At 37.6% G+C, this 58693-nt stretch overlaps 1 protein-coding gene across 3 annotated transcripts; it reads right to left on the bottom strand.

Annotated features, from left to right (window-relative positions):
• Positions 1-6969: 6969 nt before the first annotated feature.
• satb2 (SATB homeobox 2) lies at positions 6970-56593 on the bottom strand. 3 transcript variants are annotated; one of them, XR_013197182.1, is made up of 14 exons: positions 54656-54817; positions 44038-44253; positions 40391-40573; positions 30488-30614; positions 28822-28945; positions 28010-28112; positions 26795-26836; positions 26105-26682; positions 25093-25305; positions 23626-23712; positions 22639-22791; positions 17975-18169; positions 10405-12603; positions 6970-8638 (listed from the first exon to the last, which is right to left on the bottom strand). XR_013197182.1 is itself a non-coding variant. In XM_077216701.1 (14 exons), the coding sequence occupies exons 3-14, from the start codon at positions 44207-44209 to the stop codon at positions 11983-11985; spliced, it is 2598 nt and encodes an 865-aa protein (XP_077072816.1). In that variant the 5' UTR covers positions 44210-44253; positions 54656-54843; positions 56488-56593; the 3' UTR covers positions 6970-11982. The 3 variants fall into 3 exon arrangements, 2 of the variants coding, with proteins under 2 accessions (XP_077072816.1, XP_077072815.1); XM_077216701.1 differs by adding an exon at positions 56488-56593 and having other exon boundaries at positions 6970-12603; positions 54656-54843; XM_077216700.1 differs by lacking the exon at positions 54656-54817 and adding an exon at positions 56488-56575 and having other exon boundaries at positions 6970-12603.
• Between the last annotated feature and the right edge of the window lie 2100 nt (positions 56594-58693).

A 58693-nucleotide genomic window follows, 5' to 3' on the forward strand; every position in this document is an offset into this window, starting at 1 on the left:
TAAGCCATGCTAGGAGTACTAGTATGTTGATCTTTCATGTTTTCAGGTTATAATTTCTATTAATATTTAAAACTTGTTTTTATCTTTTATTATCTATTTACATTTTCATTTTAGTTCAAGTTTTAGTTTAGTTGTGCGTCTTTATTTCGAAATGTATTTATTTGTCATTAAAACGGATGTCTCAAGAAATGTCTACAAAGTACTATGTTTTGAGCTGTGTTAAATTTTGCAGCTCTTTCCTCATAAGAGTGCCCAACTGTCAGAAAGCATCAGCTATAGAGAAGTGGAGGTGAATCACCCCGGGACCCCCTCGGGCAGGCCTGCTCCGCACACCTGTCATCATGCCCTGGCCGCCTTTGGGCATGAGAGCGGAGGCTGTGATGGCATCTTAGAGGAAATCTGTGAAATGCATTCCTTTATCAGAGCCATTCATATATAGTACTCTTATCGATCTTAGCCTGGTTCAGGATAAGCTAATACAGGAGATGTGCTTACATAAAAAGATGTTTAACTAGTTATATGTTTTCTGTGGGTCATGGGAGCTGAATAATGTAGGCCTTGTGTCTGTGAAGAATGTGTGCCACTTGTGGCACAAAACAGAATTGGAAAAATAAGTAGCGTTTCCAAACAGTTTTCCCAAACAGTCATACTGTCTGCAGTTGAAACTATATAGAATTTAGCTACTTTCTAAAAAGGTAATTACAAAGTTAAATACGTAGCCAGGCATACTCTCTTCTTTTTTCCCCCTATACTCATATAAGGTTTACTTGCAGTAGCTACTATATATAGGATATTGTTAGAATACCCTAAAAAAATAAGTGATAAAACAAAATAAACTTCCAGAAGTTAGGTCAATTTAACAAAACCTTTTACACATATAGCTCATCCCCATTTACTTTGTGGACTGTGTAAACTAATCTAATTGAAATGTTAGGTTTTACAATGTTTTTTTTTTTTACCAATTAATTCTTTCTGAATTACAAGAAAACTGCAGATTCTGAAAAGTTAAAAAATCCCATCATCTGTAATGGCGTCGACGAGGGGTGGGCAGCGCTGGTTAACTCTCAGATAGTGTGTGACCGTCTAATGTGTGAGCTGGTGTGTTTGTTCAGGTTTTTGATGGATGAAATCATTACATTTCCTCTTATGTTTTTTTCATGTTACAGAGGAGATTAGTTATTCTGGGATTTAGAGAAATGTGGCGCATTATACATTTTTAATTGCAGCAGCTGTTTGGCCTCTTATATTGAATATTGTGCTTGACGTGGATACTGATTAAATCAGACAAATCAAAGCCACTGCAACTCTTGTTATTTTTTTACCATACATAGCTTCTTTTTTTTTTTGCCACACGTATCTGACCCGTCTCAATGCATCTCCTGTGCGATACAAGGTGTCCCACCAGGTTCTTGCTTTTGAGGCCAGATATAACTTTGTGAAACGCGGAATAACAGTATTCCTGTGTTTGTCAGAATTCATTTCTATTTTTGCTGTCAAGCTAATTAGGGGCACCAATCAAACGGAGACAGTTTTGATTTTCATGCTCGGTTGAGGTAATTGAATGTTTGTTCATGAGAGCTGATTGGGTTGTGCTCATGTGAATGTTGTTGTTTGGTGCATTAGTGTCGTCGTATGACACTCTGATACGGGCCAGTGACAGATGCCCTGCTTTAGCCCGATCTCCCTTGGGACATCATCATGACTGCTCACATTTCCTCCCATCCTCAATCTCTCACTCATATGATGAGCAGGAACTCCACTGAGCTTCTCTGGCACTTATTCTAGTGTCAGAGATCTTTTCGTCAATCTTGATATTTGTGCTTAAAGGGATAGTTCACCCAAAAATGAAAATTCTATCATAAATCTTTTCCAAACCTTTATGACATAAAAAAAAAAAAAAAAAAAAAACAAAACAAAAAACTGTGGAACACCAAAGAAGATAAATATATATTAAATATATATAAATATATATACAGTATATATATAGATATGTGTGTGTGTGTGTGTGTGTGTGTGTATATATATATATATATATATATATATATATATACAGTACAGTATATATATGTGTGTGTGTGTGTGTGTGTATATATATATATATATATATATATATATGTATATGTGTGTGTGTGTGTATATATATATATATATATATAAAGGGGCAAAAGCATTTCAAAATATCTTCTTTTGGGTTCCACAGAACAAAGAAAGCCATATTGGTTTGGAACAACATGAGAAATCAGTGTTATTTTATTTATTTTATATACTTTTATAGTATTTAATATTTTATATACTATTATAGTATTTAATATTTTAAATTAGTTTTTTTTTCTTTTCTTTTTTTCTTTTAGTATAAGTTTAAGTAAGTTTTAAACAAGAATTCCTTTAAGAATTAATTTTTAGGTTTAGTAATTTTAATACTTTAACTGAAAATTTTCAGTTAGCTGCTAGACACTAAGTGTATGTTTTTCATTTAATATTTATATTTTATTTTATTTCAGCATTATTTCAGTTAACAACTTTTAGTATTTGTTGTTTCAGTGAACAATAATAAGACTGGGCAGAATCAAGGTTTTTGGATGAACCATCTATTTAAACATGGAATTGAACAAATGGTTTATTCAATATAGCTTATATTTGAAAAAAACAAAAACAAAAAAAAACAATGCAGAATTGAATTATGTTGTGTACATTTTTAAATGTGACCCCCAAAAAAATCTGTTTTAGGGACATACATGGAGCAGAGAAACGCCAAACAGATTGAGAGGAAGCACACTCTGGGTATTAGCGTGTTTATCAGTGTGTGTATTAATGTGCGGGAGTGAGATTAGGGGGGTGGGTAGCGAGCGTGCCAACGGGAGACCACAGGTGTGTGTTTGCGCTTCACCCCGCTGAATTCTGGGTAATAACAGGCATTGCTGCACCTGCGTCCTGTGCCGCCCCCTCTCTCTCACCTCTAATGGCCCCTAATCACGCTGCCATCAGGCCCTAATACGCCAGCAGCAGTGCCCTGGCAGCTGCCCCCTCTCCCCTGGCAGAGAGCTGTCAATCTCAGTTCATCTGTTTTCTGTCCATCACCCTCCATTCTGTCTAACCGCTCAGTTCCCATCTAAAAGAAACAACATCAAAACTCCATAAATCTTGTTGACTAGATGTGTAGGCCTATTTGATGTCATGCAATCCCGTAGTGTTGCAAACCATTGTTTTCCAGGATGTTTTTGTCACTTAATCAGGAAATACGAGTCCCTGGTACAATTTAAAAAGCATTAACTAGGGCTCATACAACAAACAGAATCAAAGTATTTGTCAAAAAGGCCACACACAGACCTGCTCACAGACACATTGATGTAAACACAAAGCAACACAGTGAAACCGCATCCAGCCACGACCTCACAGCTCTCGTCACATGGAGTGCGACATCTAAACCCTTCCCACAGAAACAATGATGCCTTTTATTGTGTCCGCTTAAATCCCTTGGCCACATGGGCCCCTTGAGTTTCCTCACACGCACTTTTCTGTGGTTTGATAATTACAAACAGACAGCACAGTTTTAGCAAGTTTGGATGGTGCTTTGGTGGGCCAATATTTATTCAGGGGTGCATGCTTTGCTCATGCCCAAGTGATGCCCAGTTACCCAGAGGGCCTGACCTGATTATCATATCCACATGACAAACTGAAGAAGTTGCTATGATCCCTCCAGTGTCCAATTGAGCCTACTGGAGGTTTTGTAGAAATTTATTTCAGTGTTTTTCATTTGTGAAAGCCATTTAATTGCTCATCAAAGTGTCAAATGTCGCAGACCCTTTGGAATTAAACATTGCCACTAGTCTTGCAGCTTATTCTTTCCAAGAACCGCCTACTTAGGATGACAAGTCAGAATAACATGTAAAGCGACCAACCACAGTAACATGCTTTTAGATTATACTCCAATAATAGGCTGCATACTTCCCTAATAATCACATACTTCCCTAATATATTGTAGGTGAAAATCAGTATGTGACTCATAAAAGAGTATAGGCAAAAAGTACCCGGATGACCTATTCTTCCGGCGAGATTATGGAGTGTGCATATGATGGACTCTTTACTATCCCATGAGGCCACAGGAGAGGATTTATGAATGGCAGTGAAGTGACGCAACTGATCCTGGTACGTCACATGATAATGACAGCATGGCGAATGTAGTACGTCCAGATTACATTCATACTACACACTCATACTATATAGAACATACTTTTTTTTAGCTGCCGTGAAGTAATTAATTATTCAAAATAAGTACCTATACTCAAGACAGTGTGCGTTTTGCCCATAATTTAAATCATTTTTAAAAAAATCTTTTTTATTTTTATTAATATTATACATTTTGTTGAATTCACATCTCCCTGATGGCGTGAGCATGCACAAATATGTTATATTGTTTTAGTGGTTTGAGGGCTTTTTTTTCCAGGGCTTGATTCTCATACTTGTCTACCTTTTTCCTAGATTTTGAGATGGGTAGCATTCTTTCCACTGGGTGATGTAGTATTTGTGGACTTTTATGAATGATCTCAAAGAGCAGGTGCTGGTATTTGTTTAGTTTTTTGTGTGTTTGTTTTTTTTGGTCACATTTTATTTGAAATGTCCTTAACTAGTTTATACTTAAATCATAAAATGAGTACAATGTACTTATTGTATTTCAAAACAATTTTGCTACTACTGAGGTGGGATACGGTTAAGGTTTGGTATGGGTAGGTTTAAGAGTGGGTTAAGGGTTAAGGAAAGGCTCAACATTGTAATTATAGATGTAATTACAGAAATTAATTTCAGGTGCAATTTCATGCAGGTATTATTGAAAATAATGCTGTTTTAGTGACGTCACTAAGTACAGGCCCCGCCCACGACTGTTGACAGACACCGTTCTAACATAGACCTGCCCTGATTGAGTTCACAGAATGTCTCCCAGCGTTGTAGGTGTTGTGTGGCTGGATGTATTAATCCACATAGCTCTCTCTATTTACTCCCGAAATCTGAGGCAGCCGCTGAAGACGAGTTGGAATTATTGTGTTTTTAAAGAAAATGCTCCCTCAACTCTACCGAAATTCGTACTTGCGCACTTCTTATATCTTACTGTTTACTCAGCTCTTACGGTGAGTTTCTGAAGTAAAACTGACGCTTCATCTTTTGTGTTATATACAAAAAACTTTATTAAACTCATCAGTATATGTTTGATCATCATTCGGACCTGGTCCGAAACAGCAGACTTGTAGGCTATTAATAGTTGATACATACAAGCAGATGACAAATACCTTATAACCGTAATTAAACTACTTAACTATACCTGTTCCATCTCTATACAGCACTATGACTCTGTGGGCATTATTGTCCGACTCCGGGTCAAAATTAACACCGTTACTGAAAGTTTCTGATATTATTATCATTATTCTGTGAGATGAAATTGTCCTGAGACTGAGCGCGAGCTCTTGCAGCTCCGCCCCCTGTGCCGTGCTCATTTGCATTTAAAGGGCACACACTAAAACAGCGCGTTTTTCTGAGCACCAAAAAATGACAATTTAAACATGCTGTAAAAAATGATCTGTTGGGCAATTGAGCTAAAACTTCACATACACACTCTGGGGACATCAGAGACTCATTTTACATCTTGTGAAAAGGGACTAATATGAGACCTTTAATATTCGATAAAGAGCATCACACAAATGGCCATTAAAATGTTTACATCAGAGAGAAAGAAACAGAGAATGATGGGGCAGAGAGAGATCCAGGTCGCAAAAGCTATCAGCTGAGACTAAAACTCATCAGCCAGAAAACAAACTGGGCCACACATCCCTCTCTGGGTGGTCTGGCTCCACTGCACTCATAGAATGAGTGCTGACTCTCTTCCAGCGGATGCAACTGCAAATCCTGCCAAGGACCACGGGTTTATTGCTACACCCCTCCAGCTCCTGACGCTCTCGCTGCGACCGAAAAATCCTCTGGCTAATGACATACAGGCCTTAACCTGGAGGGGGAGAAAGGGTTAAAGCAAGCCAATTGAGCGAATAATAAGTTCAATTTAGGAGATTGGAGGGCTGGTGTGGAATGAAAACCAGAGGAGACCACTGCAAGCTGTTCTGGAGAGAAGGGAACCATGGGATGAAGGGAAGCCTGGCAGGTGGCCAGAGACAGGATGCTGAGTTTGGGGGGGGGGCTTTAGTTCTGCGGGGCTGGATGAGGTCAAGGAACTGATGTGTCTTCACGCAATTAACCCAATTCTTACTATTGCACAAAAAAAAATTGTCATATATGCTGAGGCAATTCAGTGGGGTTAACGCCAGTGGAAGTTTATCACTTGTATGCAAATGTGCATTTCATAACCCACAATAAGCCCAAGAGAGCACACAATGGAATGAATGCAAAGAAGCCTTCAGCAATCACGTTGTAAAATGCATTAAGGCGATGAATTATTGATGCAGGAAACTTTTCCTCAGTGTAGTTCTTGTTTATTGTGTTGCAATGAAAGTCAGGTTTGTTTTCAGTTGGGACAAAATTGATATTTTGAATAATGTCTGATTCTAAGGAATTTACTTATGCAAGTGTGATTTATAGAGAAACTTCAGATAGACATTGAAGCAATATGCTAGAATATTTTTCATTACTCACTAGATTGCAGTATCAAGTGGTTTATTTATTCAAATTCTCCTAAATGGATAAGCATGAAAACCTACATTGTCATTTCCAGTAACATTTTTCCTATTATGGTTTGTTTGATTGCTTTAATGTACAAGCGAAACTGTATTTTGTTTCTTTCCACTCATTTGTCTCCACTTTTAATCCCTCTACTAAATACAACATAGCATTGTGCATTAGTCACTACTTTCTTTTAACTTCTGTGACTGTATGTGGACTAAGGATAAAGCAATTTGAGCCATAGACTTGTAGACCACCCAGTTCAGTCAAGAGTTTGCAGGTAGAACAAACCCACACGCAATAGTTCTATAATTCCTTGAATGCACTTTATTTAAACAACAGCATTTGAAAAACAAAATCAAAGAACAAAACATTGCCATACAAACAAAGAAGCCAAATGATGCACATAAGTTAATTATCACTTAGTGATAATGACAATGCATTCGATTGACAAGGAAAGTACCAATTCAGGAGTGGCAATCCTGATTCACATTGTAGGCGTTTATGAGTACAAAAATGATGAAAATTATGAGATCGTCTAATTTTGTCATCTCCGAAGCAAAGAACTGGAGCATTGTGCTTAGTTCAGAGGCACTGTAACATAAACGAAGGCATTAGCAAGACGAGCAAGAGCATCCTTCCTAAGAAATCCATGGGGTATTGAAAATTATTATGATGCATTTTCTTCCTCTTTTGTATGTAATATTCTTGTGTACCTGTACATTTAATATCCAAGTCACACATTATAAAACATTGTCCAAATATAATTGTCTAAATAATGTGTGTAAATATTAGAAAGTGGCAATGGAGACCTTCAGCTTTTTCCACCCAAATCTTTGAAAGTCAACCTAATGTTATAGTGGCTTTGTAGATGAACAGATACCAAAACAAATGACTAAAGCCTTTGTCTTAACCGCAACACTTCTCAGACATGCCACTCCAGGAGGCTGCTGCCTCTCAAGAAACTACCCTCTTCACAAGACATGATCACCTCCACTTAACCTCGACACCACAGCATGAGAGACAACGATTACTTTCCCGCCTGGTGAACGAGAAAATGAGGGAACCGAGAGATGGTACAGAGAACTGAAAAGATAGAATGAAAATGAAAGACATGGATAATTGGGTAGTGACCTTGACCTAGTACTCATCAGGGACTCTTGGAATCTTTGTTTTCTCTTTGGCATCACTCTCACCACTAACTCTTGACAAAGATGAAGAGGAGGAGGTGATGGAGTAGAAGAAGTGCGTGGTTGTTCGCTCCCGCTGAGTGGTAAGCCACCCCCATGGTAGGTTAAACACCAGTCTTGGACACACAGACACATGCGTGCACACGCTCTCATCATTTATGAGGGTAATTTGGGAGGTGTATATGGACGGACTCATCAGAAGTGCTTGTCTCCAGCTGATCTTGGCTCAGCAGGGTGGCGGGATTTGGAGAAGATGCTCAGAGTGTAACGAAAGAGGCGGTGCAGGCCTCCAAAAGTGACTGATGATTGACGGGCTTAAGTAAGGTGTAGATCAAGCAGGCAATCACTACCATGTTATTAAAGACCCTTTGCAAATTTATCTTGAATATTGTATATCTTGTCATTCAATGCAACATCCAGCATTCGTTCCATTTAAGGTTCAGAAGAAGACAAAGCATTTCGACCACTTAGTGGGGAAGATAATACTTAAATGTAACAAAATTTAAAAAGTTATAGGGTGAAATAACCTAAGAGACTGTAGACTGCTGTCAGTGAACAAGAAGAAAAAGTTGCTGATTTAAGAATTTAAAATTTTTAGGGGGATTACGATGACAGACAGTGAGGTATGTACTTTAAGGTTTATAACCACTTATGATTGACCATAAAGATCCGATTTGGGCAAATGCAGACCTGGGAAAGCTCAGGCAAACAGCAAGAGTGCAATCGAAACAAGGAGACAATGCAGATGGGTAAATTGGTTAGAAAATGGCTAGAAAAATGCAATCTCTCTAGAGAGGTGAGCAGCAGAGAACCACAACACACTCTTGGGCTGTCAATAGTTGCCAGGTAAGCACACCAGGCTCTTATGTCTCTAACACTTTCATGTGAATTATTGTCACTCCCTGATCTTATCATCTAGCTCAAGTCTTTAAGGCCTTACTCTGTTCTTCACTTGAATATAAGTGAAAAATGTAGCATGTGAAATCATACAAATGATCAACGCACTGGATAATAACTTCTCAATGTTATATACTTACAATACAACCCAACAGACATAACAGTGTGACGTTTATCCTTGTGATTGGGATGCCATCTTCTATCATTTCTGATAAAAAAATATGTTTATACCCATTTTTAACTAATGTTCTGCTGGAATGCATTACTCATAGGCATGTGCAGGTGTGGACACCGTGCCTTTGTGAAAAGGGGCTTTTGCACCGGAACTAGCAACCAGGGTGGTTCCCCGTGAACTAAATGTTCCCCTAGGGTCGTTGCATTCGCACTGCCAGTAGGATCTCGGAAGTGATGTAAACCGCACTTGCTGTTGTGACTTTTATTTTGACGGCGTGACAGACATTCATTTTGTAGGTGCTGAGAACACCAGAGCCTGAGCACACAACACTCTCATTCTCCATCTTCATTAGTTTACGATCTGCATAACATTCCTGTCTAATACGTTATTAGATAGAACTGTTATACAAAGAAAGTAAACAGTGTATGAAAAAGTATTAGTGTTTGCCATGTGGTTGATGTCCAATGTCGCTGCCTGAGCAGAATTACACGTCCCCTCAAAGTTGTGTTGGATTTTCTCAGTGTAAATGTAGAGTTAGTAATATATAGCCTATAATCTGTGTGTGTACATGGATTCTTAAAATGGCAGGTGCTAGTGTTTTGCATGCGCTCGGCCAATCAATGTACAGTTACGTCACTGGTAGTTCCTATTGTGCTGGGTTAGACCCTTCTCTGAAGTAGGAGCTAATTTAGTTCCCCCCAAGAAGATGTTTCTAGAACTAAAATCATTCCCAGTTCCTACGCTGTAAAAACGGCAAAAAGCGGGTACTTCCGCCAGGGGCGTGGTAGCGGGGGAAAAAAGGGTACCCAGGGCCCCGCGCTCAAATCAAAAGTTCGTCTCCGTCTCCGTAAACCAAGCCCCCCCCCCCCCCCCCCCCCGTAGGAGAAGTTGCCGCGCTCAAATCAAAAGTCCGTCTCCGTCTCCACTCCCAGACCCTCCCCCACATTGGAGAAGTCGCCGAGCTCAAGTCAAAAGTCCGTGGCGGGGGGCCCAGCTAGATGGTTTGTACCCAGGGCCCAAAATTTGGTACTACACCCCTGACTTCCGCCATTAGTTTTAGGAACTATGAAAAGGTTCCTCCGGTGTGAAAGCCATTAAAGAGTCAGGATGCTCAAAGTAATTGCAAGAACTACATCAGGATTTTGCACATTAAAGATTCTAAATAAAACATTTCCATTTGAAATAGACAAAACATGGACATAGACCACAATTATCACTTGTTTAAAACAAAAACAGTTTAAGGGTTAGCATATGGTTAACAACAATATTTTGTCTATTATCTGTGAAAGATCAAGTAGCAGCTGATTTTTTAAAAACAAAATCAGAACCCTGGATCCAAGTGTTTTGCCATGATGTCATGGACAATTTGCAACAGGTGGCCATGTTCCATGAAGTTACACTGATCAAATTTTCAATCAGAATGCAGAGTTCATGCTTGCTGAGTTCTGATTCGCTCAAAAGAAGGATTGTCATCTTATGCACAAAAAAATATCATAGAAATTCCAACGATTCCTCCTAATTCTATTGTTTTAATATTTAACGCCTCCTCTGCCAAGTGCTGTTCTCTTTGGAAAAGTACATAATGCTGATAGAATTGACAGTATATATCACATGATTCACTCAGTAACTGCTTCTAATTCTTTCCTCTGTGTTTGGCAGTGTTTCTTTCTTTCACAATGTCTATCATCACCAAAACATCTGCTGCAAGCCAAGAGCTGATATTAGACCATGAAAATAGAACTAAAAATAACAGCAAGAACAACCATAATAACAATAACAACAATAATAATTGAGGGTGAAGATAGCAATAAATAGTGCTGTGGAGATGGGTGTTGCTAACTGTGGTCAAATCAGGACATTGTGGGCAACAGTCAGTAAAAGAGAGAGCCGTGGGAGGTGAAGGAAGAGAGAAGGACTACCACACTTTCTCACAAGCGCATTTGCTTGAAATGGTTCATTTTTCTCCACTAGGTCAGAAGCAGTTAGACTACACCCTCAACATTGTCCTTCTGTCAATAGCAGTCAGTCCTTCTGCCTATTACATATTATTCTCTCTGTCTCTGAGAGAGCAAAACTGTAATGAAACCAACGGTTTAAACATATCTGTATAAAGCAAACCTTACGGATTAGTGATGTGAGCAGTCTGTGTTGGGTGTGCATCGGTGGTGGGGGTAAAGGAGTGATTTCTTGAACTGTGTGGGACTGCTTGGAATGATCATTGTGGCTGGTTGTGGGAGGGATGGCGCGGTCTTCAAAAGCGCCATTGCGCTAACTGTAGACCTTTCAGCACACCACATGTTTATAGTAGGGTTCCTGGGCTGGGCTAATGTGTACACCCAAGAGCTCATCTATACCTCCAATCCAACTGACTGCTTTAGCAGTCAAGCACGGCCCTCCGTTGGTGACCGACAGAATGCCCCATCATGGAGGGGAAGATGAGGACAGCCACAGCCGCCCACTAGACTCCCTGATCGGGAAGGAGTAAAGTTGTTGGTGTCCTATAGGAGATCCATGGCTCATCTAAAGCTCTGTCCCTGCCATTTTAACCCTGTAGAGGTGAAGAGGGGTCATGGATAGTGGTATCTTATAATAGATCCTCTGATTTCTGATTAGAAATGAAATATTTGGAGAAAGACTGGCCTTTTTGACATTCTTAGCATGCAAGTTTGAATGCTTGTGACAACATGGGGTTAAGGCAGCCATCTTGAAACCTGCCTTAATTTGACGATTTACATCTAGGAAATGAAAGCTTTCCAGCACGCCAAATACTTTCCTTGTAGTACACTGTAGGGATACTGTAGCTTCTGTACCATCACATCCCTGTAAGTAACGAGTGAGGTATGAGGCCAGGAGTAGCTCACAACTAATTTTTCTACATCAACACTTTACATGCCTCCTTAATCAAAATGCAGATCTTGTTTGACTTGGTCCTCAGAGGACACTCTGTCTTTGTCAGTACATTTCTAATCTATCCGCGGCACTCTGCTCTCCTACAGAATAGTTGTAACTGCTCATTCCTTGCCTCTCCCCACCTACAGTATAGTCTTTGTGGAGGCTGTTTTATCTCTGATATTCTGCCTGATCTTGGGGACTTGAGGATGAACCACATGGGGGCAGGGAGCTGGGTCTGGCTGACCCCAGAGGCAGGCCTTTGTCTTTATTCTCATCTTGGCCAGAAGAAACAGCTGGAGTTGAGACAGAGTTGGCCCCTCCGGCTGGCACACTCTCATGCCCACCATAGATCTCCTCGTGTCCATCTTCACTGGACTCTGCATCCTCTGAACTGGAGAGCAGCTCCTCATCGCGGTATTCGGACACGTCTACACCGCCGCCCTCAGATCCAAGCTCCTTAAGTCGGCCATGATGCTTCACATGATAGCGCTGATTCTGGAAAAACTTAACGATGGTGTGTTTGGGCAGATCCAATTGGGCTGAGAGGGTGTGAATCGCTTCCTGGTCAGGGTAGAGGCCCACATCTTGGATAAAGCTCTGTAAAATGCCTAGAGCCTCTAGAGAGATCTTGGTGCGGGAGCGAGGTTTCTTGGTAACGTTGCTAACCCCTCCACTGTTGCCTGAACCTGCATTAGCCTGAGGGTTCTCTTCGGCTCCAGAACTGGGAACAGGGTCCTCTCGGATTGGAGAGTGGTCCTTTAGCGGCTGCATGGGCTGTCTGTGAAGTGCCTAGTGAGAAAGATGAGAAGTTTTATTAGTAAACTTATAAACAAGAGTCAGCAGTATGGAATAATTGAAAACTCCTTAAAAGTTCAAAGTGTCCTTTCAATGAATGTCTCTTGGAGTTAATGTCCCTTCTGAACTTAAGTATGTGATCAACTCTGGTAAAAATCCAACCAGACTGCCCCAGGCTATGATTGTTTAACTTTGTATATTGTAGACATAATTCCACAAGATTGAATATTTTGTCATTGCATCGTGTTTAGAGGGCATCAAGGCAACTAACAGCATCTGATCTGACACATCAACCGCATTTAATTCAACAGAGGAAGAAGCTAATCAAATACTCACCAAAACCCAAATAAATTACATCAAAAGAATCTGTTATAAAGAAATGTGTTTTAAACAACATTACATTTGATGTATAGTGACAAGTTGGTTTTCATGTAATTTTGACAGGGATACATCCCATCCCTGTTAGCATAGACAAGTGACTGCTAAATTTAACAGAAAAAGTAATGCAAACACCAAAACACAGCCAGCCAGAAATGACACTTTTGACTTTGACATGAGATGTAAAATTATTAGCATATGCTATATGAAATTGTCTTGTACAAACACAGTGTAACTATTAGAATTTTCCAAGAAGTTAGCAGGCTAACAGAGGTACACTATTGTTTTTACAGAGGTTCTGAGGCCCTCCATATGTTTCATGTGTCAATGAATCTGCCATTTTCTTCTTGTGTGGGTGGCAAAATACGTTGGTATAGGGAGAGGCACGGAAGGGGGATTGGGGGAATAGAGTGCAAAACAGTGGTAAAATAGGATTAGGAGTAAATAGTATATATTTAGTACAGGAAAGAAAGAGGTAGGCTATCTGTGAGCTCTGATACAAGGGAAGGTGCAGTGTGTCACAGCTGAGCTATCAAATACTGTGGCGCTGTCCTGCTGAGTTTATGACCAGGGTGGGGTGCCTCCACACTGGAATGCTAAGCTATAAATCTGTGGTGCATTAAAATTAAAGGACCTACATAAAGATAATAGTTATGCGCCTCTCTCTCTGTCTCTCTCCTGCTCTCTCTCTATTCCCTAAATAATAACAGGGTATTTTTTAAATAATATTGAGGGCAGGCCAGACCATGAAATTGCTCCGATTTCACTTGTGGGGGCTGTTTTGGGCTGGTGCTTTACAGGAAGTGTGTAGGTTTGTTCTTTTTTCTTCTCTATTTCTCCATAATGTATTACTTTCCATGTCTCAGAAAAACAAACAGAGGCCACAAGAAAGAATGAGAAAAAGAAATTTGAAGAAGTTTAAAGATGGTGAATAATTAGATTGACCACAAGGCATAACAGCACAAAATACCCGTTAGCTTAGCTAAAGAGACCACACACACACACACACACACACACACACACACACACACACACACACACACACACACACACACACACACACACACACACACACACACACACACACACACACACACACACACACACACACACATACATTGACAAACCCATTCATTCTGTATATGTTTGCTTGTTGTGTATATTATTTTATGAAATTCTGGGAACAAGTTAGTTAAGTTTCAAAGACACATGTACAGTACAATCCAAAATGCACAACACACACATTTAATAGCAACTTACATAGCATTGTTTTGGCCTCCTAAGGGATATTTTCAAATTCAGAGATGGAGCGTGAGTCCTCTAAAATCGTTTTTAAAGAGGCCTGTTCTTGTGCTCTAATGGTGGACGCTAATGAAGAGTTTTCTGCCAGGCCAGAGGAGTAATTCCATTTTTAAAATCCTGCTTTAGCTATAAAGCCAACCTCCGATTACCTCCACCATCCAATTCATTCACCTACTCAGTTCTTAAACTAAGTACTTTTTTCTTTTAATGTTCCATTTTTCCCCAGAACTCTTTTTTTTCAGTGTTCATCTCCATCACTTCCTACTTTTCTAATTCCAAGGACGGGTCTCTGAATTCATTGCATTAGGAAAAAGTATATTTTTGTCTTTAAACACAAATCAAAGCAAATTATGGTGCAGTATGAAAGAATTATAGAACATAAAAAATTCAGTTGATTCTTAATGAGGACTGGCCCTCGTGGGGGCGGAGGCAGGATTAAGTGGGGCTGTGTTGCCACTGGAGATGCCATTAACAGGCAAATAAATATGTAATGATGAGAAAGACACTTTCCTGTTGGTTTGCTTGTGCATGACTTCACCTTCTCCAATTATCATGTGCATCATAATTTTTCTTTGCTACATTGCAATACCTCAGGAATCGGTGAGCCATGTATGTGTGTGTCTGTGACTCTTGATATATTTTAAGAATAAGTAGAGTTTAGGCAATCCACAAAAATAAAAGAAACAGGCAACAAGTAACTACGTACAACACAATGATTAAACCTTATTTATCAACACAGCACACATTAATCACTCATCCTAGTATGAAAGCATGTTACTGCCTCAGAGTACAAAAAAACTTAATATTTTATCTCAAAATGCCCATTATTTTCTTTGTAAATGCAACATCTCACAAAGTAACTTTATATCTCGTAATTGTGACAAGTACTTATTTCAAACTTAATCTTGCTATGACCTTTTTTTTACTTTTTCACACTGAGGAAGAAACAGGCTTCCATACCTTATTAAAATAAATCAATACTATATTATATTAAATAAAATAATTGATTAAACAAAAGCTGCAGGAATAAACTTGTTCACTGAGCTCTGAATAAGGCCTTAATATCTTTATTAGAGGGTCAGTGTTGTCCGTGAAAATGTTTGCCATGCTAAGTGTGTGTGTAAGCAAGCAAGTATGTGCATTGCTCGCTCTTCTCCAACCCCAGCACTCAATTGGGGTCCCAATCCACATGGCAGGGTCTAGGGGGCACTCCGGTGCACATTGCAGCATCCAATTTAGCAAAAACAAAGGAGAAATTATTCATAAGAAATGTCCTGCCAAATGAGCAAAGAGAGGCACTTAAAACCACGCACACACACTGCAGAAACAGCATGAAGACGACGTGGGACCGGGTCAGCCATCTAGATTCTGTTAATGTGACTGAGTTTGTCCCTAAGGTGAAATAAGCTGCACCCAATGGGTGCTAGGGTGTCTGCAAAAAAGGTCAAATTTTTTTGTTGATTTGATACAAATCTAAGACAAAGAATACAAAGTGAATGACAACATTCTTTATAAAACTGCTTTGGAACAACATTTATGTTTATTATTTATGCTCTATAAAAGATCTAAATGTATTCTAAAAGGGTAGAGAAAAGATACACTGCACATTTTATACAAAGCAAATTTTTCTTTAAAGATAATATTGTAATAATAAGCTTTTGCTTCAACACAATAAAAGATTCCATGTACACACCAAGCATTGTCTTATGAGACAACACAAATGACATGCTTTATTTGGTCTGACATGTGAATGTAAAAGGATTTCATGGTTTAAACCAGAGGAGGACTTGTGCTGGATCTTTGAGTTATGTTTGATTACCTCATCAGGTTAAAAAATACATCAGTGTAGTCTGTTGGTCACACTGAGGTGAAATCTGTTAAATAAAGTGTATGCATGTATGTGTTGCATGTGTATTCATTCATTAACATGCTCATGCATAAGCAGCTGGGACACATGTGCTGACTGTGGTGGCAGGCAGGCTGGAGCTGAGGGGATGCTGGGGATCTAAAGAGGGTCCCTCATTACTACAGTACAACAAAAAAACTAAAAACCCTACCAACAACAGCAAGATACACATGTATGGCATTTACAAGTGGACACAAAACAATATTGTCAAACCTGTCTAATTTTTTATTTCCTTTAGAAACAAAATAGTCTATACACAAAAGTGTCAACAATGGCTCAGTGAAGTGTAATTTAAGAATTTATTTAAATGATCAATACATTATTGCATCACATTAAAAAATATTAATACATATATATATATATATATATATATATATATTAAAGATAACTATGAATAAGAATACAACAACGCTTTAGTAAATGCTGACTTTCCTTGTGTGTTTTTATGATAAAAGTTGTGCTAGAGTTTATGGCCAAAGTCATTGTGGAGTTTCTAAAGAAACTTGAGTCATTGCACGCGCGTGTGTATGTGACTTGTGTCTATGTGAGTGCTCCTTCTCTTCCCGTAATTATTAATATCAGGGCTGTGGTGGCACTGTCTGTCAGGGTGTGTCCTAATGGGGCATTTCCTTCTGCGCCCAAAACACATAAATGAGTATATTTACACACATACACATGCTGCCAGCAGACTGTTTATTCCACTAACATAAAAGAGAAAGCATGCGAGAGAGAAAGAGGCGCAATGGGCTAGCACAGTAACTGAGAGTCACTTTGTCTCCATTTGTTAGTACCTAATCTAAATACGTCTGCTTAACTTAAGTTAATAAATGTTAATAAACAGCAATCATTGTGAGTGAATTAAACCGCAATGCTTTACTGGCAGGGTGAGAAAGTAGGTTAAAAGAAGGTGGAAAGCATTGATCCAAGTGTTTGTAGATTTATGTGTATGTGGTTGTGTGTGCATGCATTTACATACAAGTATTAGTGTGTAGGTGTGTGTGCATACTGTGAATGAATGCGTGCCTATGTTAATACTGGAAAAGTGTGTGTCCACAGTCTATATTATAATGACCCTGGCTGGCATAGGGGAAAGTCCATTTAATCAGTAGCGTGTTATTTGGAATTCTGTGTATGTGTGTGATTAAAGAGGTTGGGGTGTGCTGGGTTATTAGATGTTGGCAGGAATGCTGCATGAATGATGTTGATATTAAAAATGAAATCTCAAAGAAGTGTGCATTCACACAATGAACACACATTCATATTATGTTACGAGAATTATGCTTGAAATATTTATGTGGAATTCGCTTTCCCTCCACTAAAGTCTTTACACTTAGGGGTCAAATTAGAATTAGAAAGTGGAATTAGAAAACCGGAATCAAGGTTTCTTGCAGGAAAAAAACACCTTCTCTCTTAGATTTAAAAAGGCATTTTCAGGTCTTTTTTGGGCAAAAGAAAAAACAGGCAATATAGAGAACTTTAATTTAAAATAAAATAAAATGCTGAAAAGTTAGGGTCAGATTGTTAAAAAAAATTTTTTTGAATAATATACTGAATATCTGATTTTGACATAAATGCAGGTGGTTTTGTTCATTTCATCTGCCTGTCATCAGAAAGTTATAGAATATCAAAATGAACATTTAATTGCTCTATTACTGAGAGGAATCAAGGAAAATTTCATTTCTCATAATATGACCATCCTGCAGTGCGAACACCACAATCAACTGCTTTCTTTTGCCATACGTATTTGAAGTATGCAATTCGATGTTTCAAAAAACTCACCTGGGGGTCAGTGGGCAAGTGTAGTACAGTGTGCAGCCGTTCGCTGTGGTGATGGCGGGACTCTTCCTCGTACACTAGATCCCTGTCTGTCTGCGGAAGGCTCAGAAACCTCCGGATAGTACACAGGTTTTCCCAGAGAGTCCTGTTCTCTGGGCTGGGACTCTCTTTCCAGCGAAGCAGCTCGCATAGCCATCCCTAAAGAAAGGAAAAGTCTTAATTTCATATCTTTTTTAGCCGAAGGTATTTTTCCAACAATATCACTAAATAGTATCAATATATGCCTTGTCTACTTAGTTGGATAGGCAACCCACTTAAGCTCTGCTATAGGGACTTTCTTCTCTTTTTGGGTATTTATGTCACTTTAATATAGGAATGATGGGCAGAATGTGATATGAAACAACTCTCCCCTCATTCATGTTTTTTATGACTGTAAAGTTTACTTTACAGTAAACAAGTACCACCACAAAGCATCACAAGTGCACTGAGAGAGCTGAGAGTGTGTGAAAGAGAGAGTGAAATGGTGAGAGATTAGGAAGATTTAATTATCTCTGCTAGACTGGTCCAGTCTTTGACACCAGCTGTTGTGTGCAGCCAACCTCTTCCAGCACACATTGTTAATGACCTGAGCATCTCTCTCTCTCTCCTTCTCCCTCAGCTCCTCCTGGCCAGCTGCAGCAGATGGGCGCGTTCAGCCGTGACCCCCCACCCGACCCCAGACCTGTGAGACCTAACCACATCTGTCACACACATTCATATATATACACACCACCAGAGCAGCACTTTGCTGACACATCTCATACACGCAAACATGCATAGATGCCCCTGAAACATGCCTTTAGATGAGGTGGTCACACCTGCAAAGTCATGCCGCGATGACACAGAGTTCCTCAGTAAAGTGAGCAGGGGAGACGAAAGGTCTCTCAGGCTATTACATGGTAAGAATTAGGCGCAGCTGGGAGTGGGATCATATTTGACTAAATCAATTATCTCTCTTTGATCTAAATGAGACAGAGACAAACAAACGGTCCAATATCTTTTGAAAAAAAATCTTTATCAACACTCTGAAATGAATGCCTTTTCCAGCTAAAGAATTAGCTGAGAGAAAATTAAAGAAAATGATCATTGTTGTCCTTGGCACTCTGACAATGTGGTCATTAACTTTTTCTATACCTGTCAATGAAAAGTGAATTTAAAACAATTAAATATATGGATGGATAGAAAGATACATAGATATCTACTACTGTTCAAAAGAAATGTCCCCAAAGCTGCATTTATTTGATCAACAATTCAGTAAAATCAGGAACATTGTAAAATATTATAAAAATAAAAAATGTTTTTCTATTGTTATTTTTTTAAATTAAATGTATTCCTGTCTTAAGGGTCACATGATCCTTCTAAAATCATTAAAATATGCTGATTTACTGCTCAAGAAACATTTCTTATTATAAGCAATATTGAAAACAGTTGCAGTGCTTAATATTTTTGCAGAAATTATAAATTTATTTTTACGTATGAGAAAGGAAAACAGAAATGTAAATTGCTCTTTTTATTTGCTCACCAAAGAAAATAAGAAGTGGGTGTTAATTTTGGACTCTGGACAACTTTAAGAATAAGCTTAAAGCTTATAAAACATAAATAAAAAAATAAAAAAAAGTAGATTCCCATGATGTTCTTTTTATAACTGCTACAATGACAGTTTACAGCGAGAAAATATTTGAGATTTTAAAGGCCTCAAAAGCACTGACTATTGCACTTGTAAGACATATACACAAACTTCTAGTCACAATATTCTGCATTCTTTATATAGCTATCTGGGAACAAGTGTCAATGTAAAAGGTATGCGAACAGTAATCAGATCAATCTATGGAACACTGCATGCACGTCTGTATCACAACATAAGTCACGATGACTCATTGGACAGAAGAGAAAAGCACTGAAAGAAAGAATGAGATCCTTTGGCAGGATCTGGAATGGTAAGCCAGCGATGAATAAATGGAAGGCATTTATCAGACTATCTGTTGATGTTGATGTTTTTGTTTATCAACTACAGAGACGCGCCAGAATCAGATATATATTCCTGCACAGACGGACACCGTTTCTTCCCCTACACTGACTGAGAAAAGAGCATGTAAGCTAAGTGTAAGCTTAGTCTTTTCAAAATAAAACAAATCACATTGAAATCACTGTCTCCAATATCCTATCACTCAATATTTAAAGCACATACATTTTTTAAAATATATATTTATATATTTATTAATTATTTCCATAATAAAAGGGTCCCTCAATATGCTGTATAAGTTCATAAATCCATTTAAGCAGAATGGATTAAGCAGAATTAAATTAAGCAGAAGCACCTTAAAGCACCTCACGTAACCAACCTCACTTTTACAGTGTAAGTTGGGGACATTAGTTGGGTCTTAGTTACTTGCTTAGTTGGGGACATTAAATTTAACATTTAATTTAATATTCAACAATATTGATCTGCCTGCATTAACACTATTATACAAGAACTGAACTGAGCTGGACGATGACATCACGGTTTACTCTAGAGTGCCTATATATATATATATATAGGTCCTTCTCAAAAAATTAGCATATTGTAATAAAGTTCATTATTTTCCATAATGTAATAATAAAAATTAAACTTTCATATATTTTAGATTCATTGCACACCAACTGAAATATTTCAGGTCCTTTATTGTTTTAATACTGATGATTTTGGCATACAGCTCATGAAAACCCAAAATTCCGATCTCAAAAAATTTGCATATTTCATCCGACCAATAAAAGAAGTGTTTTTAATACAAAAAAAGTCAATCTTCAAAATATTTATGTTCAGTTATGCACTCAATACTTGGTCGGGAATCCTTTTGCAGAAATGACTGCTTCAATGCGGCGTGGCATGGAGGCAATCTGCTGCTGAGGTGTTATGGAGGCCCAGAATGCTTCGATAGCGGCCTTAAGCTCATCCAGAGTGTTGGGTCTTGTGTCTCTCAACTTTCTCTTCACAATATCCCACAGATTCTCTATGGGTTTCAGGTCAGGAGAGTTGGCAGGCCAATTGAGCACAGTAATACCATGGTCAGTAAACCATTTACCAGTGGTTTTGGCACTGTGAGCAGGTGCCAGGTCGTGCTGAAAAATGAAATCTTCATCTCCATAAAGCTTTTCAGCAGATGTGGAAGCATGAAGTGCTCCAAAATCTCCTGATAGCTAGCTGCATTGACCCTGCCCTTGATAAAACACAGTGGACCAACACCAGCCGCTGACATGGCACCCCAGACCATCACTGACTGTGGGTACTTGACACTGGACTTCAGGCATTTTGGCATTTCCTTCTCCCCAGTCTTCCTCCAGACTCTGGTACCTTGATTTCCGCATGACATGCAAAAATTTGCTTTCATCCGAAAAAAGTACTTTGGACCACTGAGCAACAGTCCAGTGCTGCTTCTCTGTAGCCCAGGTCAGGCACTTCTGCCGCTGTTTCTGGTTCAAAAGTGGCTTGACCTGGGGAATGCGGCACCTGTAGCCCATTTCCTGCACACGCCTGTGCACGGTGGCTCTGGATGTTTCTACTCCAGACTCAGTCCACTGCTTCATCAGGTCCCCCAAGGTCTGGAATCGGTCCTTCTCCACAATCTTCCTCAGGGTCCGGTCACCTCTTCTCGTTGTGCAGCGTTTTTTGCCACACTTTTTCCTTCCCACAGACGTGCCTTGATACAGCACTCTGGGAACAGCCTATTTGTTCAGAAATTTCTTTCTGTTTCTTACCCTCTTGCTTGAGGGTGTCAATGATGGCCTTCTGGACAGCAGTCAGGTCGGCAGTCTTACCCATGATTGCGGTTTTGAGTAATGAAACAGGCTGGGAGTTTTTAAAAGCCTCAGGAATCTGTTGCAAGTGTTTAGAGTTAATTAGTTGATTCAGATGATTAGGTTAATAGCTCGTTTAGAGACCCTTTTCATGATATGCTAATTTTTTGAGATAGGAATTTTGGGTTTTCATGAGCTGTATGCCAAAATCATCCGTATTAAAACAATAAAAGACCTGAAATATTCAGTTGGTGTGCAATGAATCTAAAATATATGAAAGTTAAATTTTTATCATTACATTATGGAAAATAATGAACTTTATCACAATATGCTAATTTTTTGAGAATTAACTAAATTAATAACTTTTTTAAAGCAAAAATGAAACATCACTGAACTTACTTAAGCTGGACTGTGATGCTATTTTCTTCTGGAAGCAAACTTTTTTGCATTATTTTCCTGTTATATCTATAAGCTGCTTTGAAACAATCTGTATTGTAAAGAGCGCTACATAAATAAATATGACTTGACTTGTACATTTAGATGAATTAAAGGCATTAAATGTATTATTAACAATTATCATATGAAGATACCAAGTTGATTCAATTCTCCAGTATGAACAATAAAATTCAATGGAAACTTATGTATAAGATGTCCTTGAAAAGTAGAAGACAAAAGTATTGTTTTCTCTGTGTATTTGTTATTTGAAAATAGTTAACCGAAATTAGAACTGGTTATTTAAAAGTTCATTTGAAGGTTTAGTTGTGTCATTATGTTATATGAAAGGATGGAAACGTGTCAGGATTATGAACAATAACGAGAAAATCTGGGTAAATAATTACTGAATCAGTTCTTACTTGGCTCTTATTGGCTGCCACCTTGGCAAAAAGTGCCTGAGACACTTTTGCCCGTTTCATCTCTTGCTGGATTTCATCGTAGACGGCTGAGGTGATGTTAACCAGCGGCTCCAGTTTCAGGGGAAGGTCAGGGTTAGGACCACAAGTCTTGGACTGTGAGGGTCCAGCGGTCAAAGTTAAAAGTAACAAAGAAGACAGATTGGTTAGATATACATTCATACTGTAATTGCTACAGAGAGTACACTATGAGAACATTCATGGATGATATTTCAGACCCTTGTTTATAACTACAATGTACTGAGATTTTAGCAGATAAATCATTAAAGCATCCATAAGTAAACTCTTTGTAGTACATGTTTGAAGTATGGTGTATTGATTTTAGAGTGGTGTTTCTCATTCAATGTTTGAAGTTGCTATGCAGGCACAGGCAAGTAATCTCACATTCCCCAGTAAAAACGATTGCAAGATAAACACATACAGACATAATAGTAATGATAATACACAACCACATTCCCTAAGACCAAAGAATGAGAACTTTGTTCTCATATCAGAAGGATTCTTATTATCTGCATGGGTTCATTCACAATGGTCCTGAGGTTGAAAGCAGACGCATTCATATGCTTCATACAAGCATTCTAGAAAGTCCAAGCACCAGGTTCCAGGTCATTTAATATAAACATGCCATGACAGGAGCAAAGCCATGCTTTCCTGCATTTGTAATTTTAGAGAATCAAGGACAAGAGTTTGTGAACCTGAAGTTTTAATGGGTATGTGAACCCTGTAATCTCTAACAAACATTAGTATAAACCGTATTCCATATAAACCGTATAAATTTGACCTTCTGTAGTAGCTTGACTTATTGAGCATTTATTTTCAAAATGGGAAAAGTGTCATGCCAACAACTGATCACTACTCATACAGATCATGGAGGTCTCGGATGAGGTACACTCTATTAGGAAATTAAGTGAGTGTTGATGTAATCCTCACCGAGTTTGTGATTTTGGTCTTATTCTTCCAAATAGATGCCCACGCATCAGGAGTTAACTGTTCATCGATGCTGCGCTCCCACACTTTCTGCATTGGGAGGTATGGTGTGACATTAGCAATAAGAAGGTAGCAATCAGATATTAGCTAGTTTGACCCTTAGAAGGCACTTTCTTAAAGGTCAGAGTGGTTGTTTTAGTGAATTATCCAAATTGTTATTCTCAGTATGTCAATATGTATTAATATTCAAAGACAAAATATAATTTACATCATACTAGAATAATAGCTGCAGTAATAACACTGACTTAAGGCTGAAATACACTACAAGACTTTTGCCCAGATTTTTGCCAGACTAGTTGATGCTAGTTGCCAAAAATCAGAGCCACTCAGCAGATTTTGGGAAGTTGGAATCAATAGCATATATAATAGCATATGTGAACCTGTACCACAAAACCAGCCATAAGAGTCCATTTTGAAATTGAAGATGAGATTGAATAAATAAGCTTTCCATTGATGTACATTAGGATAGGACAATATTTGGCCGAGATTATTACAACTATTTGAAAATCTGGAATCTGAGGGCGCAAACAATTCTAAATATTGAGAAAACCGCCTTTAAAGTTGTCCAAATGAAGTCCTCGATTCTGCATCCACTCAAGCATCCACTCACAAAAATATATTTTTTTATATATATACGGTAGGAAATTTACATAATATCTTCATGGAACGTGATCTTTGCTTAATATCCTAAAGATTGGCATTAAAGAAAAATCTATATTTTTGACCCATACAATGTATTGTTGGCTATTGCCACAAATATACCCGTGCGACTTATGACTGATTTTGTGGTATCACATATGATAAACACAGACTCTATTTTTTTAGCTCCAGACTATGATTCCATCCAATCGGAGGATATAAAACATGTTTGATATTTTGAGCCAATTTTAACATATTGTTTTCATTTGTCATGCATCTTCTATCAAAAATGTTTTTTGCATGAGTTTGTTGTGTTCTGAAAGACTTTTCAGAAAGTCTGGTAGTCCGTGAACGTTTAGTATATGAAGCCCAGTTTTTTTATAACTATTTACGAAGTCGGCACGTGTGTGATGCCTAGTATTTTAAAATCTCTTCAGATTTTAAAAATCGTGTAGTATATTCCAGCCTTTACTAAACTCAGTTCTTGCATTGAAAAAAAAAACTTAGCTGTATAACAACCTGATACGGATTACAAAGAAAACACAAAATGTAAGCCAAAAAAAAAACAAGTAAATAGATCACATGAATTCAGACAAGAAACAAATCTTCTCATAAGCAATCTCCTAGGCCTACAGATAAACAATTCAGAATCAGACACAACAAAAACTTTCAGGTATGTTTACACCCAGTCAATTATACACACACAAATGCAACAGGGGAAGAGGGATTTGTAGGGGGCTGAACCTAGTCAAGTGTGAGAAAGCGGGGTACCTGAGAGAGGCGGACGCCCCCAGGGCTGGGGTTTGTGCTTGGGGGCAGACTCACAGGGGGGTTCATGCTGCGTTCTCGCTCTTCCTGGTAAATGCGGTCCCTCTCGCTCTCATGTAAGTTCAGAAAGTTCTGCATCGCTTTGAGGTTCACCAGCAAGGACTGAGAGGCTGAGCGTGGGTCTTCCTCTTTTCGCAAGATCTCTGACAACAGGCCCTGTGTACACACATCAACACATACGTAAGCACAGAGTAAGCAATTTTATTTCGCAAAACATTTATGCAGTTACTTCACCTGCACCATATAGGTCTCTACCCACACTTTGACTGACTGTGCATGATGTTGGATGTAATTGAACATAATTTAGACCTGCAGTGACTCTGTGAATTCACCAGGTGTGTTTTCCGCTGAGAGGGTGTATGAGAGGATCCAACATCTGGATACCATTGCAATCACGCTGACATGCTCAAAGTGACTCATAGATCTGAAACCTCCAACAGAACATCTTTGACACCTTGATTATCCTCTTGTATTTAGTTAATAAATTTAATAAATAAATCCTCTTGTATTTAGTTGCATAAAATTAAACTTTATTAGTCCCGATTTGTACATAATTTAGTCTGTGTATGGGATAGTCACCAGGGCTAGCAATAAACCTTATAGATATTATGTAGTGATATTCTTTTTTTGAGATAGATGTTTGCTGACATTCAATATATTTCTCAATATTTATGAATTTTGCATTGGTTTTTACAAAAAGACCATTAAAATTAAAAAAAGTGCATTAAAATCATTGCAATATTCATGTTACACAAGCCAAATCATTACGAAAACATCATGAATATTCAATACATTGCCCCGCCTAAGTAATTGGTATGTTCTGAAGAACTTCTTTGCTATAATACTTGGTGTACCTTCTTTCTTGTACCTCGTTTCCTCAAGGTTTCTCTTTGAACTGTCTCAATCCTGCGAACAATATGTGTACTATTTTAGCACCATGTGGTCTGTACTTTACCTGTGTACGGTTGAAGGCAACTCGAGCGAACACTGCCTGCGAGACACTGGCCCTTTTCAGCTCATCTCGCACCAGTTGGTAGATATCAGATGAGACTTCTGCAGCCGATGGGTTGGACCCGGGCTCTCCAGGGCCACCAGACTTGCTAGGCCGCGGGATGGGTGGGTGATTGAGAAACTGCTGGTTAAGAGCCTGTGGGTGCTGATGCAGGAGGCGGCTGACGGCCAGCTGCTGGTTGATAAGATGGGCCATGGCTAACTGCTGTCTCACCAGTTGTGGACTGAGCTGGGGTGAGAGAAGCCCTCCGGGTGCCAAAAGAGGTTGCAATGCGGCAGGCGGAGGTGGAGGAGGCACCTGTGCCCGTTGTGGAGGGCTGTGATGGAGCTGCCCATGAGATGATGAAACTTGCGGCTGCCCTTGGGATGGAGGCTGGGACTGGGCTGAATTCTGAGGTTCTCCAGAGCCACCTTTCACAAGAGAGCTGGTGCTGTTCAACGGACCGAGCTGTGCTAGACCAGCCAGGTGAGGGGGCGGACGCTGAGCTAGTACACAGAAGTCAGCAAGACTGTCCCTTTCAACTGTAGGGGGATGGATATGCGTATCAGACACAAGAACAAACTCTGTAGTGTTTTAGTTGACAAATCAAATAAGGGTCTTTTCCCAAACAAACATCAAAATGTAGATGCTTACCCTTGATATCCGAGCTCTCCCGCCCTTGCCACAAATAATCCCCTAAAACAGACACAAGGAACACATGGTAAATGACAAAAGCTTTCAATTACTTACTCAATCACGCTTACAATGCAACAACAACATACTTTCATGAGTAGAAAGTTTTACAACTTCGGCTTACAATCGTATGACTGACACGTGAGTCATCCAATGGGGTCTCGCCGCACTGGCACACACATCTGGAAATGCGGACTGAGTGTTTAGCTCTGGGAGGCAAAGAGCAGAACTAATGGAGGGGGCTTGGTGTAACTCAACACCACTTACTCTGTCAGCGTGCCGAGGATCGCTTTATTCTTTGTTGGCGCTCGCTCTCTCACTGCACTTGGGGTTTAGCCCCCACTTTGATCTGTCCTGCTGTGTAATTATTTCACTTTTTGAAGAGGCAACGAGAGGAGGAAAATTGTCACAGGCATTTGAATGCTAAGAGGCTTAAACAGCGGAGCTGTGGGGCAACTCCCAGTAGGACTTGCCGCTGGGAGACCCCCTGCAGCATTTTGGGGTAAGAAACAGTGGTTAGGAAGTGAGGAGGCTTAGGTTACCCCATCCTGTGTAAGGAATCATTAAGAGATAATGTATAAAACGCAGCAAAAAGCTCATGACCCTGAACATCTTACCATGCTAGAAATGGGACATCTCATTAAAAAACAAAAACACAATCACTGTGTCTGAATACTTCCCAACTATATAGTAGTCGAAGAACAATATGTTAAAAAGAGTAGTATGTCCGCATTCATAATATTCATAAAACAAGAGTCGAAAAGTACGTGGATGACCTATTGCTTGACAAAGTACCCAGATGATAGGCGAGATTCTGAAGTGAATATCTAAGGGCGAGTTTACTACTCCATAAGGTCACAGGAGAGGAGTCGGCAGTTGCAGTAAAATGACAGTGACAACATGACGGATATAATACGTCAGGCTTTCATTCAAATGATCCACATTCATACTATATAGAACATAGTTTTTTAATGGTTACAAAGTAAGTTCTTCGTCAAATGTAATACCTACTCCGACATTATGCGATTTCGGACGCAGCTATGCTTTCCTGACCAGTCTACTGTGCTGATGTCAGGTTAGCATCTTAGCCTTCCCCCCCCCCCCCCCCCCCCACTTGTTGTAAGATGACGCCATATAACAAAAAATAACCAAAAAAGTAATTAGCACAAGCCTTACCTTTAATTTTTTTGTACTTCTTGTACCAGCGACCAAACTCTTGGCATTTTGCAGTTGAGACGTTAGCATAGTAGGAACTATTCACTATCGAGGAGATCATACTCTGGAAAAAGTCCAAGAAATGAGAGAGGTCAGTAAAAAGGAAGAAATAACAGTAACGACAGAGGATAATGGAAATAAACACACATGGTCAAGATCTTAAAATTGCAATGATAAATGGCCTATAAAACACATTGCTGCGGAAAGCCACCCAAGCAAGGCTGATTGCGAACGCCGCGACAAGCTTCAAGCCGCAGTGACAAAAGTAGAGATGAAGAGCCACACACATATGCAAACAATTGATATGAGAATCAACACCCACACAGAGCTCCACTTAAACACATCATGCACAGATATCACATAAATCTCAAAGATTGCTTGCTTACTTGGAAATGAGCACAGCAAGAATCTCGGATGCACACCCACATAGACACACACGCATACTCTCTCTCTCAGGGTGAAGTAATTTCTGGGTTTTAGAAATGGCCCATGAATGCGGGGAATTTGAGTAAATTTTGAATTGATGAATGAAACACTCTAAGACAATTTAGGCAACATTAAGCATGTACTGACGATATAGATTGGAACAACTGCAATCACAGTGCAATATTGATTGCACTCATTTACCCAACATTTCCTTTTATGTTATACTGCTAAGTTGTTAGTTTTGTCATTGATGATTTACATATCATCCTAAATGACATGCTTTACATATCCTCTTAAAGCCAAATATTTGTCTGTTGGATTTGAAAAAAAATGGGTAGCAACTGTACCTGTGAGAGTGGACATTCTTTGGCCAGGGTGCTCTGGTTCATTTCTTTGAGCAGTTCTTTGAGGGCGTTGCGTACTGTAGCGTGGTTCCACTGTTCTGATGGGAGGTCCTCCAGTTTTGCAAAGCTGTATACATAAAACATTATTATTCATCCCTCCATTACAGTAATCATCTTCAATTCCAAATCAATAAACCATGCAGCAGGCTAGGTCAACAATAATATCACCATGAAGATACAGGGGAACAAACCTGGATAGTACACAACTACACAATGCCTACAATCCTCTTTTTGGAGTCTATGTTTATTTCCTCAGCATCCAGAAGTAAACTACAATCAGCAGGCATGAAAGAGCTCATTGTAAAAGTGCAGATAAAAATTCACCCTGGCCTACAGTATCTCCTGTTCTTATATATGCACAGAGCTCTAGATGCTTGCTCAACTGTCTATTATTGACAAAAGAAAAATAATCCCCTAATTATCTGGATTCTTAAAATGTTATAATATATATTGAAAAGGGAAACTTTTGTATGTGTTTCCTCAATGCTCAGAATAACTAAATTAGTAATAATACAATATATAGTATAACACCAATTAATATTAATAAATTCTTAATCATTGGTAATTAATTATATAATAAATTATTATATATAACAAACCAATATTTTATTTTCCCATAGTTTGTATACAGAGCATACAATATTTATCAGTTACATTATATACAAATTATGATTTCACATAACAGCACAAACAGTGTGAGACTTTCCAGTCATCACAAGACCATCAGGAGAAAAAGAGTGCTTACACTTCACTTTTCAAATAAAATCAATTAAGGGATTCAATTAGAAGGGTCTTATAACCTAATACCACAAGATATCCTGTTTAAATTCCACAAAAAACTTTTTTTAGTTGTTTGTGCTGGCGATTTAAACCAAAATTTGGACCTGTAATTATTAATTTTATATTATTATTCATATTAATTTAATTAAGTATAATATATTTTATAATTCATACATTAATATTATTATTCAATATTAATAAATACAAAAATGTTTTAAATACTATATATTATTTTTTATTTTAAATAAATAAATAATATATATTAATTATTTATTTAAAAAACATACAACCATTAAGGTTATTGATATGCAGAGGGTTCTCTGCTGACCCAGGGACTTTTGAAATACCTTAATTTAACTCTTTCCCCGCCAGCGTTTTTTGCTTTTCAAAAAAATTGCTTTTCTAGCTACATGCATTCTTTTATTATCTACACTTGAATGTAGGTAAGTTTCACAAAAATGCAACGTTTTGAGCAAAAAGCTGAGATGAGAAAATCGTGGTTTTGTCAAAGACTACGTCTGGATGGGATTCAAAATGATGATCAAAATACAGATAGAGTAGATCGAGTCCATCAACACCCACAAAGCATTTCATGTTGATGATCTTTACATGTGATATTTCTAGTTGTTTCTGCTTCTTCTTTGCCTGTGTTTTGATCAGGAGATTCTATACTCTTTCAGAAGATGCCTTATAGTGCCCCCTACCTTATAACAGTGAAAACACGGAAAGCTGGTATTTTCCATCTATGGTGGGGAAGCGTTTTCTTACAAATGACGGAAATTTCCGTCAATGATGGGGAAAGGATTAAGAGTGCTCTGTGGTCTCGTACCTCTGTAGCTGGATGCGTAGCGTGACCATGTGGTAAACGTCCAGCAACATATCAGCAACTGTTGCCTCTGGAGCATCTGTCAGGTAATGGATGGGCAGGGGGTTCCAGCGGCCCACCTTAATGATGCCTGTAAGAAGGAAGCAGAGAGAGGGCGGGTGTCGATTAACCCCATTTGATCTCATTGTGCCGCAAATTTGTGTAGCATATTTCCATGACATCATCAGAGATGGCCTCATGTCAATGATGGCTGTAATGAAATCTCAATAAGAGAATAAGTTAGGAGGGGCTCCATTCCACTGAGTAGGCAGCTCCACCAAACCAGAACCAAAGCTGGGACATTACATCATCGCACCAGCACCCACTTACAGCAAAAATCAACATTAGAGGGTATACAAAACATGAAAGACAGGGAACAAGGAGTGATTGAAAAGAGGGGATTAAGGTGGGTGGGAAACCCAACATGATTGGCTGCATATGGCGAAATATATACATAAGGTATTTAAGTGACAAGGAAGCATAGTGGGAAATTAATCATATATTTATCATTTGCGAAATAATTTAGACTACCTGTGGGTTATTGCATCAAACAATTTGGAAATCACACATTTCGGAGGACTTTGCTTCCTTACTTCTAATTTTCTGCGGTGCTTCATCTTGTGCTATAAAAGCAGACAGCAAGGAACAATAACACCAATGATAAGGCTTTATCTATTAAATACTTATCAGGTCAGGAAGAAGCATCTATCATGCATACTGAGGGCCACACCAATAACTACGGGCCCAAGGGGCGCCTGTGGATCTTTTATAACCGAGGAGTATATATAGGAAGCAGGCCCTCGTCTAGCGCATCGCAGCCTCTGACAATTACGTCCACCCCCAATCCCCCCCACCCCCCATTAATAGGCCGTCATAAACACAGGTCAATGATTGTATGATTAACCCAAATTGACTGTTATAAATGCCGCTTGTTGTGCAAAGGAAGAGACGAGCATTTATGGCATAGGAGTAATCTGTAATCGGGGTGTCATTGTGAGACAAAGCCGTATTTATGAACGATGCCATCTGATTGTTTTGTAAATACTCCAGGTAACTAAGGCCATCCCACAATGACCTGGGTGAAGGGACGTCTTTTGCTTCCCATTTTAAAGGGATAGTTTGTGCAAGTATGAAAATTCTGTCAGCATTTACTCATGTCATTGGCAACCTTTTTTACTCTTTTTCTTCTGCAGAACACAGAAGCAGATATTTTGAAGTATGTTTTTAAACTATAGCTCATGCAGTGAAAGAGTAGTTCCAAACTACATTGGACCTCACTGACTGTTATTGTGTGGACAAAAAAACAAGAACAAAAAAACAAGACATTTTTCAAAATATCTTCTTTTGTGTTCCAATTAAGAAAGAAAGCCATACAGGTTTGGAATAACATGAGGGTAAATGAGTAATGATGATAGAATTTTTGGGTTAATTATCCCTATAATGGTTAATGAGAAATGTTTTGATGTGTTTAACTATTATTAAACACAATAAAAATGAAAGTAAACTGCCAAAAGTCAAGCAGTGATCATCTTTTTAGACTTTTTAACTTTTCAAATTTTTAGGCCAATTTCAGTGAATTCACCCTTCAAATTTTCTTCATTGAAATAAATTATTTAAATTATACTGAAGCTGAATAGGTTAAAAGATCAGGGTGAGGATAAAACCTAAGCAGCAGTGGCATCTACTGAGGGTGCCATAATTTTTTTCCAAGAACCACACTGTGCTATTAAAAATGAATTAGCTGAATCTATTATGCCCTCCGCTCTATTTATTTCCAGATGTCGCAATCATTGTCAAGATGCGCTGTACATGTAAACTGGACCCTGTGCTCACTGCATTATTAACCGTTTTCCAAACACTGCACACGTCCGTAAACACTTTTCAACACGCACTGCTCGTGTGCATGTGCGGTCAATGTACATCCCTTTTGCGAATGTATATATTCAACATATCCGACAACAGGATGTGAACCTGACAAAAAACCAAGGATGTGCAATGAATAGATATAAAAACACATCCACACCCACAAACACTCGCACAAAAGTATTTCCCATGGTTTTAAGAGGGATTGACTGAAGCTGTGAAAACTAAACAATGCTAATCACATTACTATCCACTAAATGAGACCCAGACGCTACCCAGCTTCCCTCTCTCGGTCTCTTACTCTCTCTTCTGTAATTTTTTTGTACTTCAGGCTGTTTGTGTCATCTGAAGAGCTCCAGCTGCTCAATCACACACAGACATACCATTGGATCACTTACCTCCATCCAGACACTATGTTGCCATGCCAGTGCTTCCACTAAAGCCTGATTGAATGAGTTCATTTTGGACAGAAACTGTTTTTGTAAATTAGCAAGGGCTCCATTGTTTCTCTCAGTTCAGTGTTTGTGTTTTGACTAGAGATAACAAGACATTCTGTGTGACCCATTCCACCATTTTCTTCCTCTATTGGCTGATTGCTTCTTATGTGGGAGCTTATCAGTGTTAGAATCTAAACAGGGCCAATGATCTCTGTATAATATCAGTCTTTAAATGCAAGATATTTAAAGTGTACCTAAAGTATACTTGCAATAGTTCCACTTTAGCACAATCAAATATACTTCAGCACTATTTCCGGATAACTAAAGTACATTAAGTACAAAATTAGTTCCAATTTAGTAGACTTTAAGTATATAAATTTAGTATACCTAAAGTACAATTCCAGGGTATTTATATTGAGTACATAAATATATAAATGTATTTGAAGCATACTTAGCATAAAATAATGTATTTCAAATACATTTTAGTAGATTTATTTTTGACTAGGGTACATAAAAATAAAATACATGTTTTTTGCAAATAAAGAAAAGTGTGCAGTCAGTAAAAAATTAGGGCAAGACATATGGTACAAAATATTTTGTTTTGATTATGCATAAATAAAGTTAAATAAATTAAATTATATATCAATAAATCATATGAATAGATATTTAATAAATATAATTACTCAGACTTTATAAAAAAGATTTATCCAGATTAATCTTGCTTCTCATACAGTATTTCTCATCAGCAATGCTTGAATACCCAATATTATTCTTGAGAAAGTGTGACAAGTCTTATGCTTTAACAGATGCTGTTTCTGTCATCCAAAAGTGTTTTAAACATTAAACGGTAAGCATGCTGTAATTGCTGTTAGGCAGACTTTCAATGCATTTGTTTCATAATATTTAATTTATAATTAAATCCATAATTTCATGCATTCATCTATTAGAAATACAAGTTAAAAATGTGTATTTGATGTGTATGTAAATTCATTTATGTCTCTTTATAAGTAAGGCGTGAGAATGCGTCCCTTTAGCGGAAATGACAAAATATTGCGGCGCCCCAGATGGACTGATGATGAGCGGACGCCTAACGAGGCTCAGAAAGTTGAATTTAAGTTTAAAATAAGTGCTGTCTCAAGTCAAATGGGACAGTAAAGAGGATTTTGTAAAACTAAGGACTCAAGGACCTCTTTTCATGACAAGCAGCCAACGAGGTATTTGTTTCACATGTATATTTGTTTGATTTGTGGAAAGCATAATTTTTTTTTCATCTCGTTTCCTTTAAGACTGTATTGTATAATATGCTGATGGGTTTGTACTATGTTCATTTATGAATGCACTTCTCATGGCGTAAACGAGACGAACCAAATAATTAAAATGCCCATTTTAAAGAACCGACCTGTGACTGTGTTGTTGTGAAGAGAGCTAACGTTACATTACACATACCAAAGACCATATAGCCTCAATATACAATTTCTTTGTCATTTTCTTTTTCGATCAAATATAAGAAAATGTTTAGGTGTGGAATCTGTGAATACTGTGACGTATGAGTGTGCAGTGCTTGGCATAAATAAATCATGTAACTGACTGTAAACTGTTGACTGGTAACTGTTTTCTACTTTTATTCAATGCTATTGGAAGAGTTCAATGAATAGAGGGTAGGGTCTAGTTCTGTCAATTGCTTCCAGTTATGATTGGGGGCAAAGCTTTCTTGTGTTAGAATTTTTAATGGATTTGTTAATTATAGATTATTTTGTGCTCCTCCAAGTATGTTGAGCCCTAGACAACCACAACATGATGGGCCGTCCCTGCTGGTGACCCTTGTAACAGCAGTGAACTTCCATCCTCTGAGACACAATCTTCTTGTCTTTGTTTTAAAGGTATTTGTGGAGATGTATTCCCCAGACAGTGAATTAAAGAAAGGCAAGTCAGACAGATGAAGACAATTTGTGTGATTGTGCCCCGCCCACCTTTAGATCTGTCCTCCTTCTTCAAGTCTGTGTTTATATTACTGGTTTTGCTATGATTTTTGAGGAACGCTGCTGTTTTGTCTTATTGTGCAATGCTGAATGTATGCCCACCGCAGACGTCTTGAGTATTAAAGACATATAAGACAGATGATTCCAACTTTGAGCAGTAGCATCAAATAAGACTGAAATGAGATGCTCTAAAAGTACTTTAAAGGGATAGTTCACCCAAAAATGAAAATTAGAAAATTTTATATATATATATATATATATATATATATATATATATATATATATATATATATATAATTAATTAATATGACATTCTTCTTTCAGACGAATACAATCGGAGTTATATTAAAAAAATGTCTTCCAACCTTTATAATAATAATAATAATTAATAATTTGTTACATTTATATAGCGCTTCTCTGGGTACTCAAAGCGCTTTACATGGGAGAAGGAATCTCCTCAATCACCACCAATGTGCAGCACCACCTACATGATGTGACGGCCGATCAGTTTATGGGGATGATTAGGAGGCCATGATGGATAGAGGCCAAGGGGCAAATTTGGCCAGGATGCCGGGGTTACACCCCTACTCTTTTTCGAAGGACATCCTGGGATTTTTAATGACCACAGAGAGTCAGGACCTCGGTTTTAACGTCTCATCCGAAGGACGATGCTCTTTGACAGTATAGTGTCCCCAGAACCCACACAGACCACAGGGTGAGCGCCCCCTGCTAGCCTCACTAACACCTCTTCCAGCAGCAACCTTGTGTTCTCAGGAGGTCTCCCATTCAGGTACTGACCAGGCTCAGCCCTGCATAGCTTCAGTGGGCAACCAGTCTTGGGCTACAGGGTGATATGGCTGCTGGCTAATAATGGCAGTGAATGTCCGTTTCTGTCCATAAAAGTGCATCTATCCATCATAAAAGTGATCCACATGGCTCGGGGGGGTTAATTAAGGCCTTCTGAAGTGAAGCGATATGTTTGTGTAAGAAAAATATCCATATTTTAAACTTTATAAAGTAAAATAACTTGCTTCTGGCCTAACAAACATATGGATTCCACTTAGACTCAAGCGCAACTTATGCGAGTAATGCGACGTACTGCTGATATTTACGAAGCGCAACTTATGCGAGTAATGCGACGTACTGCTGATATTTACGCTATGCCCTACACTACTTATGACTTCACAAGTTGCGTAAATTGCTCTTTAGGTGTAATTAGACTGCGTATGGCCGTTTGGCCGGAAGCTAGAATTTTACTTTGTAACATGTTAAATGTGAATAATGTAAATGCTGTCGAACATTTCAAAAGCCCTGAACGTCAGCGAGTTTACCCCATTCACATGTTCAATGTTGAACAGACAGCTCACTGCAACCAATCTAAAAAAAGCAATGAGCTCTGTTCCAATAAAAAGCGGTAAAATGTATGTCGATTTACAGTATGAGCTAGCATCATACAGAGACTGTGGTAATGTCATTAATGAATCATTTTTAACTTGGAAAGACTCTGTTCCTTGTCATTTTCCTCCCCCAGTACAAACCATTGTTCCCATTGCCACATTAAAATTCCTCCTCCCAGTGCTGGGCTTTCATGTGGTTGGCTGGTGGCTTGGCTAAAGCTTATGTGTATCCATCCATACACACTCACACACACAAACGCTACTTCACACACAGTCTGAAAATGTTCCCTAGCACACATACTCTTTTCAGCAGAGCTAGTTTGGATAGATGCACTGAACTCCTAATGCTTGCTGCTCTGAATGACTTGGCTCCATTGAAGGGACGCCCCACTTGTGAAAACCATCTCTAGTGTCATTATCAATCATTAGTAATATACACAGGAAAAAATAAAACAGGTATGTCAGGCCTAAGAAATACTTTCAGAATGTATTATGGTTTTGGTTTTACTATAATATCATAATATAAGCATCTTACATCTGTTATGATATCAGATTTTTGAAAAATGTCTTCGGCTTTTTGTACATACAATGAAAGTCAATGGGGTCCAATGTTGTTTAAAAGAAGAAAGAAAAATGCATACAGGTTTGGATGGAAGGACATGAGGGTTTGAAAGTTTGTCTGGCAAACGAGATAGAGAGGTGAAGACCCCTGGCAACAACAATGATGGAACTGACTTGTTTCTGATTGGCTGCCAGGTGTGTCAGATGGCAGATGGAAGGCTTACTCTTTTGGTCATAAATCTAAGTAAATCAAAGGATTTGTTGAAGACTGAGATAGATCATCACCCAAATATTCTTCAAAAATTCTCCTGTAATTTTCCATGGTAAAAAAGCATACAGGTTTCGAACAAAATGACGCAAATTATGTCAGAATCTTCCTTTTTGGGTGGCCTATCCCTACAAGTAAAGCATTTGTGCAAATGTCCACATTAAAAGTGGGAATAAGTTAATTTTCATTACTCAAAGAAGTGATGGTTCAGCCTCTATCAGGCAACAGAGCGTATTTTCATCAAAATGCCCCAGTTCGACCTGTTGTGGCTGCATGTCAAACGTGGCAGCACAACAATGCACTATTGCTGTAATCCGTCACCACTGTTAATTGTCTGAAGCCTTAAAGTACAGGTCTGTCCATACAATTCTATAAAAGTACTCAGACCCTTATAATTGAAATAAACAATATCTCCCAGTTAATTACTGGTCAGGCTAATTAAAGAAAGGCAGCGGTGCTGGGAGAGGAGCTTAAATATACCACTACGAGAGAGCTATGCAGGACACAATTCAAACAGGGAGAAAATAGATGGGACTCTGTGTAATTTTGGTTGTGAACCGCAGAGGAAAAAATGTATAATTTAAGCCAGAAATTATTCATTTAACATAAACGCTTGCTTTAAAAACAAAAAGTATTCATTTGAGAGGAGAGCTCTCCCTCTTTCCTTCTATCGCTCATTCTCTGCTCATTTTAGGAATAAACTGAAGTCAGTGCATCTTGCTAGTGCGTGAACGAGCGTTCTTTTAGCCGTATCCCTTTCCTTTTCTTTTATCTGGCCTCATCTGAACTGATGACTGTGAGGGTGTGTGGATTATATTGAGTCTAAATGGTTTGTTTTCCACTGCTGTCCTCTCCTCCTCCGTGTCCTTTTGATACTGTTTTGCAACCGTGCAGAGGTGACCTCTCGTGTTTCTGTGTTCAGAGGAGCAGCGTCTGGGACTTCCTCACAGATGTGGCGCCATTGTGTGGGCCAGACACGACTATTCTGCCTTTCCAATCATAATGCCGCTTCTATCAATTTGCATACTTGTTTAATTTGATAGTACATTACGGTATTTTTGGAGGATACGCAAATGACTTAAGGAGTCGCTGTGTGGGTAACATATTGATCCTGTTTTTGTCTCTTCAAAGGCATCTCTAAAGGGAGTGCTTTGAGTGAATTTATAGACATGCTGTTGACCTGCGAGTGACTAATGTTTTTTTTTTCTGTTTTCGTTACTGTTTATATTTAGTTGTCACAAAAAGAGAAAGGATGCTTATTTAACATTATTTTGAATAACAAGCTGCAGTCACACACAAACACAACCACGCAGCATTTAATTTTAAAAACTACAATCACTACAAAAACGTAGCAGACATTTCATCAGCCTGACTTAAACGATCATTTAATTAAAGGTTGAAACGTGGCCTTGAATTTTCGCTCTCTCTTTTCTGACAAAACTTTTAAAAATCCTTTCAATAAGAACTGTGACTACAAATACTAAAAAAAAATAAGTTCACATACATGCCAAATGCTCAACCTATGAAGTAAATCGTGATGTCTTTTGTTACCGTGGATCAACATGAAGTAATGACTGTTTTACATTTTCTTCATACTTCACAGAATACAAGTAAACTCTCAATCTTCTGGGAGATGACAATCATGTGCACAACAATAAAGTAAAGCATTATATTGCTTCTTTGGCCCACATACTCATAAACATTCTCCATATACACACACAAACACACACACAGAAAATGGACACATACTATGCGAGTACAAAGACCTCAAGTAGACACAAACATGCATTCTCACAAAGTTACCACATACACACAAATACAGTTCACAGGCATCTTTTCGTGACGTGAAATTACCACATTCTTTGCCTTGACATTTCCTTTGTTCTTGTTTAATGAGATTTTCAGACTGTCTGTGATTCAGTTATGTTGAGCAAAAGCCCTTCCTCCTCAGTGTTCTCAGACACATAAGCCCAAAACAGTATATTCTCCTGTCAACATCTCAACAGCCAGACCTCCTCCCAGCACTATACTTGCCACTCTAATAGCTCTAAACTGTAAAGGAATGACATACTAGTGTTTTACTCCCTGCATACTGTGCAGTGCATACTGTTCCATACTGTATACTGCCTAAAAAAGAATGTGAAAGAGTATGTATTATTGAAAGAGTGAATGGAATGATTAAACAGGTAAAATCCATGTTTAATTCAGGCATCTAGTTATCAGAAATAAATATGATTATTTTGCATTTTGGAATCACTTTTCTGTAAGTTCCATTTCATTCACATTAGTTAATGCATTAAGGTATAAAAAAATGAACAAAACTTTTTTACAGCATTTACTAATCTAGGTTCATTTCAATTTCTAAATAAACATAACATTATAATTTTATTTCGAATAAATGAACATGAGTTACTGTAATGTTTTATGTTAACAGTATATTTGTGAATTAATATTAAACTAGATTAATAAATATTGTAAAACAATATCTGATTAATATATAAATATGTTATATATAAATATATAATTAAGATATATTTTTGCTATGCATATCTCATACATTATCTAGTGATGATGAATGAATCTTACTGTAGAGTGCTTCCTGAATGAAAAAGATGTACACTTTAGAATATTTTTAAAAAGTGCACGTATTACTGAAATAATATAATTTAAATTAATTAAGTGCAAACTGAATGTAATGCTTTCGGACACATAACTGCATGATAATTGCAGTTAAATGAAAATGTGTTATAGTTTAAATTAATTAAATTCAAATTAAGTTGTCGAATGTACTGATAAGCATTTACAGTAAACTAATGTATACTTTATTGTCATTTCTATTTAATGAAATTTAGTACATTTAAAATATATTAATTTTCAAATAACACGCTACAGTTAAAATTATAATTAAGTACCTTACATTTGAAATGATTACAAAGTGTACTGTTTTAAAAGTGTTCTTAAGTCTGTTAAGAAACAGCCATGAAAGCAAAGTTACAAACTTAAATGGCCTTTTATATTAATTATGTTAATATTATATTAACTGCAATAAAGTTATATATATATATTTATATATTTAATATATATATATATATATATATATATATATATATATATATATATATATATATATTAAATTAAATTATTGTAAACTACAAGGGACTTTTGTATAAAAACGTTTTAACTTTTGGCAGCTCGATTATATAGTAAATCAAGATAAAAATGTTAAAATATCTGATATTGCTTCTGGTTTGTCACACTGGAAATGGAAGTAGAAGTTATTGTAAGTTTTTTTCCCTTCTTTTTTTAATGAAATTGTAGATGTAAATTCATCAACTGTGTTGAACATGCACTTTTAAACTCACCATGTGCCTGGGCTGCAGAACTATGGGAGTAGCCAAGGGCGAGAAGTGCAGTCTCAACAAGCTGAGTGAAAAGGATGTCCTTCCTGACCAGCACAAACTCGGCATGTTCCTCCCGGCTCTCTCCATCTGATATCATCCCTCCATCCATCTGCTCCACCACGCAGAAGACTGGAATCATCAGACCTGCAAAACAGTTTTTAAATATTAAATATTTAAATTAAAAAGTTTTAAAAAAATATTCCTATATAAATTCCATCCACTGCTCTATTTCTCGATCAAGTGTATATAGCATAATTTTGAATAATTGCCACGTCCTGTTCACGTCTTTTCATTTGAAATCATTAATGATTAATGGGTTCATCATTGCATTTGAATAAGGTGGACAGGGTCAATCACTTGTCCACCGGCCCATGCAAATACTCAACATGGACAAACCGTCCAGATTGTGTATCAAACCAACCATCAAACCTGCTCCATTATACTCCATTAAAGCTATCATTTTTTATGATGCCTCCCTCCACTTTGTCAGGGCAGCTGAGCTGATATCTCCTCAAGTCAACGGACTGCGTGCTAACGGCAGGGTCACTTAATAAAATTAGTTGCATGAGCCTCCAACGGATATGCAAACGTGTCTGCCTTGTTCGAGGTTACGGCTCATTGCGCTGTAACTTAACACATTATTTTAGTAGTGTTGACTTTGTTAACATTTAAGTAAAAAACGTTTATGATTAACCTGTAAAATATGTTGGCAAGTGATTTGGTGGGTACAGAGTCCCGTCTTTTAATGGGATGTCGGGATGCATAGTCATTCACGGCTTGTTGAGAAATAGTACGCAGTAACTAATGATGCCTGAAAAACACACATCCCAACCAAGTTACCTGGTTATCTAGGCCTAACCAATCTACGTTGGTTTGTTCAATTTCCCTGAAGTGCTCAAAAGCCTTCAGACTATTAATTAATACCCCTCAGAAATTATAGGCTGAAAGCATTAGGCAAAATCCCAGTTGTACTAATAAGAGCAGAGCAGTACTAAACTCTCTCCTAATTTACAAACACACTTACACACACACACACACGCACACACACACACTTCCATACAAATGTATACATTTACGCATGGCTCCCAGAGCCCCTTGGTTTAATCAGTCAATTCCTATATTTCTATTTCCTTTCCATTAATCACCCTGGCTTCCAGTTCAGAATGCTCTTGTGGAGTGAATTACAGACCAGGGGCCGGTGCCAATTCAAGTAAGTGAATTTCCCCCAACAGGGAAATATAACTGTCAACACACAGCAGCTCCCAGCAGTCTCTCTCTCTCTCACTCTCTCTCTCTCTCACTCTCTCTCTCTCTCTCTCTCTCTCTCTCTCACTCTCTCTCTCTCTCTCTCTCTTTTTTCTGCTAGCTCCCATGGGCTCATCTCTGTATACCCTGTATGAGTACGGTCTCATCATAAGATAACAGCATGTGTGCGAAGCCCGTGTCTGACTCATTTTTATGTGTGTGTGGGTATATGTTTAATTGCGCTGCAACACTCACTCTGAGTAAGTCTCTGATTGTCTGTTTTAATGCGCTTTAATGCCAGAACATATTTTTTCGACTTCTGTAGGAATGTTAAAGTATGTAATTTTTTAGAATTATAGACTTGTAAGCATATCTGTGGACTATACTGTTACTATAATTACTGCGTAATTGTTTTTAACTGTATATAAAAATGTGACACTGCCATTGACTAAAGTAATAATATTAAATATTTTGAAATATAGCATTCTGCAAATTAACATTTTTAAATCTGGATTTTTGTTGGGTTCCCTGAAAGAATAGATGAACAGCCTATACAATTTTTATATTTTTTATCAGTCAGATAAAAGCAAAATTGCATTAGATAATAATAATAATGCTAATCATAAAATATACATTGAATTAACCTCATTTTTAAGTTTATTCCATTGGCAAATTGTTTTTAAATAATTTGCTGAAGAGGTAAAACATAAGATTTATATTTTCCCTGAAAAACAGACTTAATGACTTGTGCACATTTGTAAGTAAATTAACATTGTTTGACATACTTTAGCTGGACAACAAGACAAAAAAAATAACAGATTAGGGATTTTTAGCAATGCAGGCATATGTCTGAATGATTTTGATTCCATGTCTGACTTGTGTGTGGCCCACTCTTTATTGTTCCATTGTGGTTTGGAGAAGACTGTTTCAAGACAACCTCTTATTAAAACTAACCATTCGGCCCATCTGCCAGGGCACAGGAAGAGAGAGCCCCACTACTTTCCTCCTCCACCTATTCCAAAAAATTCTTAAGAAAATAATGTTGACATAGATATTTTGTCAAATCAAATCCTCTTCTGAGGTGTACAGCAAATGATACTCACACATTCATGAACAAACACACAATATGTGTTGCTTGGCCCCTGAGAAATATCTAATCTATATCTGATATGTGGCTTTATGATTGGCTGCACACATTGCTCGCTGTCAAGGTGAATTACAGCTTGACCTTGATGACATTTTGGCCCAATGCATAACATCAGGGATTACAAAGTGTGAGTGATGATAGAATCTAACACTTGTGCTGTGGCTGTGTGTTGTTGGACAATATGTAACAACTTTATTGTCAGAACCACTTTACCTTCATGTGTAACTGTATGCGGGTTTGTGGACATGACAATAAAGCAGTCACAACAGTATCTATTTATTGGTAGTGTATATATATTTTATATATATTTAAATAAATTTGTCAGACCAAAGGATTATTTAATTGACCTTTGTTTCAGGTGTTTCTCGGAGCATTTTTGGAGAAAAAAAAAGTAGAAACAAATTAGATAACTGTTAATAATTTGGCCCAGAGAATTTTCTCCTTTTCTCTGAGAATCATGAAGCTTGATGATGCAAGTCCAAATAAATGAATATATCTAGAAGAAAAATTTGCGATATCTAAATTTTCATTTATTTTCGGAGAAAATCTAGATGAAAACCTGAATTAAAACAGTTCATGTCCATGTTATGTGTCAAGTACCCGTGTGTAAAAACATATTTAAAGCCATTCAATAATCACAGCTGTGACCATACCACTGTATGTGGCAATTCGTTAGGATCACCGTAATCAATATGACCCCCCTTTCTGATACACACGCTACTGTTGCAATCAATAACTGGCCATGGGGAATAAATCAGCACTATATAGTGCTACTTAATTCACTGAGCTTATGGTGGCCACAACACTCCTGTGAGCTGAACTACAGTGCTGTATGGGATTAAACTGATCTGCGGGCACTATGGGCGGCTATTTTAATAATGTCCGATAAAATTGAAAACCAAGCTGAATGTGTAGCTAGATGAGCTGTTTGATGTTTATTCACTTTAAAACAAAACAAAATTTAACAATTATATCACTAATAAGCAGTGGTGTAGTGGTTGGTTAGAATCTGTGCTCCGGGGCAGCAAATTGTGCCATGGTGCTAGTGTGCTAAATTAGCTGGTTTGAATTTGGCCTGCAACATGTTCTGTTCCCATCTCTCTCACCATTATTTTCTCTCTTTCTCCACTTTACAACTATTTAAAGAGGCAAGACCACAAATAGGTAAAATGATATATTAGAAATGGAGGGATAGAAAAGGTTGCTAATGTCTTACCACTGAGAGGTCTCTGTGAGGCCCCATTGTGGCGGCTGCGGTGACCTGTAGGACTGCCATTGAGTTCCAGCCGGCCCATCTTTGGTGGGGGGCCACCGATATCAGGACTGCTGCTCCCACGTCGCTCGGGGCTCTCCCGCAAACGAGGGCTCTCTCCTCCGCAACGCTCCATCCCCCTCCACACTACAGAGGGAACACCAGCCAGAGGATAAGGACCTGAGACAGAGAGGGAAAGAGTGAGAGACCTAATGAAAACAGTATCACTGCATATGCTTTTTTCTGAACATCATAAAATGTATATTCAATAACAAAAATGAGTAGGTATTAGCATAAGACTAAATGGGTGATATATGGGTCACTTGTGCACAACATTCTTTTGAACAAATAGCATTGCTTTTGTACATTCATGTAATTGATTATGCACAATTATCTGCTGTTTCCTACATTATCAATTGCTTTTGTCATGTTGATCAAAATATATTATTACAATTTCCCTGTTGACGTCTTACCCCCCAAACATCTAGGCATTAGTTCCTTGCATAAGTCATCAAATGCAAAATGGTGGAACTAGTTGTTATAAACTGTCAACCATTTTCTTTACATTCCAAAGACTAGACTAAGACTACATTTCTTAGACTTTTATTTTGTAAATGTGTCCTTAATGAACTGCAGAGGTGAATTTTGAATTGACAAATGAAGGGAAATGTAAAGGGCTAGATCAACCAATGATCAAATAGTTCTCTAAAATAGCTTAATAGCTTAAGCTTAATTTGGCAAGCATATGCATGTTTAGACAGAGCACAACACAAGTGTTACAAATTCTGACAATGGAAGAACAACAAGGAAACAAACAGGGTCAACAGCCGGGAAGAAGCAGAGGAGTAAGGATGTGTGGTGAATACGGAGGCAAAACAGTGGAAGAGGTAGAAGAGGCCAAGATTGTAAACATGTTTCTGATAAAATAGGCACCAATATTTTGGACCAAGTTCTCAAATCATGACCTTACAATGGTTGAGGCGGGTCGAAAGGTACAGCTGAATGTTGGGAGAACAACCGTGTCCTCAATCATTCAAATGTTTATACTGTATACTTACTGTAATGCTATTGTATATTACAGTAGTCCACCCTACGCATTTTACATTATACTGTAAATATACTTTATAGAGACATAATGTAACACAAATGAAATGTACATATATACAGTGTGTGTGTGTGTGTATGTGCCAGTGTGATATAGATATATATATAGTCCTCTTTTCCTTTGAATCGCAATGACATGTCACTGCAATTTGTTAACAGACCAACAGTAAAAGTGTAACTGTGAATACAGTCCAGTCTCTTGCAATCAATATCCCACATAGAGTAATGTGTACATTTATGCTGTTGAAATGTATATATGCCATACAGATAAAGTGCAGTCTTGTGTGGACATAGTCATATTGTCAGTATAACAGTGTACTCAGTCAGTATTTTCAGATGTAAACTCAGCATTTTGACTATCTTGTTTGTGAACAATGACACGGACTTATTCCGATGGTACTGATATGTTCATTGACATAAAAAGTTACTTTTGAGAGATTAACTAAGGATTTTGAGCAAGTCACAGGCTTATGCAGGTAATCCATATGGTGCTGTGTGTACAAATTTTTTTTGTTGTTGAGAAATGCACTTAAACTGGGTTGCAAATCTTAAGGATGATTCTAGAAATGTACCAAAGTGACGGAGAATTTTTTTTTTAAATATAACAACATAATACATTACAGTATGTTCTGTATTTTATTTCCAATTCATGGTAAAATAAAAAATATCACATATAAAATAAATAAATAAATGTGTGTATTCTCTAAAATCTGGGCTGTCTAAATCGTAAAACGTAAATATAAAATGTACTGTAAGAAATTAGGATTCCCCCTCCAAAAAATGTTTTGGTCCTCACCATGACCATGATAATGATTCATCATTTTAATTCAATAAATCATTAATTGAGTCCAACCCTAAAAGGAATCAAATAAGAATTTGCTAAATAAATAAATTATCTGAAAACAAGTCATCAAAATTCTTAAAGATCTTATTTGATTCTTAAAGGACTGCATAAAAATAATGACTGAAATTCGATTAGCATTTTACTTTAAAAAAATTTAACAAGAAAACTTACGCATCACTGACCTTTTCACACAAACTGAACAGCTGCTGCTAACAGACAACAACACAAGGACATCCAAATCAGTGTCCCAAAATACAGGGAATAGTTTAAGAGGACGCTGGCATCTTATCAAGACTATCAGCAAACAGAGAAGCTGAGGGCCAGTGTCTAGTTCTGCTTCAGCGTCTATGGGGAATGTAAACTGATGTGTATGTGTATTTATATGTGGAGCCAAAACGTCAGACATCTAGGCAAATAGACTATATAAAAACAAAGATGCTCAAAATCTTTTTATGAATTATTAAGTTACTTTAAGATGTTCAAATGATATCTGTGTGTGTGTGTGTGTGTGTGTGTGTGTGTGTGTGTGTGTGTGTGTGTGTGTGTGTGTGTGTGTGTGTGTGTGTGTGTGTGTGTGTGTGTGTGTGTGTGTGTGTGTGTGTGTGTGTGTGTGTGTGTGTGCGCGCGCGCAAACGTAGTATTTTTTAATGCACGTGGATGTCTGTCCACATTTCTCTGAGCCAGGGATTTCCGTGGGGTCAATTTCCAGAGGTCTTTGTTATAGAGCCAAAGCTTTAATATTGGTAATGTCCATCAGAGTCAGTGCCAGGCTGTATTGAGTCCATGCCAAAAGTTAAAGACTAGAAACATACAGTACTCTCCACTTGAGCGCTTTCATTTGCATATCACTTATACAGAGAGACGATAGATAGATAGATAGATAGATAGATAGATAGATAGATAGATAGATAGATAGATAGATAGATAGATAGATAGATAGATAGATAGATAGATAGATAGATAGATAGATAGATAGATAGATCACCTTCTCTGCTATTCTCCTAACAGTGGAAACATCAGTCTCTTCTCTGGACTAGATGAGAAAAACATCATTATGGAACATAAAAAGTCCAATGAGAATTACAAGCTGGAGCTAAATTTTCAAAATGAATAATAAATTAAAAACATTAGCCTCTGCGTGATTAAAAACCTAACTCTGGTCCAGAAATCAAGTGTCTGAATTCTTTAGAGTTTAATAAGCGGGTGGGAGGAAAAACACTTTAAAAGCATTTGAATGGAAAGAAATGTGTTAGTGTGCTGCTGAGGGAAGAAGAACTGATGGTCCACACTGTACTTTCACACTTACGCGCGCACACAACAAAGACATTTACAGAGCCTCTGAGACAGTTTAATAAAGCTCAAGTGTGAACAATACTCTACAACAATGGACATGCATGCTTATGAAAACACTCGCATATATATGCAAAATTAATAGCATCCAACACCGCTTTCCAATTAAAACTGACATTCCCCCAGTGCACATGCAGCCGTTACCTCTCATTTCTGTTGTACTCATCATACCAACCTTTTTTAAAATAGCAAAGTTTGAACTGCGCTGCACCTCTATAACAATAGAGGATAAGGTCCTAAAGTATAACAGATACAACGGGCTGCTGTGCAAGATCTATGAGGCAAAAACTCTATGAGGCAAAAAGATCTGCTTTTAATTAACAGCTCGTCTGTGGCCATGCCCATTAGACTTGCAGTCCCAGGGGTAAAATAAAATCTCTTCACAAAGTGTCTCTAGATGTTTCAGAAACTTGCACAGAACCAAGCGAGAAATCTAAAGAATGAAACCGCAAACGGACACAATGTCCATTGTGCTTGATGTGTTCACTGCCTTAAGTGACTGAGAGCTTTTCATCTGTTTGCCTACAAGCTGCTCTGTATTATCAACCCTCAAAGTCTTTTATCAGTCTTAGTTCATCTGGCACTGATGGGCTGTCTTTGTTCCTTCCACCACTGGGCTTCACAGGTTCAAACCTGTCTGATTTTAATGAGTCTTCCAAGCCCAATCAAGAGGTTGTCTGAATCTCTTCTCCCATCTCTATGCCAATCGCTATCTCTCTGATCCTCCTCCACCCCAGCACCAAATATTTGATGGGTAGATAAAACCAGTGTGTCTGCCGTCAATCACGTACGGAGATGACAATGGCTATGCAAAGATGATGCTGTAAAAGTTTCTTCTGGTCAATACAAACTGGCTGTGACAGATCAATACAAGCTTACTGAAGAGGCACACTAGTTATAATACACTATTTTGTATACTTTTGCAAAAAAAGTTTTGGAATTCATTAACTCACACGCAAGGTGAAATAAATTGTGTGATTAAGATGGTAAAAACCCTATAATTCAGCACTAAAAGATCTCACTCAGATTTTGCCGAACTAATGATGAAATGGCTTCATCAATGCTTTATCAGCAGAGAGTGTATTCCTCTATTTCATCAACAGACTAGAGATAAATTAGTTGTTTGTGTCTAAATTAAAAGTAACTATTAGAAAACATCCACCGGAGAGCTGTTAATAAATTAAATTTAAGTTTGCTATTCAGAGAAATTATGTTCTTTAGTTCTTAAAGTGATATTCACCCAAAAAAAATAAATTCGGTCACATGCTGATATTGAAAACATTTAGAATCCCCCCCCCCAAATATATTTTTTCTGTTCCACAAAAGAAAGTCATATAGGTTTGGAATAACATCAAGGTAAGTAAATTATGACTTTTTCAATTTTAGGTGAGCTATTCCTTTAGTTTACAGTCATCGCAAAAGTGTGATTGGTCTTAAGTGCTGCCCTTCCGAATGGTTGACATCAGTTAAAAAGAGTAATAAATGTCTAATCAGTACAAGGTATCAGGAATATTCAACAAAATTATGAAGATTAAAAAAATGAAAGCAAGACCTTGATTCAACATTAAGAAATTGCTTACAGTAAGGTGATTAATAGCAAGAAGCCTTTAAAATACAGAAGTTATAGTATTTAAAATAGTACAGCTATTACAAATAAGCAGTTTTTGTGTGCTAATAAAAAGCACATACTAACCAGCCCTCCTGACAAATGACACACAACATGCAACACAACAGCACCTTACATTTCAATGTTGTATAGGTATTCACAACCAGATACACGGTTCCATTTTTATTTGTAATGCTTGCAGCCACACATTACAAACATAACTAATGACTGTTATGTTTAGGGGTAGATGAGAGAAGCCAGACAAGGGAGTGGAACAGAACTCCGATCCCATGAGACTCAAATTTCCAAACTACGACGACCACACTGCAGAGACTCTCTCTTAAGCATGCAATATATACATTTTCTGCCCTTTCCCTCGCTAACCTTCCTCTGCATTCACCATTGCACTTTTTTCTTTGGCAATAAGAGTGGCCTCTGCCAGTTGTACCACACGCAGGAAACTGAGGGCAATAAACGACACACTGATCTGACTATGCTCACACTGTTGGTCAGTATACACAGAAGGGAAAGAGTGATATCGAGAAATCCTGAGAAAAAAGGCAGATGTTTGGGAAAAGAGAGAGAGAGAGGGAGGGAGAGAAATGTTGCCTACCAAGATGACCAAAAAAAAATAGTTTCACAAATTAGGTATGGAAAAGGTTGTTTGACAAGAGTGTCCAATTTCTTGCTGTTTTCCAACTCAAAATAATAAAAGCCCTTTACCTAACAACTAATAGAGACACACATGCAAATGAGTAATGAGATAGAGCTGTGTGTTGTTACAGAATATGGTGGTATTGTGGTATCTCTGTGTTGACGACATGCTAAGGCGTTAACCTTATTGACCAGGGAATAGGGCTGTGATACTCATTTATTGCAGGGTTATTAAAGCATTGGCTCAGTCAGGGTACAGATAAAGCAGGTGAAGATGGTTGAGGGATTCGTATTGAAGGCCCCTCGGTGTCTCACAGGTGTGTGCGTTGGGAAGGGAAGAACAGATAGATAGCAGTTTATCACCCATGAATTTGATGGCAGATCAAACTGTAACCAAGACAGATGATTACACTGGAAACATACATAGTAGGACAAGCTTGATACTGGGACTTCCTTGGATATACACAAAAACACACACACACACACACACACACACACACACACACACACACACACACACACACACACACACACACACACACACACACACACACACACACACACACACACACACACACACACACACACATAAATACATACATAGAACATTTTATTCAGCAATAAGACCATGTCATGTTAGATAGAAGGGAATAAGTGTTATTAAGATAATAATGAATTGATTAGTATGAGAGTAAAGAAACAAATACAGCTGCCAATGTGGATGAGTGTGCAAATAAACTGGACATGTGCAGAAAATAAGTCGATATAGATACAATGAGAGGGCACATTTAGTTCGATAATAAACATCTTATACAGTAAAAGATAAAGAGTAAGCAGCAGTTTATTATGTTCTCCCTAAAACTCTTGCTCTGACTCGTGCATAGACAAAAGCAGACAAACACAAGTGTACACAAACACTCAACACACACAAACCACAGAGCAGGCTCACTGCTCTGACACTTCGGGACCACACATTGACTCACAAAAATCGCACATGGTAGACTACAATGAGCAGGGCTATAAAACACACATGAACACACACATATTGAGTTGGTGACTGCGGTCTAGCTTTAGGTGTGTAGTGTTAAATGGTTTGATAATATATAAACATATATATAGGGGCTAGTTGTTACGCGGAAAGTTGTGACAATAATTATTTCTAGAAGGTTTTGAGTCAAAACTCCACTTATAAAAATTTGTTATTTCTCTATAAGTGGTTTTGCAAGGTTTCAAAACACCTACTTCAAACCCCTCCTAAATAGGATTTTTTTGTGTGAATTCTGTCCTTTCAAAAAAATTTAATTAACACAATAATGCCAATAGGCCTACTTGCATATTCAAGTAAGAGTCAATATAATGAAGACATATTTAAATTTTTAAACTTTTACGAGGCTATTTATAATAAATTTCAAGTTGTCACGTTTAAAAAAAATAAAGAAAAAAAGTCATTTAAATATTTGCTGGCCAAAACAATATTTATTTTTTTTGCTGTTTCAATAATTGTTCTGTGTTTGTATTATTTGGTTTACTGTTTTTTTAAGTAGCCTATATATAATTCTGATAACAGGGTGCTTAATAGCAGTTTCAATTGTGACAACTTACCCACATATAGTGTGAAATGCACTGCGCGAACTGTATTCCTTGGGCAACAACGATCGAAATAATAGCTACGCTATTGTCTTAGCCAAGGCTTGATAGGCAATTCAAAAATTGTCTTTCAAAAATAAATCTACTCTGAGAAAATTTTGCCTAATTTAATTCAATTTATTTATTTTAAATAATAATACATTTAAAAACAATAAAATGACCAAATTCGATTGTCGTCAAAGTGCCATGTGGTTGCGGAGAGGCGAATGAATGGCATACAAATGGCAGTTAGTTAGGCGAGCTATTGGCGGAAAATGAATAGTTATTCTACTAAACTAGTAATAGTTCTGGTCCTGCGTGCTGGCCAGTGTTCCAATCCTGCTATAATACACAATATTAAAACAGATATGACAAAACACATGTTAACCTTTCTAACGCACATCTGTATTTCACTGAGCAGCACCAATAGGCCAGTTTAACCTGTCAGGGACTAGATCTTGTAGCGGAAGAATATAGTTGTATGAATTTGCATATTAGATACATATTTGATAATGCTTTGTTAAAAATGCATGAAATACTAGTATGAAGTAACCTTTCGTAAAACCAATAAGACAATGCTATATTGTAAATACGCTTGGTCGCTGCGTGACATTTGTTCAACTCTTTTATTATCATGACATGCAGGCACTAAAAAACTCTTCTCCTTTCACACGATCCAACGGCAGGTGTCTTATGTATTAAACAAAAGAATTAACAGGCATTGTAAGTACAAGCTAAAACGATTATGGAGCTAAACTTCCCCTGAAGTCGTAGGAGGAGAAAACATGCCATGAATAAATGTTGGATTTGATCCATTCTGGTGGGCTCCCCAAAGCGCGAGATTAAAAGATCCTCAGCGGCTTCCATCTATTGCAAAATTACTGAGACCAATAGACCTCTCTGTTACGGAGACTAATTAACTTTTTTTTCTAGCCTTTTGGTCTTGGCTAAGAAAACGTCTCCGCTGGCTATGGGGGCCAAGTTTGTGCAAATGAATAATGGATACATCAATGTGACTTTAAAAAGAAACAGAAAGATCTCTAACGCTGATGGCAGCTATATAGCAACCATACCTCCCTCTTGCACAGGCATGATTTTGTGAGTGACTCTTCAAATACACTGCTCTAAAGTTTTAAAGTGATGTATACATAACTCCGAGTTTGAACTGACAGGGGAAAAAATATCGAATGTAACATAATAACAAATCATGTGCACTCGACATGTGCGTTTTTGTTTTTGATTTAGCCATTTACTTCATAGTTCATAGAGTCCAATAAGAGTACAACTGTGAACTGTGGTTCCATTTCCATGCAATGTGTATTGTATTCGACAACAGATTTCATTACTTAATTTTGAAAGGATTTTTTTTTTTTTCAAGCAAAGACGGCTCGGTTCAGTTACATCCCCCAATGTTAAAGAAAAATTCACGAGCTCTGTATGGAAAAAAAATCTAAATTACATTAAAGACTTGTATATATATATATTTTTTAAAAAACATTGTGCTAAAAAAACAGTGACGAGATATTTTACTCGAGATGTTGTAAATAGTCTAATTTAGCTACATTGAGTAGACAGGTAGGCTATTTGGTTTATATTTCGTCGCATTATTACAGTTAGGTCTGATCAAATAGCCTATCTCGGAACTCTCAGGTGATGAAAAAAATATATTGGTTGTCTTGATTTATTCTGTTCTGTAGCCTATATGTGTTAAATTGCACTCCTAAATGACCGTTTTTCCAGAGTTTCTACACTGGTTCTGGACATTTAAAAACTATTTTAAATTTGTCGAAAAAGAAAAGTGTAATTATCTTAGAAATATCTTTGAATAATATTCTATAATATGCTCTCTCTATTGCTTCAGGTTCTCCTAACAACGGCTCTTTTTGTCCTTATAAAAAAATAAAAACTCAAATAGTAATGTTTAACAACACGAGGTAGGCTACCTAAAACTCAAAAGGTTCAACAAAATTTGAACCATCAGTGAAATGTCTCGTTACATTTAATGTATACTATAATAGTTGCTAACCTTCTTAATAGGAAAAACAGCAATAGAATAATACGATAATGCTGTTAAATGAAATAAAGTTTGCAGTTAAACAAATCATAAACGTTAAGGGATAAAATTCACTTGACACACTGAACATAATTAATAGCTTTGTTTTTATTTTGTTTTGGTCTTGTTCATTAATTTTACTAAATGATATAGGCTAAGCATGGCATTTTCGATATCAAGTCTCAGATTCCTTCTCTTAGAAAATTAGGATATCACATAAAATAGGTATGAAAATGTCCATTAAAAAATAGGCTACATACACATACACACACACACGCACGCACACACACACACACACACACACACACACACACACACACACACACACACACACACACACACACACACACACACACACACACACACACACACACACACACACACACACACACACACACACGGGGGCGATGAGACCAGAAAAAAAGTCAAACACGTGTGAAGCTAAACTTGAGGCCTTTAATCATGTTGGGGCTGCAATAAAACAGAATTTCCCCTTAAAAAATATTTCCGTATGTCTCTTAATTATGCATTATTTTGCTAGCCATTTGAAATGTTTAAATAATAAAAATATTAAAATTATTTTTAAACCAGCTCCACCTCGAGGCCTTACAACTCTGTTATCAAAGACAGACTCGTATAGCCTAATCATTAATTAGTGAATATCGACAATCTGCAAAATGGTTTAACTTAAACCGAATATAATATTCTTTAAAGAAAACAACAGTGTGCAGGGTGCATGACTTTGGTCCTCTTGTCCTAAACATTCCTGACGTTGTAATTGAGTTTTAAACTTAACTGAACGATGCAATAATTCGTGTATCACTTTTATTTTATTAGATTTAGGTTACAGGAAAAAAATCTTAAATTATTATTACTAGGCTGTTTAATAAATTACATTTTTATTGAATATCAAAAATGTTTGATTGGCAAAAGTTGACCCTCTCGGCTATTGCATTCTGCATTTTACTCTTTCAACGTCAATCACTATCTAAGCTAAATTCTATAACTGTCAGCAAATTACTTGTTAAATAAATAAAATAACGTGACAAAGGTGTTGCACGTGTCTTAATGACAAGTAGGCTGTTATTGGGAATATGTGAAACATCCATGGCCTTCTAAACTGCTAATTAGGCCTATGTTTATTTTCTTTATAAAGGCCTCAAATAATTCACTTTCACATTCAAACACAATAATTATGCTATGTCTATATTTGGAATAGTTATAGTTAGATTTGAGACTGAGATGTTACTTGGTTGCAATAGGGTATGAACACGTTGTTAGCAGTTACATGAATGCGCTAAGCATCGGATGAAAGAAGACGAAAGTTATGTTCTGTTGCACTTACTGCTTATGGCGTGTCGGTACCTCGGTTGGCCGTTGAGAGGGCTCTGTCCATTGATTAAAAGTATTGAATCCAGGGCTGGGCTTCTCGCTGCCTCGCGGAGGGCTGAATACGGCAGGGTTCGGTATTGGACACTTGGGCTCCGTGCGCTGTGCGCTGAGACTGAGCCACTGGAACTGAGAGACTCCGAGCTGCGGGGTACAGGTAGCAGGAGACAGACAGCATGAAGAGAGGGGGAGAGAGAGAGAGAGAGAGAGACAGAGAGAGAGAGAGAGAGAGAGAGAGAGAGAGAGAGAGAGAGAGAGAGAGAGAGAGAGAGAGAGAGAGAGAGAGAGAGAGAGAGGACAGTGCACGAGATTGAACACAGCACAGAGATTCCGAGAAGTTCCGAGAAGCGACCGACGACAATCTCTCCTGTAGTGCGAAATCTTGTTCACTGTTTACCGCGAGTTTGAGTCACCAGTGTCCGTGGCAGAATTGAAAACCCCAGCAGCGGGCGCAAAGAGAGCATCAAAATTTGAAAACGTCCGGCAACGTTTCTGCATGTATAGAGACAAAAACAAAGCAAAAACAGACGTCAAGTATCTGCGTTGTGCGATGCGGACATTACCTATTACAACGGCTTAAAAATCTCAAGAGCAACAATGTGAGTGTGTCACTTTCAATCTCTCCCTTGAGCGGCACGCGGACTGACGGAGAGCCGAGAGAGGAGTGGGAGTGGGAGGGGAGGAGGACTGGAGAGCAAACGTGGAAGTGTGACAGGGAGGGAGGGAGAGAGAGGGAGGGAAGGAGGGACGGGGCTGTACAAGGTAGCCTAAGTAATTAGTGCATTCCATATATAAGGTATTAATAAAGCGACATATAGTTGAACTTCTGTTTTGAACAATTATTTATGCAGCCTGTGTTAACGTTCGTTTAGAAGCTTTAATTGTAGTTCAGTCATTTATTTCTGTCGAGAACGTTGTTTCAGATCAGTTGCAACCGCGGCATCCCTTTTCATTGTAGGCTATTTGATTTTACGCGATCTGAAAGCATTGTCTGTTCATTTATCGTTAAACTGAATTAAATGATACAGAAACAATGATGACTGATCTGCTCTACAGACGTAAAATAGTGATAATGACATACAGAATAAAGTATCGTGCATTCTTAGGGAAAAAAATACATGGAAGGTTTTGTGGGTTAATGGGTTCAATATTAAAACGGATAATGGAAAAATCTTGTTTGGAAATGATTTAAGATGCACTCTCTGCTTAAAATGCAGCTAATTCAGTTTCTGTGTCTAGGCTATAGCGGGGTTGTTGTTGTTGTTGTTGTTGTTTTAACGGAATCACCTTCAAATTGTTGATTTTTTTTTATATCAAATCACATTGAAAGTGACAGAGTCATTTCGTGAGATAGCGTTGGTAGAAATGACAAATCAAAGCACAAATGACACCAACTCAAGAAGCTGTAAACTATAGGCTACAGACTGGAGATCTTCTAGATTTGAACTGTTTATGATGTGCACATGCAGCGCTATAGTGTCCAAGAGGAACGAGCAGGAACACGGGGAACAAGAGCATGGTGCATGTAGCTCAAGGTTTAGGGTATCACCATACAAGCTGTCAAAGTTCAACATGAAAACTAGTAGGCTACTCGAAAACAGGGACAATATAGTTCCCAAACAGATCATTTACAACAGTTTGTTCATTTCTACAATATGGCCTCAGTTTGGCTGTCTTTCTCTCAGATAGCTATAGCTACTGTATAAGCTGCATCACGTGAGGGTTTAAAAAAATACATACATTCAGATTTACAGGTATCATTCATATGCTTTTACAAAAGTATCTTACCTTTTTCCAGAGTGGTTTAATGGGAACTCATTAGCAACGGCGCGTGCAGTTGGCTGGTCTGCTGCTTTGAGACACTCTGGGGGTGTGTGAGCGAACGCTGGCTGATTCTCCAACCTCATTCGTCACTATAAAAATATAAGATAATGATCACGACGATGATGGTGATGCAGTGTTGCGTGACAGATAAATTGCAAACTGGAATTGTGTTGATAATAAGGACTAAATAATAATATCGATAATTAACTTGTTAATACACAACTTGATTCTGTTACCTGCAGGTCAGAATGAAGCCATAGAAAACACTATTAGCTGGACTTATCAACTGTGTTCATGTGAATTTGACGTTTCTAACGTAAATTTATGTAAACTAAATAGGAAATAGCCTACAGCCTGTGTACCATATTCGTGAATATGTGAGTGCAAGTGTTCCCATTTTGATGTATTGTGGCATGCAAGGTCACTAACAAAATGAAAGCATTACAATAATGTGTTTCCCACCAGCTAAACAAGTTATAATGCTTGTTTCAGCATGTTCTTTCACTCTCACAACTCCATAACATTATGGATAAGAAAATGCTGTGTTATTTAAACCCATGGTTGGGTCAAATATGGACAAACCCAACCGTTGGTAAAAAAAAAAATTTAACGCCAACGTTGGGTTTGTCCATATTCGACCCCAAAAATGTTTAGAGTGTACAAAAATTCGTTAAATAACAGGTCTATATTACATAGAAAAAAAGAAAACTGATGTAAAACATAAATTATTATTATTATTGTTGTTGTTATTAGGTTGTTTTTATTAGCCTAGTATTATTATTATTATTATATCTGTGATTGCCAATATCTTGTTCACTTTATATAAAAAACGGTACATTTTAAAGAATTTTCATGGAAGCAAAAAAAGATCAAATTAAAATGATTAACAAAATTTTAGTCTAAATATTTGGGTTAGTATTTTAACCCACAATTATTAGATCGTTGTATTTTTTTTATCTTGCATGTTCAATAAAAAAAGTCATCAACGTAGCTATATTATAACTTGAAATCACAGAGCGCGCTCTCTCTCGATGAATATAGTTCCTGTCTTGCTGTATTTGAACTGCATTCCATAAATACGACTTCCTTGTGAAAATTAATATTTTATCGCCTGGGCCACAACTGCAGATTTACAGATGAGTAAATATGACAAACTAGCATTAATTGAATGAATAACTTTTCTGTAAACGTATTAATTGTATTATAAGAAGGACACCTTTTTCGTTAAAATATCAAAGTAAATTTACAAGCTCATTGAGCTCTGTAAATATGAGTATTCATTTTATTTTGTATGGATTTCACAAAAAAATGTAACAAATTGCTATGACACTGCTCCCAATATTGAAGAAAATGGAAATTTAACCAAATGCGAATGGACATTATGTGGTATATTTGTCGCAGAGAATGCTTCTCTAATTGATGTCGACTTCTTGCACGCAATTGCCAGGTGTATCGAGCACATTTAAATTATTGAGCTCTGGTTTTGTAAACCTTTTTTGAGCATCTTTCTTACTATCCTCATAAGCTCTCCCTTTTCCATTTCTTGGGTAACTGGGGATCTAAAATTAGCTGAGTACTTGGAGTCAAAACTACATTCAAGCAGAAAGGTTTAAACCGTGAAACAATTAAATATATATAGGCTATATATGCCCGAGACTTCGAAACCAGAAAACAATTCAGGTTGAGAAAGTAAATAATAGAAAAGATGTAATTTCCCCGATGAATCTGTAAAACATGACAATAATTACTTGGAGGTTTGGAACGCGCGGTGCTGCTGTCTCAAAGTAAATCATAGTGCACGTCTAAAAAATGATTGGAATGATCAAAGAATGAACAATAGCCTACATTTTCAAAATTTTCAAAAGAAATGTAATTAATAAATGAACTACTTTGTTGCACAATTATCACATAAAAGGATTTAAATTATGCAAAGGTTTATGATTAGTTTATGCAGAGCGAAAACCTAATTTAAATTCAAGGAAGAAAATAGCTAGGCCAATTATTTATTTTAGCCTGTGTGGAGCAGTTTTCGCAAATCACCATGTAGACTATTATGCAAATTTTAAGGTAACTAGGAATTCACACTAACTTTACCCGACAAAAGATAACATCATAATATTGAATCACACATGTTCGTCGTCTCGAGTGAGTAACGTGTGCTGAAAAGGGG

This window comes from Siphateles boraxobius, unplaced genomic scaffold, assembly GCF_051911475.1.
Source record: "Siphateles boraxobius isolate OS27281-9 unplaced genomic scaffold, OSU_SipBor_1 7, whole genome shotgun sequence".
NCBI lineage: Eukaryota > Metazoa > Chordata > Actinopteri > Cypriniformes > Leuciscidae > Siphateles > Siphateles boraxobius.

Bases quoted from the DNA above. Each gene is read 5' to 3' on its own strand.
- satb2 (XM_077216701.1), bottom strand. From the start codon at position 44,209: ATGGAGCGTTGCGGAGGAGAGAGCCCTCGTTTGCGGGAGAGCCCCGAG. The intron at 28,113-28,821 runs GTACAGTTGCTA...GACTTTTTCCAG, and splicing joins AAGAATGTCCACTCTCACAG to AGTATGATCTCCTCGATAGT. The intron at 26,837-28,009 runs GTAAGGCTTGTG...TGTCTGTTTTAG, and splicing joins GAAGTACAAAAAAATTAAAG to GGGATTATTTGTGGCAAGGG.